This window comes from Pyrus communis, chromosome 5 (genome assembly GCF_963583255.1).
Source record: "Pyrus communis chromosome 5, drPyrComm1.1, whole genome shotgun sequence".
Classification (NCBI taxonomy): Eukaryota; Viridiplantae; Streptophyta; class Magnoliopsida; order Rosales; family Rosaceae; genus Pyrus; species Pyrus communis.
This window is the reverse complement of record NC_084807.1, coordinates 16,008,255-16,080,343: the sequence shown is the minus strand read 5'-3', so window position 1 is coordinate 16,080,343 and position 72,089 is coordinate 16,008,255. Positions and strand designations below refer to the sequence as shown.

The 72,089-nt window shown below is 38.0% G+C and overlaps 2 protein-coding genes and 1 long non-coding RNA gene across 4 annotated transcripts; all 3 read left to right on the top strand.

Moving 5' to 3' along the window:
* Positions 1-14,935: 14,935 nt before the first annotated feature.
* LOC137735721 (uncharacterized) lies at positions 14,936-17,131 on the top strand. Of its 2 annotated transcripts, XR_011068680.1 has the most exons (4): positions 14,936-15,207; positions 15,438-15,507; positions 15,654-16,756; positions 16,853-17,131. It is a non-coding gene; the product is annotated as an uncharacterized lncRNA (long non-coding RNA). The 2 variants fall into 2 exon arrangements; XR_011068679.1 differs by having other exon boundaries at positions 15,438-16,756.
* A 32,265-nt stretch (positions 17,132-49,396) lies between these two features.
* LOC137734020 (probable pectin methyltransferase QUA3) lies at positions 49,397-53,614 on the top strand. The gene is made up of 7 exons (XM_068473261.1): positions 49,397-50,060; positions 50,941-51,144; positions 51,222-51,432; positions 51,525-51,786; positions 52,053-52,427; positions 52,884-52,979; positions 53,094-53,614. The coding sequence occupies exons 1-7, from the start codon at positions 49,632-49,634 to the stop codon at positions 53,314-53,316; spliced, it is 1,800 nt and encodes a 599-aa protein (XP_068329362.1). The 5' UTR covers positions 49,397-49,631; the 3' UTR covers positions 53,317-53,614.
* Positions 53,615-71,241: 17,627 nt separating this feature from the next.
* Positions 71,242-71,735, top strand: LOC137734307 (uncharacterized). The gene is made up of 2 exons (XM_068473598.1): positions 71,242-71,265; positions 71,358-71,735. Exons 1-2 carry the CDS (start codon positions 71,242-71,244, stop codon positions 71,733-71,735), a joined length of 402 nt encoding a protein of 133 aa, XP_068329699.1.
* The last annotated feature ends 354 nt before the right edge of the window (positions 71,736-72,089 follow it).

The window sequence follows — 72,089 nt, the reverse complement described above, 5'->3', positions numbered from 1 at the left end:
GAAATTACACATGAGGTGTATGAAATTGATAACAGGTGGATTATTCTACAATAAAAACTTTGAAACCAACAGTGTTGACTAGTCACACGTACTAGTCAACTAGGTACTAGTCACACGTACTAGTCAACTAGGTACAAATTGTCAGGTGCCCACAAGCATATAAACCGAACAAACTTATGAAGCTAAAAAAATGACAGTGTGATCTTCAATTATGTTTTAGCCTTGTTCTTGAGTTATGTTTACATGGTTAACAAAGTGTCAATACTAGCAAACCCTACAAAGTTTATCTCTAGCAGTGATTATATGATCATAAACAATGCTATGTAAAGTATCGAACACAAGGAAGTTTTTTGCCGGAAAAACCCACATTTGGGTTAAACAACCGAGGACTCTCTACTGAGTCCAATCCACTAGTGTAAACAAGGTTCATACAAAGACCACACAAGCTCAATTCCTAGATCCCTATCTATGGAGTAGCTTTAACTTTGTGCAACCTTTCCCTACATGAGATGAACTTCTTCGGTCTTCACAAAGTGGCAGCTCCTCCTGAGATATTCACCTTGTGGCACTGAGATCAACACTATCAATGATATGATATTATGATATGTTTATGAACTGAGGATTCAAACAACTAGTCAGGTTCTCCAGTCAAACAGTTGAAGAAGAACCGAACATGAATCCAAAATATTGGTCTATGAAGGATATGAAACTCAAGGTTTAGACCGAGAACTTAATACAAAACCATGAATACAATGCAACCCTAACATGCAATGATTGGGTATTTGTGCATGAGATGGTTTTGTGGCTAGGGTATTTGTGAATAATCTAGCCAACAACAAATGAAACCTTGAAACCTCTTTTAATGGAAGGGCTTGATGTTTTAGACTAAAGGAACAAAGAGACACGTGTCACAAGGCAATGAGACCTTTTCAAATCAAGGGTGAGAAATCCACGCACGGAAAAAGGTGTCAGTTGGCCTATGTGGGCTGTCTTAATTTGTGTGCCTAAACAACTGAACAGCAGAAGGAATTTCTGACTAGACAACAACGCTAAACAAAAGGAATCTGGAAAAAATAAGTTTGGTATGCATATGCAAGTGTAGAATCAAACATTTTGTAGTGAAGATGACTGGTGCTTTGACAAATTCAATTCTAGCAATAATCCTAGATCAGCATTATATCGTAACTCTAAATTATGAGTAAGTGTGGTAACATTTATAATTTTTGACAAGGGAAGCCAAACAATAAACTTAATACTTAACAATCTCCCCCTTTGGATTTCCTTGACAAAATAACCCCAAACCTATAACAAAATTCACACATCACTCACACTCAAGAAACCATGCAGTGACAAGAAAAGAGCAAATAACAACTCTTGCAGCAACACACATTTCTCGGCAAAAGACAAGTGAGATTGATCATGGGTTATTACAACATAATAAGCTCATCTTATAAATGATACCAACAAGTGCATGATCTTTAAATGAATATTCTAGTAACATATTTAAAACACATTTAAAATTTCTCCCCTATTTTGTCATGGTAAGACAAAGGAAGAAGGTGATAAACAAGTAAGCACAACAAATAGAAAGGAATTAACAATGAAGCACAACAAGTATCAAAGAAGGGACAATGCATCAAGGAATACTAAAACAGCCCAAAAGGTACTACTCTTAGTACTTAAAACATCAAATACCAAACAATTTAAGATAAAACCAAGCTAAGAGTAGCAAGGTTAATTGCAATAAGAGCCAAAAAGAAATGGAGATCTAACTTGTTCAACAAAACATTGTTCAAGAATTAAAATAAGAGAACTCCCCCATAACACTTGCTCTCATAAAAACTAAAAACCCTTAAAAGAACTCCCCTATCATCCTAGAACTCATCCGAATGTGATGAGTCATCTGAGTAGTTAGGAGATCCAGCAGGAATGGTGCCTTCAACAGAGGCATCTCTAGGGAATGTAACAGAACCAAAGCCTTTTTCATTGTCATCATTGGAATAGGTAAAACTGATGTGCTTGCTCTTTGAAGTAGGAGTGTATGAAAAATGCTGATGAACATTGATGGACACACCCTTCCTTTTAGCATCATAGATTGCAGCCATCTTGGCAGCAACGGCACTCGAATACTAGACGAGGTGGCAATGTGATAAGACAAGGAAGATGGATCCAAGAGACACTGATGGACAAGTTTTGGAAGACACAGAGATGGCTTGGGGGCAAAATATGGAGGATTCATGGAGGTTTGACTCTCAGACGGTTCGGAGAAAGAGTAACTGACAAAAGGAGAAGACGCTGATTGACTGACTAGAGATTTAAAATAAAAAAATTGTTTCCTAAGAGAGTTGATCTTGAACTCAATGTGTGCTATTTTTCTTTCTTGGGAAACATTTGGTGGTGGGGCCGATCTAGGACCATTCTGAGTAACAACACTCATTACATTGCTTAAGTTCATCAGATTTTTGTCAAGATCCTTAGTGGTTCCAGGACAAGGATGGATTGTAGAGCCTCTATGGTGAGTTCCAGAACATTTCAACTTAGACAAAACAAACTTAAAATCAGGAACCTAAAAGGAACATCATAATTAGTCAACATTGCGAACAACACTTTGGCAGACTCTAGGGTAGGATTACCATTGTTTGAAGACCTTAAGACATTTCTACATAGAAAATCAAACCAACTCTTATAGAATGGTTTGAGACAAGACTTGGACACTTGACCTTTAACTAGCGGAATAGACGAATCAACTTAAGCTTCACGATGGTAGGCTTTCATGTCATACTAACAAAGGCAGATGATGGGTTAAGTTCTAGAAACGTACAAATGATAGATGGGTCAAAGGGTACCAATATACCATGAACATACATAGGCCCACCAAACTCAGAAAAATTGGACTAAATATTAGAATAAAATTCTTGAACCATAGTTAGATTGAAATTGGGATGAGGAGAGTTTACCCTATATAACTTGTACTTTTCGATGAGGTTATCAAATTGGATATCATCAATCACGGGGAGATCATCCCAAATGATTCTTCGTTCATGCACAACTTTGCCAGCAGCCACCATTGTGGAAAAATTCTTGGCTCGAGCGGTAGAAAAAGCAAGAGCTTGATCCTTATATGCAACATTAAATGAGTTCTTCATAGTCTGAGACCGAGTAAAATGACGGGAGGGTTAACCACGGAAAGAACTTAAGTTTCCAGTCATGGGTTCCATTGATATGGTTCAAGATTTTGAAATGGAAGGAATGAATTCAGCCAAGGGCAAACGACACAAAATGAGGTAAGGTAAAAACCTAGATGGGTTAGAGAATGTTAAAACCTAGGACACTGTGAAGTAGTCTACGCATGATAAAACCAATGGATGAGATGCAATAGTTAAAAACAGACGGTGTAAAGACAAGAATACCCTTAATGAACCTTACCTTTATGATGAGACCACATGACTAGTTAGAATGTTGAAATTAATTACAACAAAACTAGTTAAGTGCATCAAGATGTAACCAAGGGAGAAGAAAATACACAAACATGAGAAAACAAGCTACAATTACAAACCTAATACCATTTGAGCTACAGCTAACTGGGAATTTCACAGAGAAAATCCAAGAATAGACATATTTAATAACCAAGCTTCCAACAATTTTGATAATAAATTTTTGACAAGGCAAGTACATTTGAAAAGAAACATGCAATGCAATACTTCAGAAACACAACTTTACGAACACACACAGATAGCACAACACAGATTAACACTTGTTCATACCACAACTTTGATGTGTCCAGATAAGGGAAAAGGATTCGTGATAGCTAATGAAAACTAAGTTTCATGCAACTAAGCGAAGATTTAATTCAAAAGCTGACCAAACTTTTAATAACCCATTGAGATTAAGACACAACCCTTACAACATAAATCGAGGCAATATCTAAACACAAAACTACTCACAATGAAGTACCCAGCCTAATAGAACTTTTAAGTTGGCAAAAGTGATATGGAGCACATGACCATTGATAGGATTGGTGAGAATTACATTTTGACAATCGAAGAAACATTTTGAGTCTTTCTTGAGACATGAAGATAGGAATTGAATGATCATGACATTGCATGAGAATACTTTTGAGAATTTTGGAATTTTCCCTTCTCCCCATTTTTTGAATTTTTTGAGAACTTTGCTTATGAGTGAAGGGATTGAAGCTCAGATATATGATTTTACTTTTAAGAGGGTCTGAGCACAATGAAAGACTAACTAGGTGGTGTTTTGCACTGGAAGAGACACTTAGCCCATTTTATAGAGAAGAATTGTCACTACACCTCAATCAAGACCAAAGTAAATCTAACTCTTAAGTCAACATGTGCTTTTGTCAAATGAGACAAAGAATTTTCATAGGCCATTTGCCATAACATGGAGAACCTTTGACATCACAGAGAAAGGATTAATCAAGGTATATAGACAAAATGTTAACAAGTGAGACAGTTAAGAAATGCACTAAGTGACACACACACATTTAACTAATGAGTTTATTGACAAGACAGAAACAAGCGCAGGAAGAGAAACGTGCAAAAGAAAAAAAAAATGGAAGCAATGCTACTCATCATGTTCAGTCAAAGGCACAAAAGTCAATAGACCATCGAAGATTTTTGTGTCTTGGATTTTCCAAAAGAGTTATGAGATACACTGCCAGTTGTTCCTCACATGGCCCTAAGTTTATATCAAAAACATTTATTCGCAAGAATCTTCTAAGAGCAAGATATTTGTTCCAAAGACACTTGGAGATTAAATATTTGACAACATTCATCCAAACAACTAGTGCATAACCATGATCAGAATGCACATCAAAAACCAATTAAGATTATCAAATTGAAGAACAAACCACAACGCAAAGATTTAATCAAACAAGGCACATGGAGAATTTGCATTCATAAGTGAGAGAGAAGCATACCTTGGTGCTGTAATACATCCAGCAACCAATATGAGGGGAAGATCACCACAAATCAGCAATGGAGATTGAATGTTCAAAATTTCATTCTTTTGACAACATGCTTTCGCAAAATCAGAGCAATACCTTCTTGTGTGAGATATAACAGGATGCATTCCCAAGATGCAAGGATCACACAAGTAGCATTCAGAGACGAAGACTTGTAATGTCCAAAGTGAGGAATCATCACACCTAGAGACAACAATTGTATAGCAATTTTCCTTTGATCTTGGAACTACCAACATGTTCTTCCCATGTTTATCAACAATTCTGCAACTCATCTTGGAAAAACAAACTTCATTAGCAACTTCATCACAGAGTTGACCAATATTAAGAAGACTAGTTGACAACCCAGTCACATAGCAATCATCTTCAAGCATAAGGAGTCCATGAATTTTCACCACTCATTTTCCAACAATCTCTGCCTTGTCTCATCCACCAAACTTAATCAGACCACTTTTGGATGGTATAAGAGACAAGAAAGTATTTTTGTCACCAGTCATGTGGTGAGAGCAACCACTGTCAAGATGCTAGGTGTCTGGCTTACAAAATGATGTTGGAACTTTGAGCAATAAAGCACTTATCAAACCCATGTTGAAAACCACCTAAACTTGACTTGACATTTCTTGAGCTAGATGAATTGACAATATTGGACATTCTGTAGACCTTAATAGTTAGACGATCAACCTGTTCCTTTAGATCATTTTTCCTTTCCAAATGTAGCTTTCTTCACCTAGGTCTAATGTGGCCAAGATCACCACAATGATGACATTTGGGAACAAAACTAGTCTTTGAAGAAGAGTCAACCAAAATAGATACAAAAGGAAGTTCCTAAAAAACATGTGAGTTGACACCCATGGAACTTGAACTGCTTTCATCACAAGCAATGACATTTATACCTTCAAATTGATTTCCAATGGACAATACTCTTTTTGATGAGTTAGCACCCATAGACAGACAACTTAACTTGTACGTGGCCTCATTCAATTCAGAAAACAGCTTCAAATTAGCTTATCGATACAATTCGTTGTTTTCCCGTTGCAAATGAATTTGTTGAAGTAGACTTTCATGTGATATCATTAAACTCTGCACATGATCTTCCAGAGAGGCGCTTAAGTCATCCCTTTCATCATCATCACCATAAAAAGAGTCTCTTTCATTCAGCATGCAAAGTTCAGTGATGTAGGACGTAGCGGACAGAAATGAATTAAAATGATAGATAGAAAGGATAGGTAGCATCCACTATCTCCTAGTGTGAGGAGGCCTGAAAACCCTATTAACTTTGGTTTTAGTAGCAGCCTACAATGTAGACACTAGAAAGAATAAAGCAGCAGATTCTTACAAAGAGAAAGGCATATAAAAACGAGTTTACAACTCAAATATCAATATGAGAATTCAAACAACTTCTCCCCTTCTTCTTTACAAATACAAGTATTTATAGTCTTACAACTTAAAGTGAAAAATATGAAAAGACATAAAAAATAAAAGTTACAATATAACTCCTAAAAAACTAAATGATTTCATAAAATGTCATTAACCTAGGAATTCCATAAGCCACGAATTTAAAGTTAGATACACGCATTATAACTCTAAAAAAAGCATGTATTATATTACAAAACTTAAATCCCAGCTGCCAGTAATTTTATGTAATAACACCTTTAGTCTTTGGCTTGCATCATTCTCGTGGGGTTGGAGAGAATTCGTCCTCGAATTTGGATCATCATTTGATTTGGAGCGATAAAATTGAACTCTGCCAGTCCAAACAAATAGATATTTAGAGCATTTAATATTGACTATTGAAGTGTGAAAAGCACCATTAATAGCATACCTCGCTACCTTGACATTCTCTTTCATTTGATTTATAATGTCAACCAAAACTTTGGAAATTTTGAAGTAGAAGACATCAACCCCAATTAAATCAACATATCCAGAAGTTTCCAATGAACTCATTAAATCATGAAACTCCAACTTCAAAAATTCTTTGTAATCAGCATTTTTAATAATTAGAGAAGATTCCATATCAACATTTCATTGAACCAAACAAGAACTTTGACAACAAACGTGATAAGTACCATATGGAGAACGATCAAACTTGGGAGGAAGATCAAGATTTATGAGACAATCACCTTAATAATTTTCACAACATATTGGACATGAACTATCCAAACAACGATCAAATATTGGAAGAAGGTCCAAATTAAGACCTTCATCTAATGGCATTTGCAACATGCTGAATATAGCGTCACCCTTGGATCGAGCTAACGCTCTAAAACCAACTGATGTAGGGCACATCGGACAAAAATGAATTAAAATGATAGATAGAATGGATAGGTAGCGTCCACTATCTCCTAGTGCGAGGAGAGGCTTGAAAACCTTATAAACTTTGATTCTAGTACCAGCCTACAACGTAGACACTAGAAAGAACAAAGCAGCATACTCTTACAAAGAGAAAGGCACATAAAAACAAGTTTGCAACTCAAATATCAATATGATAATTCAAACAACTTCTCCCCTTCTTCTTTACAAATACAAGTATTTATAGGCTTACAACTTAAAGTGAAAAATTATGAAAAGACATAAAAAAAATAAAGGCTTACAATATAACTCCTAAAAAACTAAATGATTTCATAAAATGTCATTAACCTAGGAATTCTATAAGCCACAAATTTAAAGCTAGATACATGCATTATAACTCTAAAAAATGCATGTGTTATATTATAAAACTTAAATCTCAGCTGTCAGTAATTTTATGTAATAACGCCTTTAGTCCTGGGCCTGCATCATTCAGCCTCTAACCGTATGATTTTGTCACTCAATTTTGCTCGACTAGTTGAATAAACTTAACCTCTTGTTGTAACAAAGACACATTTTTGGTAAGCTTAGTATTGTCCAATGCTGTTACACATATCTCATCAAACAAAGATTCATACAAGCTTGACAACTCCTGAGATGATGACTCATTAGCATCATCTAACACTTTATCATTTCCACTGGGGGAGGCTCCATCAACAAATGCAACACACACAACAATCTCTTCATCATCATCTGATGACTTGTTTGATGACACATAATCTGATCATCATTGTCACTCCAAGTAGTCATCATAGCCTTTTCACATTTCTGACCAAGAAGTTTGGTGTTGGCACATTTAACTGCATGGTGCCCACTTCCACCATATGCAAAAAGGGACAAGAAACTTTGGATAGACTTTTGTCTTTCTTTCCTGAAGAATCATTATATTTGTCACTAAAGAATAGTTTTCCACGATTGTTTGATAACCTCTTAGACCACTTGACATCCCTTATTTTGTTTTTTAGACCTCTTCTGAATTGCTTGACAAATAAGGCAAGATCATCCTCTAAGAACTATTCACATGTGTCACTTGCAACTTTACCGTTCTCAACACTTTAAAGAGCGACTTCTTTTCCCTTTTTAATGACACCATTATCCATGTCAAGCTCCATCCCATAGGTAATGAGTTTCCCAACTAACTTTTCGAGCTTAATCTCACTTAAATCTTGAAACTCTTGGATAACAGCTTTCTTTGACTGGAATCTCTTGGGCAAAAATCTCAAAATCTTTTGAACTATCGTTATTTCACTAATAGGTTTCCCCAATCCCAAAGCTTCATTCGTCAACATTTCAACTTTCTCATAAAAGGATGAGAAGGTTTTAGAGTCAAGCATTCTTAAATCTTCAAATTTTGAGAGAGTCATTTGGAGCTTTAAATACCTCACTTGTTTGTCACCTTCATGAAAGATTCAGAGTTTATCCCAAGCTTGCTTCATAGTTGTGCAGTAACAGATATGAGCAAACTGAGTTGGTGATATGGTAGATACAATGACATTTCTTGCCTTCCTGTTAGCCCTTGCAGACGTCACTTCACTAGGAGTCCACTCATTTTTAGGCTTGATCACCGATTCCCCATCAACAACTTTAGAGGGAGCTTTCTACTCAAAGGTAAGATAATCAACTGCAATAAAGTCTTGTGCCTCTAGAAATATTTGAAACTTCTCACTCCAAGCCGCATAATTCATGCCATCAGAGAATGGAGGAGAGTTACACCATCCAGCAACACGATCACAATCCAATGAGAATTCACCCAATACCAGCAAAATCCTGGAGATTACTCTATGTACGTCTAGAGCAAGGCTATGATACCAATTAAAATTGGTACCAGATGGATTACCCTATAATAAAAACTTTAAAACCAACTGTATTGATTAGGCACACGTACTAGTCAACTAGGTACAGATTGTCAGGTCCCCACAAGCATATAAACCCAGTAAACTTATGAAGCTAAAACAAGACAATGTGATCTTCTATTATGTTTTATCCTTAGTTTTTGAGTTATTTTTACTTGGTTAACAAAGTGTCAATACTAGCAAACCCTACAAAGTTTATCTCTAACATTGATTATATGGTCATAAACAATGCTATGTAAAGTATTGAACAGAAGGAAGTTTTTGGCCAGAAAAACCCACATATGGGTTAAAAAATTGAGGACTCTCCACTGAATCCAATCTACTAGTATAAACAGGGTTCATACAAAGACCACACAAGCTCAATTCCTAGATCCCTATCTATGGAGTAGCTTTAACTTTGTGCAACCTTGCCCCACACAAGATGAACTTTTTCAGTCTTCACAAAGTGGTAGCTCTTCCTGAGCTATTCACCTTGTGGCACTGAGATCAACACGATCAAGGATATGATGTTATGATATGTTTATGAAATGAGGATTCAAACAACTAGTTAGGTTCTCCAGTCAAATAGTTGAAGAAGAACCTAACATGAATCCAAAAGATTGGTCTATGAAGGATATGAAACTCAAGGTTTAGACTGAGAACTTAATACAAAACCATGAATACAATGCAACCCTAATATGCAGTGATTGGGTATTTGTGCATGAGATAGTTTTGTGGCTAGGGTTTCGATTTTGAAGTTTAAGAGGTAGCTCTAGGCTAAATGCACTATTTTTCTTGAGATGTGAATAATCTAGCCAACAACAAATGAAACCTTGAAACCTCTTTTAATGGAAGGGCTGGATGTTTCAGACTAAAGGAACAAGGAGACACGTGTCACAAGCCAAAAAGACTTTTTTTTCTTCAGATCAAGGGTGAGAAATCCACGAATGGGAAAATGTGTCAGTTGACCCATATGGGCTGTCTATGTGCCTAGACAGCTAGACAGTAGAAGGAATTTCTGACTAGACAACTACACTAAACAAAAGGAATTTGGAAAAAATATGCTTGGTATGCATTTGCAAATTTGTGAATTAAACCTTTTGTAGTGAAGATGACTGGTGTAACAACCCGTCCCTAGTTTTACGATTTTATTTATTTTAAAGGGGAAATGTTTGAAATGTCATATGAACTTGTACCCATTTTTCAATTTGTCATATAAACTAGAATTTTAAGCAATTTGTCTGACCAACTTTTCGAAATCATTAATTTGTCATCTCTTCCTAACTCCATTAAGTTTTCCATCCATAATAAGTCATGTGCCTCTCACATGACTTGTGTTTAGAGTTATTTCGGTCATTCTAATACCTTACTTCCCTTTTATTAAATTGTATTCGACAAAAAACTTTAGGGTTTCTAAAGGAACAAGAGGGGCTAATGATATGAGTACATGTTCTTAGAGTTTTTCGTCAAAAAAGAGGAGCGACGACTATCAAGTGTTTTAAATTAAAGATGGCTCAAGAATATAGAGTTGATGGGGACCCCTTAATTTATGATAAATATAGATGAGGGTCTTTCTGTTTGGCTTTGTTTGTGACTTTAGAGATTTTGATTCTATGTTTTATGACTTTCTTATTTGATGGAATGTCTTTTACTCTGAATTCGAATGTTTATTTTATTTGGTTCTTTGTTTGATTCAAACGATTTTGAATATAATCAGGCAATGGAACAATATTTTTGATATGATAGCAATGAAATGATCATGCAATGCACTCTCTTCTGGTTGCTCAAAATATGTAATGATCCACAAGCATTTTAGCATGTCACAAAGACATAATTTCATATGGGCTCTATAAAGGAGAAACATGTTGACATTTTGTGCCATAAATGGAGTTGTAGATGCACATGTGCTAAAGAAGTAAAAAAAGTGTTTGTACTAAAGAAAAGTAAACTTGTGAGAAGATATTTAAATGACCTAAATAACCATGAACACAAGTCATGTGCGAGGCACATGACCTATATTGGATGGAAAACTTAACGAAGTTAGGGAGAGATGACAAATGAATGATTTTGAAAAGTTGGTATGACAAATTACTTAAAATTTTAGTTTATATGATTGAAAAATATGAACAAGTTCACATGGCATTTCAAATATTTTCTCAATTTTAAAAGAGTGAATTGACGAAAATACCCCTAAAGGCGAGAATGTTGACTTTCGTTGACCATTGTATAGCGAGACGTATGACCCATTCTTTTAACGTATCCTTGTAGTACTTGATGGTACGAACGCATAAACGCAAGTTGAATCGAATTCGGAGCTACAATGAGATTTTACGAAACACCGAACATTGAGGGTAATTTGGTAATTTCACATGGTGAGGAAGATATTTCTCTGTCTTTCTATGTTTGGTTTTGTTTGGTGAACCAGTGGGGCCCACACTCATTCTTCTCTCTTAACCCCGTGTCTCCCTCTCTTTTTCCCTTATTTTTTTTTAAAACCCTCTCACATCACTCTCTTGTCTCTTATATTATACTCACTCTCTCTACTTTTTAACTCTCTATTCTCTATAAACTTAGCGAACCCTTATCTCACTATCTCCCTCAACTTTGTGCACACTACACAGGAGGTGCAGTAGCGCCAGACCATCATCACCATCGCCAACTCTGGCGAAACACCATCCTTCTTTTCCTTTTGGCTTTTAGACCCCATCAATCTCACTTTCTCTCCCTTGTGTCCTCTGCACAGAAACTGAGATGGCGATCTCTAGCCAAGTCTGACACACCATCAGACCACCATCCTCTTACCCCTACAAACTAATTCAAGCCTTGGGTTACAGAGACTGTGCGCAGAAGCTCACACAGAGCTCTATTTGAACTTGATGTTTTTTCGGCGAAGTCCTTGGTGATCCCGACCAAGGTAAGCCTCAGAATTCATCAAATTCTCTTTTAGTGATGATCTGGAACTGTTTATAACCTTTGTACTTTTTTGGGGGGAAGGTTATTACAGATAGGGCGAAGGGGGAAGACTTCCCTAGATGTTTGGAGCAAGGAACCGTGATCGTTAGACCACATTCAGACCTCTTTTTCGATCATCTCCGACCTCCATTGAGCCTTTATTTTGGTATAAATTATTCCTTACACTTCTAACTACATTTTTGGTTTTTGAACCATCGGATTTGGTTGAGAAATGAGCTCAGAATGAGCTCGAGAATATGGCTCTGAAACCTGCAAAACCAGGGCCTTTGAGGGGAAGACGAGTACACTGGTACTCAGCGCGCGCGTGAGGGCATGTGTGGGCTTCCTGTCCTCGGCTTGTGTAGTGCGTGGCTACCAGTGCAGCCACCTTATGACGACGCGTGGAAGAACCCGAGGTCCTTCCTTAGGTTTCTCGATATGTCAAACCTGAATCCGCCATCCGTTTTCTGAAATTTGACTGTTTTAAAATAATTTATTTATTAGCCGTAGTTTGTACAAAAACACGATATACATTATATATTTACATAAATGATTTTGTTTCTAGGTGAAACACATCACAAGGAGCTGTAATGCCCGCGAGGCGGGTTCGACTCGACGACATGATTTATAAGTGGTCTTTGATTTTAAATATTATATATTTATTTAGTTTCCATTTATATATTTGATAAAGAATTTTCTACATTACGCCTGGATTAGATTAACGTTTATAAGAATTAGCATATTGACATAATTTATGAAATCTTCATAAATTTTACGGGATGCACGATTATGCATATTTCGACGTGATGCTGTAATAATATTTACGGTTACGGATATTATTATTTTTTTTGTTGTAAATTACGAAATTTTCTTAATATGACCATATTTATAGTACTGTTCATCATGCATGCTACACTGGTGTTTGTACTTGCCTAGGCCAGGGAAAGGCTTCATGTGTATGTTCACATCGCACCGTACGCTCTCTTTGGATCCATTGTAGGTGCCAGTCATGTCCCAGATTGCTATAAGGAATTAGGACTCATATGTGATGTGCATAGCGCTAGTCTTCACGTGATTGTAGTACTAGAGCGTAAACCATTATTACACCAGTCTTGTTCATGTCAGAATATCTTTGCATGAACTCGTGTGTTAGCATATGTCGATTAGCACCCAATATTTTATGTCCATTTATGCGAGATGTCGTGATTACTGGTTGTTACACGTTTTATAGGTGGAACATTGTGATTTACCGTATTTCTGAAACACTACTAATTATGATAATTGTTTTCATACTATATGTAGTATATATATTTGGAAACTATACTTGTTTGACGGAGAGGGGTTATACGTTTTCGAAAAGGTTTTACAAAACTTTATTTTCAGGCCTACTCACCTTTATTTTTCGCCCCTCTAGGTTTAGTAGCAGAGCTTCTGTGTTGATGAGGACTTTCTGGCAAAATGTTGTTATAGGAATACTCTCGATGGTATAATTCTCATTCTACTTTACTGTACTTTACTTATGCTTTGATATCACGTGTGAACCCCGCTCACCAGCACACTCTTACATTTAGGCACTTTTAGGTTTAAATTTACTCACATATTCCACTCCACTACACTTTTATGGTTTCGTCACCTTTCGGATGTCGGCCAGCATAGCTCGATTTAAAGTCCAGGTGGATATTTCGGGTCGGGATGTGTCAACTGGTGCTTTGACAAATTCAATTCCAGCAGTAATCTCAGATCAGCATTGTACCCTAACTCTAAATTTTTGAGCAAGTGTGGTAACATTTATAATTTTTTTTTATAAGGGAAGCCAAACAATAAACCTAATTCTTAAAAGTGTACTTTTAAGATTTAATTTTGTGTTGAGATAAGATTTTTAATTCATTTCAAGGAGAGACGAAAGTTAAACATGTAGAAGATGACATCATTGACATATTTTTTTCTCTGGAGTGTAAGTTACGAAAATATCCAATGACCAACAATTCTTTACTGACAATTAAAAGCGGAGCACGACTGAGAAATCAATGACAAAATAGAATGATCCCAACATCTTACTTGGAGAAAAAGTTCCAACAATAACAACAAGAATACATTGGTCATATCCAGTGGGAAAATCTTTGACCCAGGACAAAATGCACTCAGATTTATGATTTGTTTTCTTTTTGGGTTCGTTTTCTTCATATGTGATTTATTTTACGAAGGGTCTCCTTCATAATTTATGTTGATTCTTGTTGTAGTTTCTAACTTATTTGTTCCATGCTTAAGGAAAATTACAGGGAGTGCACTTTATTGTGGTCAATACATGTATAAAATAAAGTTGAATAATCTTATAATCTTCCATTGAATTCCGAATTAAGATGAATTTTATATCAAGAAAATTCTGAACTAGAAGACCTTCGCTTTGCTTTTCTCCCCAAAAATTCAACAATTTTATTTCAACCTCTATTAACGGAAAAAATTCATCGAAAATTTATTTAATGGGAAGACCACGATTTGAATTTGTAAATGAAAAAAATAATCCAAGATATTATATTATATATATACTAAAATCCAATTTTGGGTTACTGTTTACCTATAGTGTGCATACGGATTTGCCCTTCATTTTCTTCAATGTTTCCTGATTTTGGTGGGATTGTATAGTGGAGTGGCCATTTTACCCTTGGTCATGTGTGTTGCGCGTGCGTGGCTATCGGGTTTTCTGGGGGAGACGGTGGATTCTTTTTCTTTTCTTCCACCTCTTCCTTCGCCCAAGCAACTAAAAATCAAAAACCTACTCACGGCTTCTTCCTCCCGATTTCGGAGCTTTTCCCTCTTTCTTTCTCTCCTCCATTGAAGCACCTCCATACACAGGTATCGTTTCTCCCATAATTATATATTTAATTATTTGAAAGTTAGTTCTTCTGTGTAAAATTCTTGAGTTTTTGATTACCTGCAATTTTCAATTTTCTATGATATAGGGTTCTCTCTTTTGCTGGAGGTTGCTTTCTCTTCTACTCCCGCAGGGCCTTCAGTTCTCAACTAGATTCCAGAGTAAAAGCCCAAAAAGCTAATATGGCGAAGCTAGAGCTTTCCAGCACTCTTAGGATCTTAAAGGTAAAAGGAAACGAAGAAATTTCAAATTTTTTTATTTTATTTTATTTATTTTCAGTGTTAATTTCTGATTAAATTATTATTTTTGATAAACCCTCTTAGAATCTGATCTAGGTTTTGCTTAAATTCATCTTGGTGTTTTTTAATTTGGAGTTATATAATTTTCTGGTGGACCTGTAATTGTATTTACAGATTAATATAACGTAATTGGGTTATTTTTTTAATTATTGTAGTTTATGCAAAGAGCAACTTAGAAAGAGGTGAAGAAAGAAGAAGATGTCAAACCATACCTCATCACCTCAGGTACCTTTTAGACCTATTGCATGTCAAAATCAGCTTCAAATTTGTGATTTAATATAATTGAATTTTAGCAAATTTTTCGTGATTTTGTAGAATTTACGTTTAATAACCAAGTGAATTACTTTACTTGGTTGGATCTGTTTTTATAGCTATATTTCAACCCTTCCTCCGATGGCTTTTGACGATTGGATTTCTCGAGTCTACTTTCCATGCTTTGACCATTTCATTTGGCAGAGGGTTCTGGGTTTTGGAGAATTCTTCATTAAATTGGTGGGTTTGTAGAATTGTGCCCTTATATTTCTAGGTTTGGTTTTATGTCAGTTTAGTAATTCCATTTAGGTATTGCATAATTCTTTGTGATTATTCTGGGTTTAGTAGCGGCTTTTGAGGTTGTGGTCTCCAGTAAAAGGTAATTTTTACGAAAATTTGTACATATTGATGTATTAGAACATTTAAGGGAATTTAAAATAAAGGGTAAATCTTAGTTTACCACCTTCAAGTTTCGTGGTTTTCAACATTTAGTACATGAAGTTTTTTTCATCGTAGAGTCATACCTAAAATGTTAATTTTGGGGCAGCCTTATACATCTGTTATTTTGGTTGTTAAGTTTTCCGTTAACTAATGACATGGCGCCCACATGGACAATGACTGGGCGCCACGTGTCATTAAAAATATTAAAATATTATATTCCGATCAAGTCATCCCCAAAACCCAATCTTTCAATTCAATCCCCCATTCTCAAACCCTAAAGTTCACTTCTTTCAGATCAAAAGGAAAACCCTAATTCAATTAGTTTCAAAGTTTTAATAAAATTCAAACTGAAAGACGATGTTGAACTCAAACCACCACCAACCTTCGTCTCCCTCTGACGCATGATGTTGCGCGAGCCGTCGTTCCAGGTACAGGAGGCTACGACGGAGCAGTTGGAGGAGCGCCAGAGCGACTGGGCCTTCTCTTGGCCGATTATCGTGTTGGACCTCTTGTGGAACACCGGGCTCTTTGGGATTGTTGTCAGGGTGCTGTCAATGAGTTGGAAAGAGGCGTCTTAGGTGCCCTTGAGGACTTGGATTGGCAGGTACGTGTTTCAGTGCCTAGTCCATATGGTCTGTGTGGGGGTGGAGTGCAAGCGGTGGAGGCACGGAGGTCAAGCGGCGGCTGAAGCGAGTTCTGGGTGGGAAAATTCATCTGGGTCAGGGAGTGATGATGGTGAGGACCATGGAGTTGAGCAGAGTGCTGACTACACTGCCACCAGGTTTTTCAATTTTTTTTTTAAATGATTAACTTTTTTTGTGTGGTGTTATTGAGAATTTGAACTGGGGATTTGAGTATTAATTTTTACTATTTGTAGTATTGTAGCTGTTGCAATATCTATTTTTGGGTGAAAAATTGTTTTGTTGAGCAACAATCTCTACACCGCCCTCGTCGGTCTAGGCCTCGACAAACAAGTCGCCGTCACCACCGCTCACTCCCTCTCCATTCTCGAGACCTCGTATCCACCGTCCGCAGGTGCTTTCTGCCGAGATCTAACTGGCTGCATTACGCCGATCCTCAATTTCCACACCAAGGGTTGTTTTGTTGTTTTGATTTGCAGAAAAGAGAAGGGAGCAGGCCCGACCCAGGCCCAATGCGGGCAGGGTGACTGTCCGGGGCCCAAAAAATTGGGGGCACCAAAATTATTAGGGTGATATATTTATATATGTTTTTATAAGAGTATAAATTTATAAAATTTGGTTTAGTGACAAAGAAATTTAACTACAACTGGTGGTTTTGTTGTTTAAAATGAATGAAGAGGTCTTAGGTTCAAAACACCATGTGTGCTTATTTACATTCCAATTTTTATAAATTTCTTTTCATAACAGTATAAATTTATAAAATTTGGCTAAATGATCAAGAAGTTTAATTAGAAGCAATGATTATTGTTGTTTAAAATAACGAGAGGTCCTAAGTTTGAAACGCTATGTGCATGTTTATTTTTTTCAATTTTTACAAATTTTTGTTTGGTTGTTAATTTGTTAACTAGCTAGTAGCTATGTGAGTTGCTATTTTTAAATATCTGTTTCAATTCAAGTCTAATCTTTAGCAAAAAATAATGAGTAGACTAAATTTTTAGACCAAATTTGCAAATAATATTACGTGTCATCAAAAGGTTTAATTTAATGTTCATTCATTACTTATAATCCTTAAAGACTCAAAAACATTAATATTTTTTCAGTCTTATATTGACGAGGTTAGTAAATAAGAAAAAAACAACTCACGATTTATACAAAAACACTTTAAAAGTTCATTGGAAATCAAAACTCATATTGTGTGAGATCCCACATCGCCTAGGGGAGTGATCCTTATATGTATATTCCCATCCCTACCTAGCACGAGGCCTTTTGGGAGCTCACTGGCTTCGGGTTCCATGGGAACTCCGAAGTTAAGCGAGAAGGGGGCTAGAGCAATCCAATGATGGGTGACCCACTGGGAAGTTGCCCGTGAGTTCCCAAAAACAAAATCGTGAGGGAATGGTAAGCCCAAAGCGGACAATATCGTGCTACGGTGGTGGAGCGGGCCTGGGAAGTGATCCACCCCGGGCCGGGATGTGACATATTATATCTACTTGAAAGCCTGAAGTTGTTTAGTTTCCTTCTCTTGATACAAAATAAATTAATTATTCCGTATTTCTAAATTATTGAGTTTGAAGTGTTTTTCTAAATATAATTTTATCGATGTTTTACGTGTGAAGACAAATATATTTTTTTTTATATGAAATGAGGACACATTTTTTGACATCGCTCCGAGCCTCAAAAATCTTTGGACCGGCCTTGGAAGGGAGGGAGGGAATTTTCAGGGAAGAGGAAGGGTGTCGAGGGGTGGATGGGGTGGAGAGGGTGGAGGGGTGTCGGGTTGGGAAGATGAAGGGGGTTCTGGGTTTTTAATTTTTTTTTTAATTAATTATTTTAATATTTTTAATGACACGTGACGTCCAATCATTGTCCACATGGGCGTCACGTCATCAGTTAACGGGAGACTTAACAGCTAGACTAACGGATGTATAAGACTGTTCCAAAATTAACACTTTAGGTATGAATCTGGGATGAAAAAAACTTCATGTACTAAATGTTGAAAACCACGAAACTTGAAAGTAGTAAACTAAGATTTACCCTAAAATAAACTATGATATTGGTATCAGCGGGGACGATGTATGGGAATTTTTGAAGGATTATTGGAATCTGATGATAAGGAATGATGTAGAAACTTATAGTTGCAGCAGTTGATGCAGGTTTCCTTTCTATGAAGCCGATTTTGGATGGGGAAAGCCACTATGGGTGACTCCAGGTACGGAGTTCAAGAATCTAATTGTGTTGATGAATACACGAGACGGAGATGACATAGAATTATCCTTGAATCTCAAGGAATAAGACCTGGCCATATTTGTAAGCAATAAGGAGCTGCTCGAGTATGCATCTTTAAATCCAACTGTAATTTAGTTTAGTATTGTTAAACCTTTTATGATCTTTCATTGTTTTATTTCTTGCTTATGTTTTTCTTAGGTGTGTACTAAATTGGATGTTGGTTTGGTTATTTCCCAGCTTTCCGCATGACTTTGGATACCCAATAGAGAATATGAAAAACCCAACTTTAATTTTGTAAATTTTTTGTCCTAAATGAAGGTAACATGGGAATTTGTTCTGAATGACGTTCAAAGAACTTCAAACTCTAACTTTGTCCTGATGTTCTGTTCTCTGGATGTCTAATATCAATTTTTTATCTGCTCACAAAGTCATCTGATTTACATCTTTTGCTAGGGTGATAATGTGCCTCCACCATTCAATTCATTTGAATATACTGGCCTCCCATCTGAGATTCAGAGGTATTGAATTATTCTTCTGTTTTTGTTTCTTTTGTGTAATACTGGTAGCCTTTAGTGTTACCCGAGTGTTTTGTTCAGAGTTATGTGATTGCTAGAGGTCCAATGTTGAGTTTCATACTCATGTTAATTCTTTAGCCATCTGCATTTTTATCGCAGGTGCGACGCTGTGCTGCCTTCTTTGTGATCGTCTATTTTTCTTTTGTTACCCATTACTGTGAATTAGTGGTGTGTAAAAGCCCATCCTAGAGTAAAATGGAGAGCACATCCACCCTCAATTAGTGGCACTTTTCTATTGTTTATGTACTATTCGTCTCCTATCATAGCAATTAGGTTACGTCTGTGTATTATGTATTACATTACATGTGTTGCAACTTGCCACTATTATGCAGCTTTCATATTACCAGTAATATAATAGCAGAGGCATACCAAGATCTATTATTTGGTGTCTTTCCCATATTGTATTTACTTTACGTCCTATCAAAGCAATTAGGTCATATTCTGCTATTGTTTGCGTGTTTAATGCATACGTACATATTTCTTGAGGTTTAACATAATCTGAAAGCGTACATTTGATCTCTGTTATTTTTGGTTTTTGAGGGTGTCTCATAGTTTGAAAATCCGCAGCAGAGCGTAGGCAATTTTTCTAGTGTATTTTGTAAATGGAAATTTATTGAGCACCCATGGTTTGGTAAACCAATAGTGAAATTTTATAAACATTGTCATTCATCGGAAAGAAGAAAATGTGAGGAAGAGAGGATTTAAAATTCTACTAAAAATTCTACAAATTGATTCTACTAAAAAGTATACAAAACCGATTCTACTATATTTGAAACTAATTTTACAAAAATTGTCGAGGAGGGATTGGACTGATGGGATGTATGTAGTTTTATTGAAAGTACAAGCTGATTCTACTAAGGGCTCGTTTGGATGTGCTTTTAAAATGACTGAAAGCGCTTTTAGAAGAAATGTTTTTGGGTTCGAAAAGCACTCGAAGTGTTTTTTGTAAGAAGCACCAGTTATATGCTTTTCTAGGAAGCGCTTTAAGTGCTTTTCTAGGAAGCACTATAAGTGTTTTTCCAGGATTTACTTGCATTTTTACTAAGGATTGGTTCCAAAAACATTTTCACCAAAAGGGCTTTCAGTCATTTTAAAAGCACATCCAAACGAGCTCTAAAACTACACAAATAAATTCTACTAAAAAGTATACAAAAATGACTCTACATATATTTAAAACTGATTCTGCAAAAATTGTCGCAAAGGGGTGGAAAGAATGATGACATGTATAGTTTTGTTAAAAGTATTCGAACTAATTCTACTAAAATCATACAAACTGGTTCTACTAAAAATTATTCAAAATTGATATATTTGAAATTGATCGTGTAAAAATAGTTGAGGGAGGATGGACTGATTCTAATAGTAAAGGATACAAATTGATGCTACATGTATTTTCAAAAGTGACTATGCAAAACTGATCGAGAAGTGGTTGAGTTGATGACACACATTAATTCATTAAGTTGGGTTGGCTGGATTGTTTACAAACAAAACTGTTAGGGGTATGGCTGGTATTTAAAAATTGTTTCCATGTTTTTAGGCTAAGTATTAGTTGATTTTGTGTTTGTCTCTCCTTAAAATGTTCTAAAACTAGTGGAGTTTCTTGAATTATATTGTATGTTTTTGTCTTTATATATAAGACTCCCTTGTTATAAACTTCTAATTTAAGTGTGATTATGCAAATCCTAGATTAGATTTGACACTAGTTATTCTTCCCTATTAGGACACGTATTCCTTGGAGAAGGATTCTTCCTTCCCTTATTACTATAAATAAAGGCATTGCGTAGAGGAATAACACTGAAGGAAGATTTGTGAAAAACAAGTTCATTTGAGCAACATCAACAACATGCAATTAACAATTAAAATGCGGAATCATGTTTATATGCACTCAAAAACAAAACTTAACCCATGAACTTCAAAGCCTAGTAGATAGGTGAACCAAGACTCAACTCAAAACAAAGTGAGTTGAGAAATCAATACCTTTGTAGATTCCTCTTTGCATAAGCAAAGGCTAATCACCCAAAGAGAGGGCCTTCATTCCTTGCATCTTAGATCCATGGATTTGGATGGATGAAAAGGTTTCTCCAAGTTCCCAAAATTGAGAACCTCTAAGTCTCCACACCAAGGCATATTGTAGAAGAAATGAGTGACCTAGAGGAAGTAAGATTGCTAGATGTTTTCCTCAAGGGTGGCCGGCCATTTCTAGAGAGAAATGAGAGTTTGTGTTTCTCCAATTTCCCCAAAAACAACCCTAAATGAATTTTGGCTATAAAGTCACACTTATACCTTAATTCATTTGAGTGGCAAACTTGTAAATAAGTCCAAAACCCACTCTTTCTCTAAATGGCCGGCCTTAGGGTATTCATTGGGCTATTTGGGCCTTTGTGAATCATTATTCATTAAGTTGTCACACAACTATCCCGAGGTCTTTTAACGAACTTATTCGTTTGATTAATAATCATATTAATTAATCCTTGCCATAAATAATTAAACCATTGAATTATTCTTACTCATCTCCGTTGAATCTTCAATCTCTACCTTACACGGTGTACGATCCATTAGGTTCCTTTTAGCGAGGCAGTGGGCGATTCAAACTCTTTCAAATCGATTGTGAATTGAAACTTACTTTCAATTCTCCCGTTAGTGATAATACACTTTTAGGGCTTCCACAAACCATGGTTGACGCCTAGCAGCATGTCATGGTTACCCAAGCTAATCAGAAGAGGTGGAGAACCTATTCAGTTTTAGGATTACAAATGCAATACGGTTTTTCTCTAATACAATACTCTTGACCACATTGTTTGGTTTGATAGTTTATTCATGTCTACTATCCAATGTGAGTCTTGTGCTTATATGATTACCTTGAATGTGATTTGGAACACATTCCTAAATCTCATTCATACTTTGGCCAAAGATTCTTAATCATATCATAGAGTATTCTCCCTCAAACAGTTTGAAGGTTAGAGATCCCTTGTTGCGCATTCACTTGCCTCCATGGCTAAGTGGCTTAACCCCAACGATGCCGTGGACACCCTTCTGATGGAGTGACTTTGACATAATCAAAGATTAAGGACCTAACCACAAGACAACTGTGATGCCTCAGGTCAAAAGACTAATTTGCATTATCCCAACCATGAGTTCTCATGTGACATGAATATGAGAACTCTTCGTTGATCGTGTTCAGTGAACTCATTCTCTATTGAGCACCTACGTACTTGTCTTGATGTCACACACACCAATGACTCGAGACTAGTCACTCTCCCTGAGAGAAGACATAGCACGTACTGATCTTAACGGACTGTCAATGCCCAATTGACAATCCTATGATCAGGAACGTTTAGGATGTGTCAACGAAAGAATGGTCTCATGAATCTAACTTCTTTAGATCGCATTCTTCCAATCACATATTCCTTGGACTTATCATTTAAGCATATAACATTTATATGAGACGGCTCAAACAATAATGTTTGCCCTTAATATTAAACTAGATTAGTTTAACATGTGCAATGTCCATAAAGTATCATCATATGATTGGTTTTAGGGCACATTTCCAACAAACACATCCTCTACACAACCCTACAAACACATCTTTCTTTATTCTATCTCTGTGCCGCCAACCCCTCTCTCTCCTTGTCAAATAAAATAAGCCACAACAGGTTATTAGCACACTTCTACCCTGGAAGTATTCTGCATCAAACCAGTTCATCAACATCATCAAGCAATTAAGTTCTTTCAAAACAACGGTTTTTATCTCGATATTTTTGCAGCCCTGACAGCATGAACATTCACCATAATGCATGACCCAACTTTATGTTTTTTGAAGGGAAGTGTTATTGGCACTCCAAAAATCTCATTCTACAGTCCTCACAAGTGTATTTTTCTTTCTAAATATAGAAAGTTTGAAGTGTAGAATGAGGAATTTGGAGTGCCAATACCAATTCCCTTTTTGAATTTTAGATTCTACATAAATTGTGTATGCATTATATCCATAATTGTTGAATTATTTGAATTTGATATTGCCATGAACTGCATCAAATATATGTCCATGCGTTGAATTATTTGAATGAATATGCATGCAATTGAATTAAATTTATAATCTGGAATTAAGAAAACAATTAAAATTAGGGTTTCTCACAAAACTCATCTTGTCACATCGCGAGCTGTTGGCTTCTAAGCCGCACTGCTTTGAGCCGCCATCACCACGCCTGCAGCCTGCGCGATTGAATCGATCCGCAACCCAATTTTTTTTTTTTGGGACCTGATCAGCCCGTGCTTAACCCCAGCCCTGTTTTTGGCCCTAGACCTCACAATTTTAATTTACTCAGCCCACCCGTGGAATTTTGGCCTTTTATTTTGGGCCCCCGAGTTTAAATGCCTATTTTTTTTAGGCCTTATAGGTTTTATAATTTTCCACCCGCAATTTAATTTGGTCCGAAGTCCAAATAATTAATTCAATTATAATTCCAAACCTGAAAATCTATTTGCATATTTTCTTGTTGCATATTTCTGTATATATATTTGTGTTTGTCTGTAGAAACATATGAACATGAAGTTCATATTTCTTTCGAAACCTGAAGTTTCTAGAAACGTGTCTTGTTTGAAAACCTGAAGTTTTCCTTAAAAACATAACCCATGAAAACCCAAAGTTTTTTTCATGTAAATTTGAACCAATAAATGTCTATTAGAACCTGAATGTTCTACTCCTATGTGAATGGATTGATTTTTCTCCATTACATTAACCATATTCTTGTCTATTTTTTTGTGATAGGGACATGCCAAATTTGAACAAATTCGATCTCACCGCTTTAGAGGTCTTTGGAAGAAACTACCTTAAGTGGGTCCAAGATGTGAAGCTCTACCTCATCGCAAAGAATTTGCATCCTGCCATTGAAGATGAGACGGACAACCAGGTTGGCGAAGTTGAGAAATTCGCTGCCATGATCTTCATTCGAAGACACATTCATGATGCACTGCAAACCGAGTACCTTGTTGAGGAAGATCCACGAGCACTTTGGGTCACTCTGGCTGATCGATTTGATCACCAAAATGACATTTTCTTGCCTGAAGCATGATATGACCTGCAACATTTAGGCTTCTAAGACTTTAAGTTTGTGAATGAATATAATTCTGAAGTTTGTCGAATACGATCATTTCTCAAGTTCTATAACGAGAATTTGACCGAAGAGGATTTCCTAGAGAATACCTATTAGACCTTCTCTGTTACTAATATTGTGCTGCAGCAACAATATAGGGCTCAAAAGTTCATTAAGTTTTCCAATTTGATCTCTGTTTTACTTTTCGTTGAAAAACATAATTAGTTGTTGATGAAAAATCATCAAGCTTGACCTATTAGGGCGATTGTTGTGCCTGAAGCACATTATAACACAAACCAACGCCCAAAACGCCAACATAAGCATGGTAGGGGTGGCCTGAAGCCACCCTGTCAAGGTCAACAGAGCTAAGGCCCATCCAGGGGACGAAACCGAGCCCAGATGTGCCCTAACCTCGCTCCTAAGGCCCTAAACTTCAAGAATAAGGGCAAAGCACCTGAAACTATAGATGTGGACATGTGTTACCACTGTGGTTCCAAGGACCATTGGTTCCGTGTTTGCCGTGCTCCCCAGAAGGTTGTAGCTCAATATCATTCTCGTCGTAAGAAGTTTGAATCAAACTTTATGCAAATGGATGAACTGGAGAGTACCAAGATGGAGGTTTCTGATTTCAAGAGGCTATTACCCCTATGGAAGATTAGAATCTTAGACATAAACTATTTTTAATTAAATTTTAGGACAATGGGGCTGAATTCCACATAGTGGCCGAACCCCCCCTCTTGTTTTTGGTTTGAGTTTGAACAATTTCCCTTTATGTTTGGATAATTTGTTAGTGATTTGTTTTTGGATATTAAGTTTTTTTAATTACCATCTTTGAATACTTAAATTATTTTGAATGGATATTTGTTATTAAAACTTTTATGCATGTGACCGATTCAAAATAATTTTTATTTCTCGGTATGACTAATGGGAAAGTTAGTTGTCTGGCAGATAGTGCAACCACGCACACCATTTTGCGTGAACGCATCTCTTTCACTAACTTCATACCTAAGAATGCACATTTGACAACCCTCTCAGGCCTATCCCACCTGATCGAAGGATACGGTAAGGCACGTATAATGTTGTCCAATGGTATAATCTTGACCATTGCTGAGACACTTTATTCTCCACGTTCCGGAAGAACGTTGTTGAGTTTCAAGGACATTAGAGATAATAATTATCACACTGAAACCTATGTAGAAAATGGAGTTAAATTTATGTGCATCACTTCCTACGAATATGGCCAAAAGTGCATTCTAAAGAAGATAGAGCGTATCCTGAGTTGTCTATATACTATGACCATACGCCCTATAGAAAACCACTATATGGCCGACCCTACCTCTGGGACCGCGCACGAAATTACACTTTGGCATGATCGTTTGGGACACCTTGGATGAATGGCGATGCACTGTATCCTCAAATCATCCCACGAGTATCCACTAACCCGAAGTTTAGGTTTGATTCAAGGAATCATAAGTCAAACATGCTCCATGGGAAAGCTTATTATTAAGCCTTCTTATGACAAGATTCATTCGAATCATCCTACTTTTCTACAATGGATTCAGGGGACATTTGTGGATAAATTCACCCTCCATGTGGACCATTTAGATATGTTATGGTTTTGGTTAACGCTTCCACACTTTGGTTACACGTGTGCTCGTTGTCCATAAGGAACGCTGCATTCTCCAAACTATTGTCTCAAGTTATCATGCTCAGGGCTCACTACCCTGATTATCCAATCAAATCTATTTGATTAGATACTGCTAGAAAATTCACATCTAAATTTTTTTATGACTATTGCATGCTAGTTGGGGTTGAAGTTGAACATCTAGTACCTCATGTTCACACCTAAAACGGTCTGGCAGAGGCATTCATGAAGCACTTACAAATGATTGCTCGATCGTTAGTCATACGTACCAAGCTTTCGATCGCTGCTTAGGGCCATGCAATATTGCACGCAACCATGTTAGTCCGCCTAAAGCCTGTTGCGACCTAACCAAATAACATCTTTCAGTTGGTTATCGATACAAACCCGACATATTGCATCTGCACATTTTTGGTTGTGCGATCTATGTGCCAATTTCGCCGCCCTTAGATAAAAAAATTGGGCCTCAGCAAAGGATATGAATCTATGTTGGATATGATTCTCCTTCCATCATTCATTACTTAGAACCTTTGACAGGTGATTTGTTTACCTCTTGTTTCGCGGATTGTCACTTCTATGAGATAGTTTTCCCGTCGTTAAGAGGAGATAAGAACTTCAACGTTCCTGGAGAACATCACGAATTATCGTGGATGACTCCCACTTTGTCTCATTTAGATCCCCTCACCGTTCAGTCTGACACTGAAGTGCAGTGTATATTAGATCTTCAAAGTGTAGCTTAGAGCATGTCAGATGCTTTCACCAATCTAGCATGAGTAACCATATCACATATTCCAGCTGCGAATGTGCCTGCAAAGATGGATGTACCAAATGTACAACGGACTTTCCCTTTGGAGGCCAGGGACACCACTTTGGCTGATCCACGTATACTAGTGGTTAACCAATCCTCTGCCCCTACACAAAAGCACAGCAGACCACTTGGTTCAAAGGATTCACACCCTCGGAAGAAGAGACCCACGGCACAGGCTCCTCCTGAGCTTACTGTGAATCCGACTGTCGCTTACTCATTTTATCCAACTTATGAGGAAATTCTAAATCATGGAAGCGTCATTGAAGAGACAAATCCACCTCCTGATAATCATGAGATTTCGGTCCACTATTCTAGGTTGGATGATGTTTGGTGTAGAAATGAGATAATCATCGACGATGCATTATCATATGTAGTAGCTACTGAGATAATGTTGAGCGATGACATTAAACCTCGTTCCATTGACGAATGTCGATGTAGAACTAATTGGTCAAACTGGAAACAAGCAATCCAAGTCGAACTTAATTCGCTTGCAAAACGTAAGGTGTTTGGACCTATAGGTCCTACTTCTCCACATGTGAAGCCCGTTAGCTACAAGTGGGTTTTGGTTTGGAAGTGTAATGAGAAGAATGACATTGTGTGTTATAAAGCTCGTCTTGTTGCGCAAGGCTTCTCACAATGGTCCGAGATTGAGTACGATGAAACTTATTCACCCGATATAGATGTGATTACTTTTTGCTCCCTTATTAGTTTGGTACTTTCCGAAAAACTGAGTATGCAGCTGATGGATGTAGTAACTACGTATCTTTATGGGGATCTTGATGCGAAAATTTATATGAAAGTTCCTGAAGGACTTACATTGACTAGATCAACAGAACACGCTCTCAATTCGGCTTAGGTTTTCACTCTACGGTTTGAAGTAATTCAGAAGAATGTGGTATAACCGTTTAAGTAAGTATTTGACTAGTCAAGGATATGTGAACAACGAACTATGCCTTTGCATGTTCATTAAGAAGTCACATTCCGATTTTGTGATTGTTGAAGTTTATTCAATGACATAAACCTCACTGGAACTCTTGAAGAACTCGAGAGAATTGCCGTGCACCTTAAGTCGGAAAAGATCTAGGAAAGACTCGATATTGTCTCAGTCTCGAGATAGAGCATCGTTCGGATGGAATCTTAGTACATCAATCAAACTACACCCAGAAAATGTTACGCCGCTTTAACGAGGATAAAGCGAAGCCTTCGAGTACTCATATGGTCATTTGATCGCTAAATGCAAAACAAGATCCTTTCTGTCCGAATAAGGATAATGAATAGATTTTGGAGCCTGAAGTTCTTTATCTAAGTGCAATAGACGCTTTATTGTACTTAGCTCAATGCATTAGACCCCACATCTCATTCGATGTTAACCTTTTAGCAAAACACAGTAATACACCAACACGCAGACACTGGATTGGTGTTAAAGACATATTCTGTTCCCTCAAAGGTACTACGGATCCTCGCATGATGCCGCACCCCCTTATCTTGAGTTGATTCTCAACTTGTTGGTTATGCTGACACAGGATACTCATCTGATCTGCACAAGGCGCATTCTCAAACAGGTTATGTCTTTATCGTTGAAGGCACTGCAATCTCTTGGAGGTCAACTAAACAGACTTTAGTTGCGACTTCATCCATGCTGAAATTCTCACCTTACATGAAGCAACTTGGGAATGTTTCTGGTTGAGAGCAATTGTAGGCCATATTTGAAGCTCCTGCAATCTTTATCCTGTCGTTGACGTCTTGACGATGATCTATAAAGACAAGGCAACATGCATCGAACAACTCAAGAAGGGTTACATCGAATGAGACAACATGAAGCACATTGCGTCGAAGTTCTTCTTCTCACATCAACAGCAAGAGCATCAGAAGATTGAAGTCACGCAAATCCGTTCACAAGATAATCTGGCCGACCTATTCACCAAATCATTACCAAAGGCGACGTTTCATAAGGAATTGGCATGCGTGAACTTTCTGAGTTGTAACATTGTTAGTTCTATTTGGAATTTTGTCAAATTCAGGGGGAATATCCTGAAGTATACTTACTTGATCTTAATGTACTCTTTTCCCCTACGATCAGGGGCATTTTTCTCTTTCGGTTTTTGCTACCTAACGAGGTTTTGACGAGACACCCACCTTATGTTGATCATATCCCTGATGACGTCCCATAGACGTTTCATTTGACTTTGCATTCCTCACGCATTTTTCCTTAGACTAAGGGTTTTTGTCCCTACTTGGGTTTTACCATAGCCGTTGGGTTTTTTATGAGACTTAGTTGCTTATGCAAGTTCCTATTTTACTTTGAGACTAATGTGTTTCCATAATCAATGTCGACAAGTTGACTTCCTCAACTCTACATGATGTCGAATCTACTTGAGTATTTACACACTTAAGTAGTGTATAAACTTCTTGTTTATGTGATTGTGTAAATCCTAGATTAGAGTTGATACTAGTTATTCTTCCCTATTAGGACTTGTATTCCTTGGAGGAGAATGATTATTCTCTCTCTTATTACTATAAATAAAGGCACTGCGTAAGGAAAATAACACATCCTTTACACAACCCTATAAACATATCTCTATCTATTCTCTCTCTGTGCCGCCGGCCCCTCTCTCTCCCTGTTAGATAAAATAAGCCATAACATGTAACATCATTTTAATTGAGTTTTAAAAAGACGAAACATGTAACATTTTTTAATTGAGCCAAATAAAAAAGTATTACTAGTGAATACCTAAATATTAGTTCAAAAATAAATTCTGCTTCTTAGTTTAGATGTCAATAATAATAAATTATTCTCTTGTAATTCAATATTATATTGTTCAACGTAGACTGATTGCTACTCGACTACTAGTCTACTGTCAAATAATCGAATTCCACCTCCATTAAAAGCATGTTGGTAAAATTAATATTTGTCCTTTTCTTTCTTTTAGGGGCCTGAAATTATATTAAATTATACACACTAGTTAATTATTAATTATTAATATTCCATATGGGAAACAGACAACTCCAATATTATTAATAATATTTTTCGCGAGTTTCTCCACACAGCTGTCCATCACAGACAAGGATTATCTGTCCTCCCACTTCCGGTGCCCTCATGTGCCCTCCTATTTTGTGTGGTCACAGTTAAGCCAGGTCAACATTTTATATTACAATTCATTTTTGTCTTATTATATCTATAAAAAAAACAATATAAAATGTTGACGTGGCTTAACTGTGACCACACAAAACAGGAGGGCATGAGAGGGCACCAGAAGTGGGAGGGCAGACAATCCTTGTCTGTCCATCACATGCCTGCTTGCTTCAAGTTCAAGTTCAAGGCCGTCAATAGGAGAAATTTTTTATTATGACCGGAATAAAAGGGTACATAATGTGTTTTTAGTGTTGAGAAATTTTATCTTTTAAGTTATTAACTTTTTATTACATATATTCCACAATTTGTATAGTGATACGTGATGTACCACCCCATTTATCGGTCACACTGAAAAATCTCTTATTCAGCAGAAAATCCATACCCCGTAACCAAGAGACCAACCTAAATGGTAATTAGCACACCCTTATTATATTTCATATTGTGCAAAACAAAAACTTAATCATTTTTTTATTATAAAGAAACGATAAATACACAAAACAACTCTTTTACTTAGAAATAAAATGTTCATATAAATCCTTGCTCCCATCATCGTAGTTGTAATTCAAGAATGCTTATAAATTTCTTCATCTTGAATTGGATTAAAAGCACGGATTGTATTTGCACCATCATTATTCAAATAAAGAATTTTCTATGCTAACAACATGAATAGCACATAACAGAGCAGTGCCCCACGCCCCAACAACTCTCATCATATGAAAGGGTTCATTGTCCAATTATGAAAAAAAAAAAAAAAAAAAAAGATAAATCGAAACATAGCTGCTACACCAAAACTAGCGCAAAAGTTTAATTATGACCGTTATTTTTGTTGTACTTATTCAATTCGATGGTTAAAAATAGAAAATTGTTGTTTGAAAAGATAAAAATGTTGTAGGCATAATTTACTAAACAATTATGGAGGCCATAGAGAGAGAGAAATGTGCGGCAATAGTAGAGAGAAGAAAAAGATGTGTAATTGTGAGGTGTGTGTTATTCCACTCTACTGTGCCTTTATTTATAATAGTAGGTAAGGTTAATTCCTTACCTTTTAGGATTACAACATTTAATAGGTAATCAACTCCTAATAGGAATATAAGAGATATTCCCATATCTACTAGGATTTACATAATCACATTCCTAATCTAATAGGACTGCAACACTCCCCCTTGAGTGTGTAAATACTCAAGTAAATGGCGGATCGGGTCTTTAGCGATGAACTAAGTAAAGTTGATGAAGTCGTCAGCACAATGAGCGAATGTGAGTCTCAGATCAACGGAAGAATGCATAAAAAGGTAATACTCACAAAACCTTTGCTATGGTAAAACCCAAGGTGGGAGAAAAACCCATAGACTAAGGAGAAAATTGAGAAGTTGCATTAAGTCAAACCTATACGTCTTTTGGACGTAAGTAAAAGAGCTCTCAAGGCTATGATCAGCCCAGGATGGGTGCCTCGTTAAAACCTAGTTAGGTAGCAAAAACCCAATGGGAAAAATGCTCCTAATCGTAGGGAAACAGAGTACATTAAGATCAAGTGAGTATACTTCTGGATACTCTCCTGAGTTTGACATAACTTCCAAATGAGAACTACAAGCATTGCATATGAATAGTTAGGCATACCAATTCCTCGGACAAGCTTCTGGAAGTTTGACTTCGGCAGTGACGTCGTGTAGAGGTCGACAAGGTTGTCTGGGACTAGTTTACATGACTTCAATCTCTTGATGTTTTTTTGATGTAGATGTGGACGCAATATGTCTTGGTGTTGACTTCGTTGATGTATCATGGCTTGGTTGGGTTGATACATGTGGCATAATCTTCATGGATCGTCGTCGGAACTCAATGATGGATGAAAATACAGCAAGTATTTCGAATATGCTCAACAAGAACTCCTAACCATGTCTCACTTGTGGCGTAGTAAAGTGAGGTGAGTCTTGGAATGATTCGAAGATTTTGTAACTAAGGTTATATCGTGGACCTCCAAGATACTGCGATATCCCTAATGGTAAAGACATAACCATTTGGGGATTTTACCTTGTGCAGGTTTGATAAGTAACCAGCGTCAACATAACAAACAAGGCAAACATCATTTTGAGGATCAGGGGGTTAGATCCGCTCGAGATGCGTTGGAATTTGCCCTCGCATTACCTTCAGGGTATGTCTTTAATACCAATTCAGTGGTTGCGTGTAGGCGCAGTGCTGCATCTTTACCAAGATCAACAACGAATGAGATGTCCTATCTAAATACAACAAGCTAAGCACAACGAAGTGCAAAATTGAACTTTAGATATGGAATTTCGGATTCCATAACTTCTTCAAGGATCTCATTTGCATGTAACTTATGGACGATCAAAGGTATACTCAAAGGTGACACATTCAGGGTATAGTTCGACTAGTAGACCAAAATACCGTCAGAACAATGCTTTAACTTAAGGTCAAGGCATAAACGAGTTTTCCCAAGATCCTTCATCTCAAATGCCATCTTCAAGTGCGAGGCAGTTTTCTCAAGCTATTCCGGAGTCTTAGTGAGATTCGTGTTAACGACATAAATTGTAACTCTAGCTATTCGGAATAAGACTTCATAGTTTAAAACGCAAGGGCATAATTCATATCCCTGATTGATCAAATAATCACTTAGACGGGTATACCACATACATCAGATTGTAAGTGAACACCACAAAACGAGTTAAGAGGATATTCCGTGGTTTTGGAACTATTTGAACTAGTCCATGTAATTCTTCGGGAACTTACATGTCACTCTCCATATCTATATCCACATGGAGAAAACACTAACCACATTTCATAATGCTGCTATCAATCACAAGACGTTTTGAGAGAAACCTTGCACCGTAAGGCGTGCATCATATCGCACTATTTCATTTATCTCATAACGCTTCCTTTCCCACTTGTAACATAACAGAGTTACCTTGGGCAGTGTATGAACGATTGGTCCAATACACACTTTCGTAAGAAATTTGATCTGGATTGTAATTTCAGTTGTCCAATCAGTTCTACGTTGTCACTTAATCAACGGAACACAGTTCAATATCATCGTTTTTCATTTATGTCGGTAGCTACCATATAAGTGAAAGCATCATCGATGATAATCTTATTTCAATTCCATTTAGCTCATTTAAACTAGTATACTGGACCAAGAACTTTAAGTCTCGGGAGAAATCCGGATTAATCTCATGGGATGGAAATGATTTGAGACAGTGATCGAGTTTAGATTCATTATTGTGCCGTGTCTTCCTCTTCTAGGGAAGTGAATCCTATGAACCGAGTGATCTGTCGTGCTCTAGGCCAAGACAGATTGACTGGCTATTCGCCGCTGTACCAGACTGTCGAACAGGGGCGTCCAAACCATCCAACAGGGGAGGCACACCCTCCAGGGATGTTGACTAGACGTTCGTTAAGTACATCCATCCTTGCAGGCATGTTTGCAGCTGGTATATAATCTCGTCACTTTAGCTAGATCAAAGGAATATGTCTGGAGTAACATTCTGAAAGCTAGAATTCATCGCACTTACTTATAGTACATGTGCGATTATGGGGATCGAGATGAGACATAGTGGGTAACGTCCACGCAAATTCGCCCCGTTTTCTAGGAACGTTGACATTCTTATCTCCCCCTAACGGCGGGAAGATAATAGGAGCATATTTATGCGACTTAGTTAGCTTGTTTTCTTGCATTTACATAGCTAATTTCTACTTGTTAGAGTGTTTTAAGCTATTTTCGTGTGTTTTTAGGTTCAAGTGACAAAGTTGGCAAGAAAGTGCAATTTGGAGCATTTTAGAGCAGTTTTGGGCTTGGAATAGATTGCACATGCATAGAGCAAGGTGGATGGACGAATTTGGAGATCAAGAGAGGTTAGGAATATGATTAACATCTGGAAGAATTAAATTGAAGACTTGGAAGATAAGGAATCAGCTACAAAGAAGGAATATTATCCAAATTTCCTTATCTTATCCAAACCTTATCCAACCTTATCTTATCTTATCATATCCTAATCTTTTCCTACCTTAATTCCAGCTTCAAAGAGGACTCATTTTCACATTAAATCACCTAAATATCATGTTCTAGAAGCCCTATTTTCATGCCCTAAGTTTATGCTACATGTAACCCTTCTAGAAGTTCTAGAATCTACCACAAAGACCATTCCTTGTCCTCCTTGGAATCTGATTGAAAGTGTCCTTGTTCTTTGGTGATTTGGAGTCCTAATTCCTCTCATTTTCAGCCCAATTTCGTGCCTTCCCTTCACCCTATAAATACATGATGCCGCAACACTCAAAAACCACCACCCTCTACTACAATTTCACACCACACCATCCACCACACCTCAAGAGCCTAAATTCACACAAATCCCCATTGTGCACAGCAAGGAAGGAAGGAGGAGCCACCTGGAGTGTTTCTAGGTGTATTCTATTTTTGTTTTTAATGTTTAAGTTTAATTATCTTTGTTTTGCGAACATGAGGAGCTAAACTTCTTTTAGCTAGAGGAGACTTTGAAACCATGATTATATTTGCAATATGAATTGATTACTTTCAGTTGTGATTTCATAAATTGTGAATACAATTTACTTAACTGTTTGATTAAGAACTTATTCTTGTGTGTTGATTAAGAAGGCCCGTTTAGTTTGCATGCATGAATTTGATGCTAAAATATATGGGAGTTTCACCTAATCGTTATGAACTTATATTTATAAGTAGTGGAGGTTGCTAGTCACGATCGTGTTAAGTAAATTCCTGGCAAGAGTATCATGCTTTTCATAGTTACGAATGCCTTGTCAATGCTTATGATTTTCACAAAACTTAATGATCTTTGATTGTATCTCTATTATGTTGTTCATGTAGGGAACTATTGAAGAATAATTTGGTTGCCGATGCATATTCTATCCAATTCAATGACTTAAGGAAAATCTGAGGGTTAATTAGTGCTGTTCACGATTAATCTGGGGTGTTGAGGTTCATGGTTTATTGGAAAAGCAACTGGAAATCAATTTGTATTCAAGTGTGTCATGTGTGGAGAATGACCCTCTAGCTAGCTTATCACCCATAGTTTTCCCTAATTTCATCCAAAGTTGTTTTAGTCTTTAAATCTATTTGTTTTTACTTTAATTTCGTCCAAATCAATCTCCCCTATAATTAAGTGTGTTAGATTAGTTAGAAACGTGTTCAAATCTGTCCAATTTAGTGTTTTTGGTTTTAATAGTCTAAAATTTGTCCAAATAACTTCTTAGAGTCTGTTTCGAGTCTATTTAACTTGTTTTGAGTCTTTTTAGTTTGTTTTGAGTCATATAAGTCTAGTTAAGTGTTTTTAAGTTTTGTTTTGTGTTTTTAAGTCAGTTTAGAGTAGATTAGCATCCCTTCTAATCCCCGGCCTAAAACGATCCATACTTTCATATACTACAATCATAGGGTTTTAATTTGAGTATTAGAATATTTCACATCAGAAGATTGTCTTATTAAAGTGACAACCCGCAAATGAGCGGTAAAGAGATCGCGTGCAAGGGCTCGAAGAGAGCTAATGTGAAAGAGAATCATGATCGAAAAAAGATATGCATCCTTATTTAAGGGCCTATGGTGGTACGTTGCAGCAATGCAACTTGGCACATGGAATGCTCACCCAAATGATTAAATACAAAAATCGTCAGGTTTGTACCCAGTAACCAACTGTAACGTCATATAGTTTAGGTGGCAATGGGCCTCAAGGCTAACCAACATAACTGCGTATAAGGATCGCATAGCCCTAGGCAAAAACTGAAAACTTGGTACATTTACCAAAATTTGGGCAATCATTTAAATTGCGCTTTATGATCACTAGGCGAGGCTATTTGGCGTGAACATGGGAATTCGATGTTCAATTATAAACCCAAAACATTATGCAATACTTTATCGAAAAACCGTTGATATAAACTCTCCGGCATTATCCAGTCTCCCGAACCTTAAAGGATAAGTAGGGTGGTGAGCCCTTAATCGGCCATGAGGTTTAGCAGTAATATTTATGGACAAACATGTGACCAGTTTGTCGATTCATCAACCAAAACCATAAGTATTTATATGGTCTGCATTTTGGTTGGATTAGTCCATATATATTCCCTTGAATCCACTGTGAAAAGATGGTCGTTTCGTATCTTTGCGAGGGATAATATAAAAATCAATTTCCCTAATGAGCATGCTTGGCAAAGTGTGCTTGTAGGCACAATATCCTTACTTCAGATAAAGAGATGCATTGTAGCATCATTGTTCGACCTAAGTGTCCCAAAAGGTCGTGCCAAAGCAAGTAAACTGCTCAATCACCAGGCTCCAGGCCGGCCACATGTTATGTATTCCCAGTGGGGAGACAATCCATTAGCCCCAAATCAAAGCTTCAGGCTCATTTTTGGAGGTGGTGCAAAGATATTTCACTCTATTTTCTTCAGTGGTTTCATTTATGATCATTGTCATCTCAAATATCCTTAAAAACTCAACATTAAGGAGAATTTAAGGTCCCTTAAATGGTGATTCAATACCATTCATACAACGAGGAGCGTGCTAATGCTCTTAATCAGGTTGGATAGACCTAAAGTCGTTGTTAGAGATGTGATTTAGGTGTAAGGTTAATGTGCGTAGTACGCATTCATCCAGACAACTAACTTCCCCACATTCCTACCTAATCACGTGTTTAATTGGATCAGTCACATGTATTAAGAAACATGATTCAATAAACTCATATTCGAGGACAATATCAATAAGATTATCCACAAGTAAAACATACACCAAACTTGAATCCAAGAACATGGAAAAATGTTCACAGAGTAAACCAAAGTTACTGGGGTGGATTTGGCCAACAAGGCCATTCATGTCAAAATTCTGCTCTCTCAACGGTGTTCGGTGAAGCAAAATTAATCTCACATATAGGCTACCAGAATGGTACTCCTCAACAAAATTGGTAGGGGCACAAACATGTGCATAACTAATGATCTATTCCATCAAGACGGAAGTAGATTCTGCAGGGTTGAGGTTTGGGAATACTATCCCTTATTCTTGAAGTTTTAGGTCTTAGGTACCAAGGATCATGCTTTGGGCATAATGCCACACCTTGGCAGGCCCTGATTTGACCATATGTTTGTGGTAGTAATCAGATCCGAGAATTTGGTAAACTTCCGCTTTCTACACTACTGCTTCAGAAGTGAGTTAGAAACATGGAAGGACGAGAAAAATATTCTCCAATCAAAATTCGATCAAATTTATAAACTTTAGAATTGTACTCATTCATGGACGTAATCATGGTGTGCTTCAGGCAATGTCTTTCATGATTAGACAGTCCGTAGGAGCGAGCCAAAGAGCTATGGAATCCTCAATCAGGAGCTATTTCCATTTGTAATGCTTCGAGCACAAGTCTTCGAATGAAGATCATGGCGGAGGCTTATTCAGCTCTTCCTTGCCATTGTTGGTGCTAATGGTTTCTCAGCTTCTTGATAGTCAAGTGGAGATTCACGTCTTGTAACCCACATAAAGTGGTTTCTATTAGAAACGTCCAAATCAGGAAAATCGAACTTGTTACGGCATGACAATCCATTGAATGGAGGAAATAAGATTGTGATTGGTGCTCTGGGAAGGAATCATTCACAAGCATTAAAGTTAGAACATTTGAGTTCTAAGACATGGTTTTCATGAAAAACGTCGGGTTTTCATGGGTGTATTGTTTTATGAAAACTTCGGGTTTCAAAGGCACTAAATTTGAAACTACTAATAGGATTAAAAGCACACCACAAAGTAGCACACAAATGTCCTATTAATTTTCCTTATTAACAATAAGATTTGTCAATTGTAGTATATGAAAATAAGGGTCTTTCCCGCAGAAGATTGTTTTATCTAACTACTTAAAATGTCACAAAAACTAGGCTGTTGTCCCTACTGACCAGCCACCGAAAAATAATTATTAGACCAACTTACACTTATCTAAAGTCTACGAAATTTTATATGCAGATACTAGACACAGAGCTACACTCATACAAATTTTTGGGATTTTTGGAGTTGATTTGCTATTTAAATTAAATCGAACAAAAACAGGACAAAAACAGATTTTAAGTAGTTCGCAAATTAAGAAAAACGAGTTAGGGGAATTGCTATCCACCACCAAATAATCATGCAAACATGTTATGTTTCATTTGAATTCCTTCTATTTCCGGATGAAGATGCTCAAGTTGGCTTAATGTTAGAACTCAACCTATTACTCTTTCTTATGTAGTATGTTAAGAGAATGACGTTTTCACTTAACTTAGTCCCTAACATGCAATCTAGAATGGTGTGTTCATAGATTTAACAAGTAGAAATCATTAAGAACGAAATGAGTTTGAGTCATCACAAGGCATCGTAAGTACTAGCGTTGTCTTACTAATCCTAGAAATTGGTTCACATGTTAATCGCAATTAACAAGTACTACTCTAGAACATATGTAGGTCCTCATTCGACAAGGGCAGGCACACACATATTCATAGCATTAGAATCCTAGATATGCTTACTACGTATGCATCCGTAGAAAACACATAAAGAATTCATCAATGAGACAAGTAATGAACCAATTTTCATCCATTCATAAAAGTAATTTAAACGAAATGTCATAACAAACTTGCAATCATATTCGGGGCGTCAAAACAGCCCCTAACTACTAAAAATTAGTTACACATAATTCTCAAATTAAACCAAAAGAAAGACATGAGTTTGAGAAGATAAAACCAAGAGAAGAGAATGCCAAGATTTCCTCCTTCCTTTCCTTCCTTTCCTTCCTTCCCCAACGCAGCAGCCTTGCCTTTTTTCCTTGCTTTCCTTCCTTTTTTTCTATCTTTTTTTCACACTTTCTTTCCACCCTTTGCCGCTGCAACCTGCAGGTCTTTTCTTCTTTTCGCTGCCACAGTTTTTTCTCCATAACTCACCCCACTAACAGCCATTTAGTGATGACAATAAGTGAGAGGAAATGCTAAAACAATTGTAACTCTTTGGGCAGCCTTTATGCCTAGTACTCTCACTTAATTTTCCATTTCCTCTGATATTTGAATAGATGTTAGCTGGCTTGTTCTTGGCTGCATCAGTTTTGGCTGTTAGTTTTATTGGATTTATTGCTTTCAATGCTTTCTTGTCAGTTACAAACTGCTCAGCCTCTTGGGAACCTTTCAGTGTTAAAATGGCCATAACTTCTTCTAGAAAAATGATATTAACAATCCGCAAAATGCTCCAGAAAATAGACATCCGTAGCTTTCCAAGCATATAAGGTTCATTCTCTAACTCATTCTGAGCTGTCCGCAATTTGCTTCCAAAGTCAGCTGACCTGCACAGGCAGTTTTGACGAATTTGTTACTTAAAATTCCACTTGTGCTATTTTTCTTTTCTTTGCTTGACAAATCCTACAAAACACAAAAACAAAGTAAATATCTCAAAAATATAAGGAACTAACTAAGAAAAGACAAGTGAATTTGATGTAAAATTTATATAAATATGAGCTTATCAACTACAAGTTCAATTTAGTTTATGAACGTTTAGTTCATAAAATAAAGGTTCTTGCAAGAAACACAAAATGTAATATACAACTAAGTGTAGTGGATTTGAGGTTTTTCGGGAACTCAAGTGTGAGAGATTCATTACTACGAAAGTATATGAAGATTCAAAGTATAAAAATAAATTATTGAATCGTTAATGTCCAAAAGTGATCTTCAGGTCAATAATTTTGGATTCATTATTAGATTAATGGACTGTATGTCACTTTTAATTAATTCAATAAATTGGACCATACGGGGTCGATTGTAGAAGCTAAATAATATTAAAATAATATTATTGGATTGAAAATATAGCCCTAAAAATAATATGGGCTAGGGTTGGGTGCCTTGAGTGAAAGGGAGGGCCTAAAAGGGCTTCGAGGGTGGTCTGCAGGCCACGGGGTGTAGGAGAAACCCTAGCCGCAACTGGGTTTCAATGTGGGTTGAAGGGGGCACGAGCAGGTCTAGCGTATTGCTGGCCTGTGGGTTTTGGGCACAGGAATGCTAAGCCCAGCCACAAAGAAAGGGCTAGCTATATGTGTGTGGGCCTCAGGGACCAAGCCCAGCCTTGTGGGCTGGCGTGGAGGACACGGGTCGTTGCAGAAAACCCAGCCAACTGGGCTAGATTAGATGAACGCTGCAGGCCTGGGCTGCATGGAACCCAAGCCGAGGCTTAGTTTGGTCAAGAGGGAGCAGCGGGCCACGGGACAAGGTGCAAACAGGCTTAGGGCTTTAAGCCTAACCAATTAACCCCAGGTCAAGGCCTGGTGGTGGCGTGCGCAGTGGTGTGTTGCACCATGTCCAATTCTTTTTTTTTTTTTTTTTTTTTTTTTTTTTTTTTTTTTTGTTTTCAAAATCCCATAGGATTTAGGAAACCCTAAATATGCTTCTAATTTAATTTGATATTTTGACTCACAAATTCCACATAACAATTTAATTTGTGTGATGCATGAAACAAATATATATATATATATATATATATATTGACATTGACAAATATATGAACATATACGATATATATATCGGAAGGGAAATATAAACATAGGGGGTTCATGCATCATGGGGAATGTTTTCATGCTTCAAGGTTGTTTCAAATATCTTACTTTATTTTAAGCGTACCTGATTGGCAGGAAACAACAAAAGCCTTTGAATTTGTAGAAGATCATTCTCGAAAAGCCAGAATTGCATCTCCAATGCGTTGTATCACATTCAACACAGAAAAATTAAATTGAATCAATAACATGTATATCAATTCAATAAAATTATAAATTAATCATAAAAGGAATGATTAAAACGTAATACTCCCTTGATTGAAGATCAAACTCTCTTTAGCGCAACGTCAAGAGCGTACTGATAACGTGTTGTAGGCATAATTTACTAAACAATTATGGAGGTCATAGAGAGAGAAAGGTGTGGCAATAGTAGAGAGAAGAGAGAGATGTGTAATTGTGAGGTGTGTGTTATTTCACCCCATTGTGCCTTTATTTATAGTAGTAGGGAAGGTTAATTCCTTACCCTTTAGGATTACAACATTTAAGAGGTAATCAACTCCTAATAGGAATATAAGAGATATTCCCATAACTACTAAGATTTACACAATCAATTCCTAATCTAATAGGACTGCAACAAAAAAGAATTTCTTCTCAAAAAAGCTAAAAAGAGTCACTTTCTTATATTAACCGCGCCATATAAAACCTCAAGTAATTGTTGCCTTCCACCCCCATTTTTATCAAATATTAATAAAAGGGAAGAGAAAATCTCTGACCAAGGAATAATTTCCCATTTTTATTAATTTATTAGTACTACTAGATTTAATTGGTTTAATAATATGTAAAATTAAAATTAGAATGGAGAGGATCGGTATCCTCTGCATGATTTTCTTTTTCGGTAACACCTCCGCATAATTTTTAGGAAAACTAATGAAAATGATTTGAAAACTTTGAGTTTTAACGAAAATAACAAAATAAAGGATAAAGTGAATAGTACCATGATTAACTTTTTAGTGTAAGAATGTGGTTTTTCGTTAAAGTGAACAATACCAGGAGTTTTTTGTTAAAGTTCCCATAATTTTTTGGGTGCAAGACTGTACATAACTTTTAATATAATCCAAGGGTTATTGCAAGATCGCGTATTTAATGAATCAATTTTATATTTTTTTTATTCAAAAATACTATTCTTACTATCTAGTTATACTATCATTTATACTATTTTTTATAATAAAGATATGATCCGCATGTGTTTGCGTGTCCTTAAGTATAACATTACTCTTTTTTATTTTGGCAATTCCCCACTCTGTCCTTTGTTTTTTCCAGTGCCATGGCTGACCCCATTGTCAATACCAGAAGGGCATAAGCCACCCCAGCTGATCTTCCTTCGCTCCTCCCTCACCCTCCATCAACTTTTCAGTCATCCCCAAACTCTTATTCAGCATTCGAAGAAACTAAAATGAAATATATCTTATTCAATACTTGTATGCTTGTCATCTATTGTAATATTCATACTTAATTGTAATATATCTTATTCAATCTACATATATAGCCTTGTACTACAAGATCATTAATCAATCAAATGTATTGGATTCTAGAATTCATATGGTATTCACATCTTGTTTGGACTCGATTTTACATGCACTCAAACCCTACACTTAGGGACGAAGCCAGAGATTTGTGTGAATGGGGGCATCCTCAAATAACAAAGTCATAATTAAAAAGCTCAAGAATTTACTAAACACAATACTTATATATTAATCCAGAAAGTTTTTCATACAACAGTCCCTTACAATATCCCTTGATGCGTTTTCATGTTCTAAAAGTGTTGCATGACAACATCATTACCAATACCATCAAATATCTCTCTTTCTATAAAAATAACCATGTTTTCATTCATCCATTGATCTCCCATCCAATTTCTCAATCGATTCTTCAGAATTTTCATGGCCGAAAATGCTTTTTCAACGATTGCAGTAGCAACTAGAAGAGTTAATGTTAATGTCACAAGCAAGTAAACCAGCGAATACACCTTGTGTTTTTTGCATTGAACCTTTTTGTTTTGCAAGATCTCCAATCTCTTTTAAACCTGAAAACTCAATGCTAGACCGCATATCCACATTGTAAGTCTCAAGTTGAATCTTAAGGACCAGCTCATTCATAGAGAAGTCTTTACGATAAAACTAGGCAAGATGCAATAGCTTTGGGCTATCAAAAGCAGAGAAGGAGTCAACTGGACATAAACATGCCAAACAAAGAAGTAACTCAGTGTTGGTCTCATTGAAACGATTATTTAGTTCTTGAAGTTGCCAATCCAGAACAACATAAAATATCCCAACATAATAATGATACATATTTGTGACTGATGTGCTTTTCGTTTCCCTCACCTTCGAGAAAGAAACATATCATTCATATTAGGCACATCAATATTATGTTTAAGACAAAATTCTGAGACTTCACTAAGTAAAGAATCCCAACCACTTTTCCTCATTATTTCCAACCTTTGCTTACCAATTGCAACCAACTTCATGGCATTTACAATATCATGATCCTTCCTTTGCAATGCTTATGACAATTCATTGGTTATTCCTAGTATATCTTTCATCAAGTGTAGATCAAACATAAAATCAAATGATTGCATGGAATCCAATAAATTATTCACTTCACATCTTTGTTGAGAGCTTACTTCATCATCTGCTATTACTTCAAGTAAATCAAGTATGGATGAAATCATAGTCATTATTCTTACTAAAGTACCAAAGTGTGAACCCCAACGTGTTTCTCCAGCAATAACTGCAATAGATTGCTTCTCTAAAAGAAGATCATAATGCTTCGATGAAGCTCCAACAACATTTACCAAAATAGTAACTATACTAAAAAGAGACTCAATTTGGATGTTCTTCTTTGCCATAGCTACAAGAGCTAATTGAAGTTGATGTGCAAAGCAATGAATATAATATGCACAACCATTTTCTTTCATAATAAGAGCTTTAAGACCATTGAACTCACCTTGCATATTGCTAGCCCCATCTTAACCTTGCCCACACAACCTAGACATGCTCAATTTATGCTTAGAAAATACCTCATCAATGGTTTCCATGAGTGAGAGAGCAATGGTACTAGTAACATGCTCAATGCCAATAAAATGCTCAATGACATGCCCATTCTTGTCCACGTAATGCAATACAATAGCCATTTGTTCCCTTGTTGATACATCGCGAGATTCATCAATCAAAATAGAGAACAACGAAGTGCTAATGTCTTTAATTAATAGCCTTGATGGTCTCAGTTGCACAAGCATTTACAATGTCATTTTGAATATCTGGTGATGTCAATTTGTGATTCTCTGTAGCATTTTTCAAAGTAACGGCTTTCACATCCTCATTGTGGTAAGCAAGAAACTGTAGAAGCTCAAGAAAGTTTCCATGGTTGCTTGAATGTTCAGATTCATCATTACCACAAAATGCAAGCCTTTGTCTCAAAAGAAATCAACAACAATCGATTGATGCATTCAACCGAGCTCTATATTGAATTCAAGCTTCATCATATGAGTTTTAGAGAAAAAAGATTGGATATGTTGCTTTTTACTCCATGTTTGATTGTGTGCTCTATTGACGCCTCCAATATGAGTTAGAAGTCTTTCTTTCTTCTTCCAGTTAGAAAATCCTTAGCCAACAAAGAAATCATTGCCTACTTGTTCTCCAATATTTGGTTTAAAAAGGTAGCAACACAGACAAAAGGCAACATCTTTTTCTACACTATATTCCAACCAAGTAGGAAAATCATCAAACCAAGCAAGGTTGAATCGTCTTTGCGTGTCTCCATATTTCTTGTAAGGAAAATTATGGGTTTTAGGTTGTTGAGGACCAGCTAGCACATACGTTCTTCGTACTTGATCTCGAATATTAGGATTGTAATCCAAAATTCGAATTCGCTTACCAGGATCTGATGGAAGATTTGATAAAATAAATTTTGTACTATCTTGTCCCCGAGTATCATTATTTTTCTCAATAACTGGGGATGGGGGCACTGATATTTTTTTTGAAAAACCTCTCTATGATGTTTCAGTCTGCAAAGTCAATCATATTGATACCAATAACATATAAGGTTCATACGTAATCTGTAGAATTTATAGAATAAAAATCTCAATAAAATTATTAGACTCTTAATCCTAGAGTATACTATACTAATATGCCTAATAACTAATCCATATCCAACCAAGACAACAATTCAATTAACCAATATGGCAATACCAATAAGCATACAAATTATTCAACAAATAAACATTTAATTCAACTAATCATATGAATAAATGTATACCCATATTCATAGAATTCGTAATTTCATAATTTCATTCATCAATAATCATAGAATTCATATCAATAATCAATAACCAATAACCATATTAGTGCATTACCATATGATTCTATATTTCTATACCAATTAAACAAAAATTCGTCTTAAATAATTAATTAGGGTTAGGGATTATAGATTTAGGAATTAAAAAATTTACCTAAATATATATATGTCGGCTAGAGAGTGGCTGGGAACAACACCTTTGCTCCTGTTCCGTTTCATTTCAAGCTGTTGGGAATTTGGGGGAAGAGCAACGCCACGTTGCTCTCTGATTGGCAAAGGGAAATAAAAAGGAAACGGAGAGATGGAATGGGGGTGGACCGTGGGGACAAGCAATCCCCCACTATAACACATTTTTTTTTCAAACATATATGAAACGACGTCGTTTCGTTTACTGTTTTTTTTTTTTTACCAAGACCAAAACAATGTCGTTTTGGCCTGGATTAAAAAAAAAAAAAAAAAAAAAACCTAGCTCTGTTTCTGCAGAACAAGATCGGAGTAGAACCAGAAAAATCTCAGTGGGGGCTCTGCTGCTGCAAAACCAGATCAATTTAAGCAGCATGCCAGCATCAGAAAAAATCTCAGTGGGGGCATCCGCCCTCTAGGCCCACGGTAGCTCCGTCTTTGCCTACACTCTAAGTTGTTGCCTGTTGGATTAGAAAATTATTTGAGGATCAACATTGGTCTTCGAATAAAGGATGAATCAATCTAGGTTCAGAGTCCTAATCGAAGATGACGAGACTTGGTGGCGATAGAGTTTCGGCCAAGAACATTTTCGCTTATATTCAAAGAAGATGCCAAAGAATCAGAATATTATTATAATTATGTCATTCAGTAGACTTGACCTTCACGGAATTCATTCCTATAAATACAAGAGGGTTTTGCAATGTAGATAGCGCCTTCAACTCAACAGATAACTTAAACGCTCTTCCTGAAACCCCTCTCTCTACGCTATACCATTCTTACACCTTTTGAGAAAAACACTAACTATCATAACCCTCCTGTTAACACATATTCAATTCGGATAAGTGAACAACACTGTGTTGACAACCAGTGACATCTTTAGCTTGGATTAATGACACAGAAGCTGTGAAATCCCATACCTGGATTTCACTATTTAAAATTACGTATTTCGTAGTCATAGTTTCGACGCTTTTATATTTACAGTCTAGTTTTTTTTATAAGTAAAAAGACGAAATTGCTTCTATTGTTTTAAACAGGATTCTTCGCAGACGTATTTGATCCCTACATATTTTTCCACTTATCTTTACATATTTGGATAGTACTCATTGATATGAACGCGTGAGTGCAAACAAAATGTAATTTGAGGTTATAAGGAAGAAGTTATAGACGAGTAAAGACATGGGCGAAATGGTCATTTAACCATTAATCTAGAAGGCTTCACCAAATCTAATGTGCCACTTGTGTGGTTGTGATTGGAGAAGGAAGAGGGAAATGAGAGAAATAAGTGGGTGTTGCCTAATCAGAAAATGGGGAAAGGAGGGAAAGGAGGGAAGGAGAAAATGAGAGGAACCGAATCTCAAAACCCTTAACTCGATGACCGGTTCCCCAACTCGGTTCCTCCACACTCCCCTACGTCGATTTCGGCATTTTCCTACGATCCAAGGCTTGCCACCACCTAGAATACATTCCCCAATGTTTTTCTTCCATTTACACCCAAAAACCAAAGGGAACTGAACTCGATTTCGTGAGATTGCACCGACGGGTTTTGCAGGTGCACAATGGCAGAATCCGCCATTTTTGAAATATTTTCCATCTATCACCACCACCAAAATAGTCCTCTCGAGCCCAGGAACAAACCCCAAACAATTTTGGGGGTGGCGGCGCAATAGGGAATTTGAATCGAAGAACACCCATTTTTAGGTTGTTGGTAGATCGATGGTGATTTCAAGTGTTTTCTAGCCGAATTGGACTTCAGCCTAGGTATGAAAGTTCTTCCCCTTGTTGTGTTCTACAATTATGTAAAATTTGGTAATTTTTGGAGTTAGGTGAATTTTTCGGCAAATTGGTGCGGCCAATCGCCACATGCGGCAGCGCGTGGCTAATGGACCAACTTTGTCTTTCTAGGTTAATTACGATATCCTAATTTTATATTTGACATCTAATTGACGAAATTTCACCATTTGAACATATTTTCATTAAGGTCCGCCACTTGACCACTATAACAATCGACGATCCGACTGTTAGATCGTTACCAAACTTTAATATGTTATTATACATAGTATTTGAGGGCCTTAGGAACTTATGGATCGAGAATCCGATTTACGAATCTTTCTAAATTGAATTTCTAAGTTTGTAAAACCAAACATTGACAGCCACTTAATTTTAGTGATTGGCGGAGATCCGACCGTTGGATCGTTCTAAATCGAATTATGTAGGGTTGTGGAACCCACCACTGATAGAGAGTTGACTTTTGGTCAACATGTTTCAAATCGTTCTTAAATATTGAAATTAGTACTACTAGACACTAAGTGAAGTCTAGTGGGCCTACATTGGTTAGTGAGTGACTTTAAAATATGTGATATGGTTATTACCCTGATTTCATATTTGGTACCTTTTGTGGATATCACTTGATTTTATAAATGTGATTTCTATTGAAATGTGATTTTTTTTTTTTTTTTATATATTTAGCCATTGATCTTTGTTTATTAAATGTGATTTGACTTGTGTATTGATGATATTTGTGAAATGTGATTTGAAGTGCTTGATGAATTGTTTGATGAAATGTGAGGGCTAGTAGTGGATCGTTAACCCATTGTCATCGGGTTCTTTGCTTCGATATCGTTTCATTTCTTGCTTTGTTGACCCGTTCCAAATTTAGTACTTGTGCTTTGTTTCATTTCGTTAAGCCTTAGTGAATTGAATAACTTGATTCATGTCTTGTTTCTTCGAGCTGTTGAGATGTTTCTTGGACTTCCGCACGGTTCCGTTGAATGGTCTGGAACTAGGTTCCGCTAGGGTTCCGTTGCGTGGTCTAGTTCCCTGCTCCATCTGGATTCCGTTAAGTGGTCTGGAATCCCTCATACTCTTTGATTCCGTTGAGTGGTCCAGAATCGTATCATGCCTTAGATTTCATTGAATGGTCCAATATCCATTGTACTCCGTGATTCCGTTAAGTTGTCCAGAGTCGTATCCTGGTTTAGATTCTGTTGAGTGGTTCAGAATCACGCTTGGTATTTTGGTTCCGTTGAGTGGTTTGGAACCCGATGTTGTTGGATTTCGTTGAGTGGTCCAAAATCACATTCTTCAGAGATGTAGGCTTCGGCCAAACTATGTTGCTCTAACCCTGCATTTTGGTGTATTGTATGTGTTATTGATTGATGTGATTGTGGAATGGTGTTGGAAAGCACATGCGTGTGTGAATGGCATGATGACAACTCTTGTTTGGTTTATGGTTGATGTGTAGTGTGGTACTCTATGTTTTCTGCTAGTAAGTGTTTTACTAAAAGTTCAGAGTTTAACAAATGGTGAACTCTTAATGGCTTGATCTCTATTTAGGGTACGTAGGCAGTATAACGAGGAGGTTAGATGTAGCCATAAAGAATACGAAAAATGACTGCATAATTCGAATCTTGAGTTATGCTTTGTCCATATCCCAGAAGCGGGGTATGTTAGATATACGGGTACTTGGTGACGTCACGTTCGATTCTGGACGTATGTCGGGATCGAGGCGTGACAGGAGGTGTAGAACCAGGCAATTTGGGAGCCCTTTCTGTCCAGATAAGTGAACAACAGTGCTAAGGGTTAATTACTTATTCAAGACTCGGCGGACAAAGAGTTTCCAATTCTTTCACCTAAAGAGGTCCTGTCATTATCCTCTTAACAAAGTGAGGTGTTACCAAGTTACCCCTTGTTGTTCGACACAATGAAAGTTGGACAAGTTTATTGAACTTCACAATGATCTAGTAACTTTGTCTTTAGGTTTTAGAACCCAAGGCTGAGACGTGTTCTTCCTCGACCGTAATCATTCAAGTACAAAGGTAAGCAACGCATTTGACACCACCGCCACATTTATTCTATTCAATTGACGGAGCTCAGTTATGTGTTGGCACGCTTGCTTTCACAAAAATGACGAAAGGAATGGTTTGTGGGCATGTCATGTTCAAGTTTGGTGAATTAAAAGAAAATTATAACTGGTTTATTAAATATATGGCGTTACAACAGTTGGTTTCTTTTGGAGAGTCCATATTAAAAAAAAGAAAACTAATGAAAATGGCTTGAAAACTTTGAGTTTTAATGATAAAGACAAAATAAAGGGTAAAATGAATAGTACCAGGATTAACTTTTTAGTGTAAAAATATGATTTTTCATTAAAATAAACACTACCATGATTTTTTTTTCCCTTAAAACTCCTTATTAAAAATCTTGTATAGTATTGAACCCAAAAAATACATGTAGAGGATCCTCATCCAAAATGGAGAGCCACCATTACGCAACACAGCAAAGGTTGTCACACTCAATCTTCATCATCTTGTCTCGCACTCCTCCACCTCCCTCTCTCTCTCTCTCTCTCTCTCTCACCTCCAACACATAAACCCTAGCAATCTACCGACCTAATTTCTCCCCATCCCAACTCAAAATCCCCTCTTTTTCAAAACCCAGAAGCCAATTCGTCCATTTTGCGACCCGGATGCCAATTTAATCGGATCCGGACCCCCTTGATCCGAACCCCAAATGGGTCACCTGAACCTGCCCGCCTCGAAGCGGAGCTCGAGGCAATGTCGCCTCCTCGACCTTATCTCGGCGGTCTTCTTCGGCATAGTGATTTTCTTCTTCCTCTTAGTCTTCACTCCGTTGGGCGACTCGCTCGCCGCCTCAGGTCGCCAGGCTCTTCTCTTATCGACCAACGCCGATCCGAAGCAACGGCACCGTTTAGTGACGTTGGTGGAGCTCGGGCAGCACCACCAGCCTATAGAAGCCTGCCCGGCCGATGCCGTCGACCACATGCCCTGTGAGGACCCCCGGCGCAACAGCCAGTTAAGTCGGGAAATGAACTTTTACAGAGAGAGGCATTGCCCTCTGCCCGAGGAGACCCCTCTCTGCTTGATCCCACCTCCCAATGGCTACAAGATTCCGGTCCCGTGGCCCGACAGCTTGACCAAGGTTGTGTGATTTTGGGTTCGTTCAATTCATCAATTTGGTTGTTGGGTTAATCCCCGGTTTCGTTTTCGGAAGTTAAACTTGTGTCTGAGTGATAGAAAGTTTGGAACTTTGAATTAAGATTTGCAGCTGTTATATGATTTTGAATTTTTCAATGGACGGTGCCTTTGAGGATCTATTGATGAGAGGTGGTGCAGCAAGTTTGAGCTGTTGAATGTCTCCAACCGAGCTTGTGGATAAGCTTGGTCTGAGAAATTTGTTAATTGTTTCAATGCATGCTCTTGAGCTAGGAATAGGAATGCAAACCACTAAAGTTACAGTTGTGTTACTTGTGTAATACATAGATTCTTAAATAGGATATGTGCATTGTAGCTAACGAACTTTGTAATATGCTAGAAGTATTCAAATCTTGACTTGCTCATTGCTGATGAATTTTAGCAATGCCCTTTCCTCCCAGCATACAAACTCTTCATTCTCTCCCTGGCTACTAAAGCTTTTCAAAAACCCTGTGATGTTTAGAGTTTAAGTGCTGTGTTGTACATTTTTGGTTTGATGTTCTTGAATTTTGGTTTAAGATCCATCTAGCTCGTAGATAACTGGAAATAGCTACTAAATAAGTGAAACACAGACTGCTTACGTGAGGCTTTTCTTGTCTTTTGGAGTTTTAATTGCCGATGACTTTCAAATGCGATTGTCTTTTTAGTCCTCTTCTTAATTGACAATAAAGAGAAACCCTTTGTGATGTTGGGAATCTTCTTTCAGAAGATTTGTCCAGTATCGACTTCAGGAGATAAATTGACTTTCATTTGATGATATATCAAAGCCTGAAGCATCACCATTAGTTTTGTGTGGACATATCTTAAAATACTGTAGTTGTGTACAGATATGGCATGACAACATGCCACACAACAAAATTGCAGACAGGAAAGGTCATCAGGGATGGATGAAACTGGAAGGCCCACATTTCATTTTCCCTGGCGGTGGCACCATGTTTCCTGATGGAGCTATACAATATATTGAAAAACTTGGACAGTACATCCCCATCAGTGATGGCGTTCTGCGAACTGCTCTTGACATGGGTTGTGGGGTAAGAACAGTGCTCCTCTTTTCATGGAGACCACACTAGTTTCCCTCTCAAATCTCACAAATTTTGATTCTTTACAGGTTGCCAGTTTTGGGGGTTATCTTCTATCCAAAGACATTTTGGCAATGTCTTTTGCCCCAAGAGATTCACACAAGTCACAGATACAATTTGCACTTGAAAGAGGAATTCCAGCATTTGTTGCCATGCTTGGCACTCGCAGACTTCCATTTCCTGCTTTCTCATTTGATTTGATTCATTGCTCTCGATGTTTGATACCTTTTACTGCCTATAGTGAGTTTTTGTCATTGTAGCCTCTGATACTGCTATATTTTTTTCCACCCCCAATACTTGCTCTTATCATAAAGGATCCTGAATTTTCGCAGATGCCACATATTTCCTTGAAGTGGATCGTTTACTTCGCCCAGGAGGATACCTAGTAATCTCTGGTCCTCCCGTGCAATGGGCTAATCAAGACAAGGAATGGGCAGATCTCCAAGCTGTCACAAGAGCATTGTGTTATGAGCTGATTGCTGTGGATGGAAACACGGCTGTCTGGAAAAAGCCTGCTGGTGATTCATGTCTTCCTAACCAAAACGAATTTGGTCTTGAATTGTGTGATGAATCAGACGACGCAAGTGATGCATGGTAATAATCTGTTCTTGGTTTCTTAGTGTTTCTTAACCCCTTCTCCAAAATGGAACCTTAGTATGAAGTGATTGTTTTCCAAATCTTTTTATTTTCACAAATCTTATATTGTGTCATCATATTTCAAACTCTTGTATGTATCAGGCCAAAAATTAGCTCTTGTAGTGTAACCACTTCAGCACCCTGTATAAACAATCATAGTATCAGCAAACCTCGAATTCAAAGAAGTTCTGAGATCAGTACCAATAAACTCAATTGTTATGCAGGTACTACAAGTTAAAGAAATGTGTGAGTAGAACGTCTTCTGTCAAGGGAGAATTTTCTGTTGGGATGATTCCAAAGTGGCCGGACAGGCTGACAAAAGCTCCTGCAAGGGCCACAGTCATGAGAAATGGGATCGACGTGTTTGAGGCGGACACACGACGTTGGGCAAGAAGAGTTGCTTACTATAAGAACACCCTAAACCTGAAGCTTGGAACTCCAGCTGTACGCAATGTCATGGACATGAATGCCTTTTTTGGAGGTTTTGCTGCTGCACTGAAGTCTGATCCTGTGTGGGTGATGAATGTTGTTCCTGCCCGCAAGTCCTCAACTCTTTCTGTAATATTTGATCGAGGTCTTATTGGAGTCTACCATGACTGGTGAGTGTTGTATTTTTACCCCAAGTGCTTCACACGTAAGTCCTGTGGTGGAGCTTATCAATTGTTCTCTTCCCAATTCACTCCTGTGAAGAGTGCACCTTTTTTGTCATCCTGCTCTAATGCCTGATTTAGTATCATACTATCACATCAACAAGTCTTTCTTATATCTCTTCTCTCAGCTGCTTTACTTTCTAGAAAACATTAAACCTGCCCTATCATACCGTTTATTTGTAAATTGTTGATGGAGCAGTGATAATTTTCAGCACAAAATAGATAGCAAAAACTATTTTTAACCGTTACCGTTACTATTGTCGATTTTAGTGCCAGTCTGTATGCATTCTATTTCTAGGTTAGAGTCCTCTTTTGATCATGATATGCTTTCGCTAATTTTTATCGACTTATTAGTGTTTTGGAAACCTCAACTGGTGAGCTAACGTTTCTGCTTGATCATCCTAGGTGCGAGCCTTTCTCAACATACCCTCGTTCTTATGACTTCATCCATGTAACTGGCATCGAATCACTCATAAAACATCAAGGTTCAACCAAGAACAGGTACTTCTACTTGAAAAGGCATCCCTGAGTTCTAGTTTCTCAGCTGTTTCCTGAATCTACAGGTTCCTACATTCTTATAGAAGTATTAAACCATTAGGCATTGATTTTGTGCAGATGTAACATGGTGGATTTGATGGTGGAGATGGATCGAATGTTGCGTCCTGAAGGAATCGTTGTGGTTAGAGACTCCCCTGAAGTTATTGAAAAAATAGCTCGGATAGCTCACGCCGTAAGGTGGACTGCTACCATACATGAAAAAGAAGCAGAATCGCACGGGAGAGAAAAAGTCCTTGTTGCAACGAAAAACTTTTGGCAGTTGCCATCGGCGTCCAACTGACAGCCCTTTTCCTTTAAAATGTAGGTATAAATCTCTATTGTCCATCTAATCTTTATTCGATGTGAAAATTGGTCTCCATGCATCAAAAGGATGCAGTTTCTTTCTTGTCCACCGTTCCCTATTGTGTAAGGAGTTGATAGGTTTAGAACAGGGAGGGCTTGAAAGATGGGAAGACGTGCATTTCTTTTTTGTTACATTACACGAAAAAAGAAAGACAAGTGGCAACCTATATGTTTAGTTTCCAAGAACAATGTAATTTGATTTTGTTTACTACTAGTGAATTTTTTTTTTTTGTTTGTAACTGAAATTGTTTTGATTTTTGTTGCATTTGTCTTCAAATATTTTAGTCCTCCCAAAAGTGCTTCTATCAGGCTCTAGATTTTTATTTTTATTTTTTTTTATGCAAAGAAATTCATTAAAGCACGGAACTTCTAGTATAACCGTTTTCAATACAATCAAAATTAAAGGCAGGAAAATCAACATCAGGTAAACAGAAATCCCAAAAATGAGGATTCGAGAGGGAGAAACCAAGGTGAGCTAAAACATCTGCTACAAAGTTAGCCTCTTTGAAAATGTGCTTCCAACTAATATGACAAAGGACACGAATATCGTTGATGATAGAGCTAACTCTTTGAGGAACTCCCCAATGACCTTGCATAGCTTCCATGATGAGCTTCAAATCCCTCTCCACCATTATTTTAGTGAAACCCTTGCCCCTAGCACATTGCAGACGGCCTTGCAAACCCATCAGTTCAGCTACCAAAATATCACCTGTAATCACATCGTGCCAAGGAAGCAGCTACCAAAATATCACCTGCAAACCCATCACTTCAGCTACCAAGGAAGCAGCTGCATGGTTGTTCGAAATGGAACCATCAAAATTAAGCTTAATCACATCGTGCTGGTCAGGAGGATGCCATTTAATAGAGGAAGAGATAGGTAAAGCCTCCTTGGGGCGACACATGCATTAGCCTTGAGAAAAGTCGAACCAACACTACCGATGATAGAAACACAACACGTCGCAACCAAGGGCACACTTTTGAACGCCAAGTTATTTCTTTCCGTCCAAATTTGCCAACAATTCAGAATTACTACACTAAGATCGAGACGCCGTCTGTCATTAAACTTAAGGATTCCAGCCAATCAAAAAAGTTATCATTACCCTTAGTAGTAATAGGGTGAAGTACCAATTTAGACTATAAACTATCACCTTAGTGAAAATTAGGTCTATGAATTATTTTTCGATAAAATAAGTTCCTAAGTTCATTAAAAATTGCTAATTTCATCCCTACTACTATATTCAAAGCTATTTTATCCAATTTTTCGTCAACTTAATTCACTTGCCACACTTTAGAGTGTAATATCGTCATTTTCTTACCTATAAGCCCTTAACATTTCATATAGGTTGTGAATCTAACGTCTAATTTACCCTCCAAAGTTAACTCCATACACTATTTTATTATGAAAAATTACCAATCTACCTTCCATTGTATATCACATGAAAGTAAGGTAACTTAAATTGATGGAAAATTGAATCTAGTAGCTTCAAATATAATATTAGGGATGTAATTGGCATATTTTTATAATTCAATGACTGATGAAAAAATAGTGTATGTACCTAATTTTGATTCAGGTGATAATTTAGGGACTAAATTGGTAATTCACCCATAATAATAATGTTATTACAAATACCAAAAGTTAAGCTCCAAACTTTAATAGTGAAATCACAATTACAAAAGAGATGACATTGGTCTTCTTCGGCTATATTACATAACAGACATAACTTATCAATATTTTTAACAAAATGACTTAAGCGTTTTCTGGTTTGCAATCTTTCCTGAATCATAAGCAAGCAAACATTTTAACCTTAGAAGGAAGAGTTAGCTTCCACATTTTCTTTAACAAAGTATGGCAATGCTACAATTACAAAACTTGAGGTTTTTATTTTCTTCTTTAAAAAGGGGACCAGTTGGTGGCTTTGACACGGCAGTCCACCTTTTCGGGGGTTCGGAAAACTCATAGAGGCATTCCAGCCTCTTTTGGCCACCATCATAAGATTCACCAGCGGTAAAAATCGAACCGAGAGCATGTCGTGTGGAATACGGGCCTAGAGTTCGTCCTCAATCATGGTGCCATCCCGTGGTGGTTTACAAAAATTGAGTTGGCTATTCACAAGAAAAACATATGTTAGGTTACGATCGCAAAGAATTTTAAATTTCAATTTTCAAAATGTGGAGTCATTAATAATTCAATTTTCTTCATCCCATTTGCATACCTTCCCTCAAAAATAGCACAATTCTACAATCCGTTCAAAAAAGGCTCCTCCCTAGAAACCCTAGGAAAGCACTGAGCGACTTCAACGGAATTCATGTGATTTCCAATCCAAGGCTGTGCTAGTCATTTAGTGGCGACGACAGTTGAATCCCAGGGGAGTTCTGTTCTTCTTTTATGGTGTGGGAGAGAGCGCTCTAATTATCAACTCGGTGTGTGCAGGTCTAGGTGTGGGGCAGGACGTGGATAAGGAAGGGCTTTTCAACGATGGAGGATATAGTATCAAAGTTCTCCAGGAAGTTTGCAATAACGGAAGATGAACAAAAGATTACTGTGGTTGATAAAGCGGAGGTGTTGTCCCTAAAATCATCGAAAGTTTTCTTAGTGAGGGAGTTATTGATGAGAAAACCCGGTGCTGACGAGAAAACCCTTAAATAAAGAAAATTTCAAGCGGCAGATGAGGAGTTTGTGGAGGCCTAGGGCAAACGTCCTAATACTTGAATTGGAGGATGATAGATTCGCCTTTAGCTTTAACACACAACAGGAAAGGACCATGATTCAAAAGGGTGGCCCGTGGTTATACAATAAGCAGTCATTGTTGGTCCTGGAAGAGGCGGACGATATCACTCATCCTGCAAGGGTAAATCTTTCATCACAAGAGTTCTGGGTTCAAATTAAAGGGCTCCCAATTTACCATATGATGAGGTAGATGGGCAAACTTATTGGAAATATCTTGGGGGAGTATGTATTAACAGATCAAAGCAGGAAAGAGTTCCAATTCGGAAGCATTCTTCGGATTAGAGTTCGGATTGATGTGCAGAAGCTGCTACGTTGTTGGGTGTCAGTTTAATTGGATGGGAAGGTGGTTCAAGTAGATGTTCGGTATGAGAAGCTTCCTCTCACATGTTTTCTCTATGGTATGAGGATCACGTAGAAGAACAATGTGGAAAATTTAAGGGAGGAATGACGACGATCGAGCAAAACTGTATGGAAGGTGGTTTCATGACGATGTGTTAGGCAAAGATTATAGGAAGTCAAAAGGAAAAAGGTTTGGCCTGGACCCGGAAGGTGGGTGGTTTATGAAAGCTCCAGCTTTAGAGGAAGGTGATGAATGCATGGGAGAGGCGGAAGAAAGGTCGGAGATTGGAAAAACAGGTCGGCGCGTGACGGAGATGGGCACCCGATCATTGGGGATACAATGGCTACCTTTGGAAAACTGAGGCATAATCAGGGGGTGCATGATGAACATATGTCAAGGCGTAACATCCCGGACCTAAATGAGATTGCACAAGAGGAAGATATGATTGATACGTCTTTGGCGATTATGCCTTTTGTGGATTCAAATGTCGTTATCACAGGTCAATGGGAATTAGTGAATGATTTGGTGGATAAGTAGGTCCATCAATCTCTAATTTGTAATCAGGAAGTTTTGGATGGAGGATAGCCCAACCCACATGTGCAACGGAGATCACGTGGGGTGATAGGTGAGGGATCCGGGCTTAGATCATTATCGTTATTGGTCGAGCCTACATATATGGTATCAGGGCTGGGCACGGGTCGGGCCGGGCCCAATTTTGAAGGGACCGGACCGGACCTAGGTTCAAAGGGAACGGGCCGGGCCAGGCTGGGGATTACATTTTCTAATATGAGAACCGGACATTACCCGGCTCGGTTTGGGCCGGGTCCACGGGTCCCTTTTTTTTTTTTTTTTTGGTTGTTTGAAAAAAAAAAAAAATTGTACAGATTGCAATCTGTGCAAAATGCACAGATTGCAATCTGCACAAAACTGCACAGATTGCAAACTGTGCAGATTTGAACAGATTGCAAACTGCGCAGATTTGCACAGATTGCAACTGCAAAAAGTCACATACTGCATTTATGCAGATTTTGCAAAAATTCACCATTATTCACATCCAATCTAAATACAAAGTCCAACATCCAAGTTCATAGATTAACAATACATCCAAAATAATAATATTACATCTTCCAACATCTAAAAATCAAATCAACATACAAAATATTCGAAAATCCAAGTTCCAACGCCCAAGTTCCAACAACAATCTTCATTGAATCTGTAAGCAAAAATAGAATATAAACATGACATTTTTAACGTCCAACATCATATTATCTATCCTCATTCAAATTGAATTATTGAAATTTAAAGTTTATTCATTTGAGTTTAAAATGTTACCGCAATTCCTTTTCCTTTATTCGTTCGAGTTGTTTCAATTTCAAAGTAAATAATTACTCTCTGGGATGGGAAACATAAGCAGGCAGCACAATTAAACAGATTGTTGACCAACAAAAGACCAAAAAGGCTGAGAAGTATCATCATGTTATTATACTAATCAGTTTGGACATAGAATAGAAGAACATTTGCATGAAGAATAGGTTAATAAGTTCTAGGGTAAAGTACAAAAAACTACCTCAATTATGGGTAGAACGACACTTTCATAACTCATCTTTTAAAATTGATAATGTCATACCTCATCTTACGAATTTATGACAATGTCATACCTTCCGTTAGTTTGTCTGTCATCTGTTCCGTTAAGTAGTGACGTGGCTTAAAAAAAAATATATTAAAAACTAGAGTAAAGTACAAAAAACTACCTCAACTATGGGTCGAACGACACTTTCATACCTTATCTTTTAAAATTGACAATGTCATACCTCATCTTACGAATTTGTGACAATGTCATACCTTCCGTTAGTTTGTTTGTCATCTATTCCGTTAAGTAGTGACGTGGCTTAAAAAAATTAATAAAATATTAAAAAAGTAATTAAATATTAAAAACTAAAATTATAAAATCATTTAACAATTTTTTTTACATGACGACCCACCCATTATCCCCCTCACCTTTCTTCCCTTCTCCCGTTTTCCCCCACCCCAAACCGAGATCCCATCCCCACTAGCTCTCGTCTTCCCCTAACCCACCCCCCAAACTCATCACCCTCACCCTTCTTCCCCATTTCAGTCCCCAATTTTTAATTCACTCAAACAAATCAAATCCCAATTCGAATTTCGCAAATTGGGTGTGCTCTGTTGCTACCCCTTTGACACCTCTGCCTTGTGCATCCATCCTTTTCTTTCTCCCCTGTTCAAATCCCAATTGGAATTTTATAAACTGGGTGTGCACCGTGACGATGTGCTCATGCGTCCATGGATTGCTGCATCGCAATAGAGGAATTAAAGCAGGAAAGGCGCCAGACTCGCAGATCAAGGCGTGATTATCAACCCGATTCTTCGCTAAAAGCCTGAGCTTGGCCACTGCAGATTGTTTCACGACAAGTGACGGCGATTGGAGGCTGTCGACGCAGATCTTGATCGTCAGTTGAAGATCCTCCGACGAAATGCTCTCGATGATCTCGGTTGAGAAGTTCTCCCTCTGCAAAAACCTCTGGCATGGTTCCAATTCTGGCGCAGCCTTAGATAATTTAGAGGTTAACGCGTTTTCCGGCGACGACAAGTTTGCAAGCCGTTTTAATTCTCCCGATATGTCGTTGCTGCAGGCGGAGAAATCACTGAAGGCTTGGGATAGCTAGAGGTACTCCTCCTCGGAAGATGCAGACTTACTGGCGGACCTGTGGGTGCAGAGGGCGAGTTTGCCGAGGCGCATGTCGACTACCGAATCGGTCAGGTTCTCGGAGACGAAAAGCTCTCGGCGTGGGTGCAGAGGACTAGGTTTGTGAAGTTTAGGGCTTGGAGCTTACAGACAATGGCAGAGCCAACGAGGCTATTGTTGCAACGTGAAAGGGAGAAAGGGGAGAGAGAGGGGAGGGATGGTGGTTCTAGGCACGTTGAGGGTGAGCGAAGTGGGGATGGGATCTGGGTTTGGGGTAGGGGAAAACGGGAGGAGGGAAGAAAGGTGAGGGGGATAAGGGGTGGGTTTCCATGTAAAAAAAATTGTTAAATGATTTTATAATTTTAGTTTTTAATATTTAATTAATTTTTTACTATTTTATTAGTTTTTTTAGGCCACGTCACTACTTAACGGAATAGATGACAGACAAACTGACGGAAGGTATGACATTGTCACAAATTTGTAAGATGAGGTATGACATTGTCAATTTCAAAAGATGAGGTATGAAAACGTCGTTCGACCCATAGTTTAGGTAGTTTTTTGTACTTTACCCAAAAAAATTGTTAAATGATTTTATAATTTTAGTTTTTAATATTTAATTAATTTTATAATTTTTTATTAATTTTTTTAAGCCACGTCACTACTTAACGGAATAGATGACAGACAAACTGACGGAAGGTATGACATTGTCACAAAGTCGTAAGATGAGGTATGACATTGTCAATATTAAAAGATGAGGTATGAAAGTGTCATTCGACCCATAGTTGAGGTAGTTTTTTGTACTTTACCCTAAGTTCTATAAACAAACAAACATTTGTTAAGCCTGTAATAGGTTAATAACTAATAACTATAAACAAAAAAACATTTTCAAATTTCAACACTACCTCATATATTTATGGGAGTACGTCAACTCATTCGAAACATAATAAAAAAGATCTAAAACAAATAAGCTTTAGAGCTTACCAAAACCGATGAGGTATGCTCAGGTATTTGGAGAAATACGTATTTGGATTAGGCTCTGCTCAACCAAAGGCGATTGGATGCTAGGCTACCTCAAAGCTTGAACACAAACCAAGACATAAGATACTCACCAAACTTTTTAAATGGCTCAATTGTTTGCTTAACTTGACAACTTTTTCCTACAATTCATAAATAAGATCATTAGATGTAGTAAAGGGAAAATTAATTCATCTTAAGATTCAAGTGCTTGCATTGCTGATGGCTAAAGGGAAAATTAATAATTGTAATCAGATTCAAAGAAGGCCCCATAAAGATTTGGTAGAAATTGTTTAAGGAGGCTCATTCAAGTTAGGCGGTCCAAAACAAATGTTACGAGGGTCTTATGCAGCTTAAAATCTTGACAAAGACAATGTTGTAAAAAGAGTCAGATCTGTGCATTCAAACTTGATGGGATCAGTCCCTTTGCTGCAAAAAACCCATCCAATCAGAACAAAATCTCTAAACTTTATCCTTCCCAATTTCTCCTCCACCTCCAAACTCAAAACCTCATATTAATGACAACCTAATTAACAATAATTAAAATTAAAGATGCTAAATTTAAGCTAAATCAAGATTAGACTGATGAGATGACCTAAAAACCTCCCAAGATGCAAGAGTTACACTTCACACACAAATCTGTTACGTGTAGAAAGGCATGACATTTTTTTAGATCATATGGATGGAGTTAAACAGAATGAGTTTTTAGGATTATTCAGGGTAGATGAAGTTTTGGAACGATTTAGCTTTTGGTCCCCACCCCCACCCCTGGCGGATTCCTTTCTTGGTTATGCACAGAGTAATTGATTATGATATCCATTGTCACATTACACCTTCAACTTTTAAAACCTAGATATAAATTTGATTGGATAAGATTACCTTTGTTGTCTTTAGCAGAGATGGTCCTTCAATCCCAGAAGTCACCCTCAGTGCACCAGATTTCTTTGCAATTTACCTCTGTTGTATGCTTCTCATATCCTAATTTGAAACCTTTAACAAATATGGCAATGAAAATAAATTAAAAATTGAAAAAATGAACAGAAATAGAATGGATGTCTCCGGATTGCAAATCAATATGCTTGGAAATACTTCAGAATATATGTGAAATACAAGGACTTCTACTCAACATTTGGATGCAAAAACAAGCTAAAAAAAATCAAAAAATCCACCAAATCAGCAAGAACAAACATGAACATCCCAATATATTGAGCACAGATTACATACATCAGAGGTTAAAGAACCTATATAAAAATAAATAAATAAATAAAAATAATAGAGGTTAAAGAATTCACCTGAACTGGCAACGGCGATGGAATGTTGGTGATCGAGACGACGGTGATATCGTCGGGAAAAAGAGAACAAGAATCGGGAAGATGGGTGGTGCGGGTGCCTGGGTCTAGGATGAGATGTCGAGGAGAACAATCAAGAAGAAGAACAGCTGTGGTGGACCTGGTGGTCGTCACTCGTCAGGGCGAGGTCAGTCGGAAGGGGTAGTCGTCAGGGCGAGATCAGCCGTGGAAGGGAGGGGCTCAAGCGAGGTCAGTCGGACTTCAGAGACAGAGAGGTCGAGGTCGAGGTCGAGAGAGAGTAAAGACTCTCACTGAATCATATTCAATTAGGGTAAAAACCAACGGTCATGATTGGAAGGTATGTTTATTTTCAATCTGGGCCGTCCATTTCAATTAAAAATGGACCGGTCCGGGGCCCCCTTTTTCTATAAATCTGGAACCGGCCCGACCCTAGAATGCCATTACCTAGGCTCGCCCCGCCCCGTTTCCCCTATTTAAAAACAGGACCCGTCCCGTACCCACCCCGAACCGCCTATACCAGGCCCTACCCGCGGGCCCAGGACCCGTTTGCCCAGCCCTATATGGTATATCCTACAGGTACAAGACAACTAAATGCACCACGCTCAGTGCAGGACAGGTGGAATGCTCAACAAAACTCAAGGGCAGAGACTGAGTGGTCTTTGGGCTCGGACCATTTTAATTTGGATCCCTTTATCTTTGAGCATGAGGGCACTATGCAAGGACAGACACAAAGGGACGAATGATGCAGAGAAAGGGGGAGAAAGAAGACAAAATGGGCGTTTAGAAAGGGACCTAAACTTGGAAAGAGAACTACCCGTGAGAAAAGAGGTAGAAAAGATTGAACCTGCAGGGAAGAAAGTGTCGGTTGTGATGGATTCTATGAGTTGTTCAACGACGGAGGTTAACTGAGTATCAGCCCCACCAAGAGCAATGAGTTACGTTAGCTGGAATTGCCAGGGGCTTAGGAACCTCCGCGCAATTCGTGCACTCAAGAGACTTGTTCTCTTCAAAGCTCCCATTGTGATTTTCTTGTGTGAAACGAAAAGCTCGATGGAGCATATGGAGAAACTGAAATCACAATTACAGTTTGACTTTATATTTACTGTACCAAGTAGAGGAAGATCAGGTGGCCTATGTGCAATGTGGAAAGAAGAGGCCAACCGTTCGCTTGGAATCCACTCTAACAATCACTTGGATTTTAAGGTGGGTGGCTTGGGTGACCCACGACATTGGCGAGTTACCTTCTTTTATGGTTACCCAGCGGAGACAGACCGTCATAAATCTTGGAGTTTACTAGAACGTTTACTTGCCTACTCATCCTTACTGTGGTGTTGTGTAGGTGATTTTAATGAAGTCCTAAGAACAGATGAATGGGAAGGGGGTGATATTAGGAATGAGAAATAAATATACTTAGGAAACTACACGTAGAGGGGGAATTAGAGTACGCTTGGACCCAGCTGTAGCTAATCAAGGATGGTTGGATTTGTTTCTGCAATTCCGGGTGAGTCATTTGAAACCTACGTCATCCGATCCTATTCCGATTTTACTGGAATGAAAGATAAAGAGAAGAACGAGAGCTAAGAAGGGGTTTAGATATGAAGAAGGGTGGACGATGTAGGAGGGTTGTACCGAAGCAGTAAGGGTAGGTTGGGAGTCGACGTTCTCAGGTTCCCCTATGTTTCAGGTGACAAAAATAAAATAAAATAAAAGCCACGAGATGTCAGTTGCTCAGATGGGTGAAACGTACGGCAAGATCCATTCCGGGGGAAATTGCAGAAACAGAGGATAAGTTAAACTCTTTATTTGGGCAACCTTTCACAGAGACTGCCATTGCCCAAAACAAGATCTCTATAATCCTGTCCACTCGCTACTTTCTTAGGAGGAAGCATATTGGCGTCAAAGGTCGAGGGAGAATTGGATGCAACTAGGGGATCAAAATACTAGATTTTTTCACTAGAAAGCTAACAGAAGATAACGAAAGAATGCATTATGTGGGCTGTTTGATGAAAATGGAGTATGGCATGAGGATAAAAAAAAAGGTATGGAGAATATTATTGTGAAGCATTTCCAGAAGTTGTTTGACTCGCAGGGGCAAAATGACGCGTCGTTGATCCTTGATCATGTAGTACCCAAAGTGACGGAAGCAATGAATTGTGAACTGTTATTACCGTTTATGAATGAGGAGATAAAGTTTGCGTTCTCTCAAATGCACCCTACAAAGACCCCGAGGCCGGATGGCATGTCGGCTGGATTTTATCAGAAACATTGGGAAATTGTGGGTCAGGATGTCTGTAATGGAGTTCGGTCTCTCCTATCTTCGGGTGGTATGTTACGGAAAATTAATTTCACTCATTTGACCCTTATGCCGAAGAACAAGGACCCCACGTTGATGACCTAACTTCGGCCCAGCAGTCTCTGTAATGTCATATACAAAATCTGCTCCAAAGTCTGTTCCAAAGTCCTAACTAATAGGTCGAAGAGCATTTTACCGAATATTGTTTCACCTACTCAAGGTGCATTTGTACACGGACGATTAATATCGGATAATTGTCTAGTGGCATCATAAATTGCTCACCATATGCATACGAAAAAAGTGGTTGGAATGGTGTGATGGCATTGAAGTTAGATATTAGTAAAGCTTACGATCGTATTGAATGGAGTTTCTTGGAACAAATGATGAGGAAGCTAGGTTTTGCTGAGGGTTGGATTTCTCTGGTTATGATGTGTGTCACCACTGTCACATAATCGTTTAAGCTTAATGGTGAGCCTGTGGGATATGTACATCCAAAGAGAGGTATACGACAAGGGGACCCATTATCACCCTTCTTATTTGTGCTATGTGCTGAAGGTTTGTCAACGTTGTTTGAGGCTTGGGAGAGACAAGGACAATTAAAAGGGGTTTGTGTAAGCAAGGAGGTGCCTAGTGTCTACCATTTATTATTTGCAGATGATAGCTTCATCTTTGTGAGAAGCTCTTTACAAGAATGTCTAGAGGTTAAACACCTATTAAAGGTATATGAGAATGCATCTGGGCAAGTGGTTAGTTATCAGAAAAGCTGTATGGCGTTTAGTGAAAATCTCAATGAGTACGACGGCCAATTGCTTGCGGATTGCTTAGGGATGGCAAGGGTGGAGTACCATGACCGCTATCTCAGACTACCAGTCTATGTGGGTAAGGCTAAGAAAGCAACCTTTGCTTGCTTGAAAGATCAATTGTGGGAAAAGCTTAATAGGTGGAGAGGAAGCTTATTGAGTAGTGCGGGGAAGGAAATTTAAAAATTGTGGCGCAAGCAGTGTCGTTGTACACTATGCAAACATTCTTACTCCCAAGACGCTATGTAAGGAGTTGAGTCAAATGGTTGCTCAATTTTGGTGGAGTCGTGAGTTGGGAAAACGTCGAATCCATTGGATGAAGTGGAGTAAAATGTGTAAGCCTAAAAGTGAAGGGGGTTTAGGGTTTAAAGATCTCTACACTTTTAACCTTGCAGTACTTGCCAAGCAAGGATGGCCTTCAAGCCAACAACCGGATTCTCTTGCTGCATGGGTATTAAAAGCTCAATACTTTCCGAAGACAAATTTTTGGTGAAGACAAATGCGTCGTATGGCTGGAGTGTTGGTATTGAAAAGTTTACTAACTCAATACCAAAATATGTGGGTGATAAGTTTACAAACTCTATCACACCTCTCACTTTCACTCTCAATAAAATTGGACAAAGAAATAGAGAAAGGAGGGAAGCAACAAGCTTTGAAAAAAAAAACACTTGGACTTTGATATATGAAAAGAGAGTTTACAAACTCAATAGCTTACAAGCTGAAAATGAGAATGGGAAATGGGATTTGGATGATATGCTCTAAAGCTTAGCAAGATGGCCTATTTATACAAAAACTGAAAAAATAAACAATCCAACAATACATATAATGAATGATGGTGTTCCACATCTTTACACCCTTTCAAACACATGCAGCAACTTTGATAGTTGGCATACACATGCATTGCATCATGGCAGGTTGTAATACCTTCCTTTCGGCTAACACAGAGAGGCACATTGCTGTCTTCCTGCTAGCACATCACATGGCAGCACACTTGCTGTCTTTCATCACCATTTGGCTGAATAATGAAGGAGCAATAATGATTATATTTTGCTGGAAACAATCTGTAAAGGAAGGTTAGCATCACATGGACAGATCACATGACTTTTAATTTGAATTTCCAACATGCCCCCTCAAATTAAAACGCCTTCATGCCTAGCATTTCACGTAACAGCCGGAATGATTCAACTGGTAATGGCTTAGTGAAGATGTCTGCCACTTGTTCCTTCGTGTGACAATAGACAAGCTCAATTGTCTTTTGCTTCACATGGTCCCTTAGAAAATGGAACCTGGTATCAATGTGCTTGCTCCTTCCATGTTGAACAGGATTCTTTGCAAGCTTGATTGCAGACATGTTATCCACATGAATCACAGTCGATTCCACTTGTGGATGACACACTGACTTCAACAGATTTCTTAACCAAATTGCCTCACACACGGTTGAGGCTACAGCAACGTACTCGGCTTCACACGATGACAAAGCAACAATTGATTGCTTCTTTGAAGTCCATGAGAAAGCTGTTGATCCTAGAAAAAACACATAGCCAGTTGTGTTTTTCCTTTCATCTTGGTCACCTCCCTAATCACTATCTGAATAACCAAATAATTTTGCATCTTCACCAAAATTATAAAATAGACCATAGTTTAGAGTACCTCTTATGTACCTCAAAATTCTCTTGGCGGCCAGCCAATGAGACTCCCTTGGTGTTTCCATGTATCGACTCACGAGTCCAACACCATAAACTATATCAGGTCTTGTGATTGTAAGGTACCTTAGGCTTCCAACCAAGCTTTTGTACACGGTTGAGTTTACAAACTCACCTTCTCTTTCCTTGGACAGCTTCAATCCAGTTGCAACTAGAGTGTTGACAATATTGCACTTGTCCATATTGAATTTCTCCAATATATCTCTCATGTACTTTTGTTGAGAGATGTAGATACCGTCACTTTCTTGCTTCACCTCTATGCCAAGAAAGTATGACATTAATCCATTGTCAGTCATCTCGAAATCACTGAACATGGATTGCTTGAACTCATAGAACATTGCTTCATTGTTTCCTGTAAATAACAAGTCATCTACATAGAGACAAATAATTAAGAACTCCCATTTTTCACCGTTCTTCATGTAAACTGAATGCTCGTATGGACATTTCTGAAATCCATTTTGGTGAAGGTAGTTGTCAATCCTTGAGTTCCAAGCTCGTGGTGCTTGCTTGAGGCCATACAAAGCTTTCTTCAAACGATACACCTTTTCTTCTTCTCCTTGTACTTGGAAGCCTTCCGGTTGTTCCACGTACACTTCTTCCTCAAGAACTCCATTAAGGAAGGCTGACTTGACATCTAGTTGATAAATTTTCCATTTATGATGAGCGGCAAGAGAGATTAGCAATCTTACCGTGTCAAGTCTTGCAACTGGAGCATAGACTTCATCATAGTCCACTCCATACATCTGTTTGTAGCCCTTTGCTACAAGCCTTGATTTGTACCAATCTACACTCCCATCTGCAGTGCGTTTGATCTTGTACACCCACTTAACACCAATAGCCTTCTGATTTGGTGGAAGCTTTGTCAACTTCCAAGTGTCATTTTTCTCGATAGCATGGATTTCTTCCTCCATGGCTATTCTCCAACAATCTTCTTCCACAGCTTCATTGAATGAGAGAGGTTCGTGGTCTGCATACAAGCAGAAAAGGTTGGTTTCTTCTTCTTCTTCTTGTCCATATATCTCAGTGAGACTTCTTAGCCTTACTGGAGTTAATGAGCTGCTTTCTTCACTAGATGTCGGACCACTCCTTGCAGTTCTGTGCAATGGAGTTGTTGTGGTTATTTGAGTAGGTTGTTGCTCAACAGGTGGTACAACTTCTGGTTCTTCAAAATCAGTGGAAACGATCTTCTCTTTACTGACTTCTTTGTTGTTCCACTTCCATGCCTCTTCCTCACTGAAGATGACATCTCTACTAACCACTAATTTGCCAGTTTGTGGGTTGTAGAGCTTGTATACCTTGGACTCTTCACTATATCCCACAAACACACACTTTTCACCTCGATCATCGAGCTTTCTCCTCTTGGCTTCTGGAACCTGAGCATATGCAACACACCCAAAAACTCTTAGGTGTGCAACATTCGGCTTGTACCCACTCCAAGCCTCTTGTGGTGTCATCCTCTTGACACTCTTTGTTGGACATCGATTCAACAAATAAATCGAACAAGCTACAGCTTCTGCCCATAACTCTTTTGGCAAATTCTTCTCCTTAAGCATGGACCTTGTCATGTCAAGGATGGTTCGATTCTTTCTTTCGGCTATCCCATTTTGCTGTGGGGTATAGGCAGCAGTAAGTTGATGCCTAATTCCTTGCTCCTTGCAGTATGCTTGGAAAGCATTGGAGGTGTACTCTCCACCTCTATCTGATCTCACAGCCACAAGCTTGTGGTTACTTTTAGCCTCTGTGAGTGCCTTGAACTCCTTGAAAATTTTTAGGGCAGCTGACTTCTCCTTGAGAAAATAGACCCAAGTCTTTCTACTGAAATCATCAATGAAGGTAATAAAATACCTATTACCTCCATAAGACATGGGATCCAATGGACCACATATATCTGTGTGCACCAACTGCAGTGGTGCCTTTGCTCTCCATGTATCACCAACAGGGAACGATAGTCGTGCTTGCTTGCCAAGCACACAACCTTCACATACTTGGCGTGTGGCTTCAATTTGGGGTAGACCACGAACCATTCCTCCACTTGACAGCAACTTTAGGCCATTGAAATGAAGATGGCCAAATCGAAGATGCCATTTTCATGACTCATCTTCCATTACACCGATGTTGCAGCTTTCAATCTTTGTGTTCAAATTCAACGAAAACATCCGGTTCTTTGACATTTGAACACGTGCAATAAGCTTTCTCCTTGCATTCCTGAGAGTGAGAAGCATGTTCTCCATATGTATAATGTACCCTTTCTGGAGCAGTTGACCGATGCTCAGAATGTTGCTCTTCATACCTGGTATGTAGTAGGTATCGGAGATGTATTCTTCTCTACCATCCTTCTGGATGATCTTGATCTTCCCTTTGCCTTCAACTGTCAACTTTGAGGAGTCACCAAGACTTACAGATCCATAGGCCCCATCTTTGAGTTCGGCAAAAAACTCCTTCTTTCCACATATGTGATTGCTTGCACCAGAGTCCAAATACCAAACATCTTGTTGGCTACTGGAATCATGGTGTGCTAGCAAGACTGTAAGTTCTTCATCAGTATTTCCACTTGATTCTGCCATGTTGACATGCTCACCATTTTTATGTGAACATTCATTGGCATAATGTCCATATTGCTTACAGTTGTGACACTGGATATGCGCCTTTCCTCGAGTAGATCTCCACTCCTGAGACTGACCTTGATTTTGTGCATGGCCTCAACCTCTTCCTCGGGCTTGTCCTCGGCTACGGTTGGATGAACTCCCACGACGTGAGTTCCATTGCCCACGACCTCCATTTGGTTTGTCAATATTCAACTTTGACTCCAAAGCTTGCTCTAGCGTTGTGGGGCTTGCATTCTTCTGAATGCGTTGCTCGTGAACTAGGAGGGATCCTAGCAATTCCTCTGTGCTCATTGTCTCTAAATCCTTCGATTCCTCAATGGCAGTCACCACATGCTCAAACTTAGATGTGAGTGACCGAAGTATCTTCTCCACAACTCGTACTTCATCGAGTCTCTCGCCATTTCTCTTCATCTGATTTACTATCGCAATGAGCCTTGTGTGATAGTCGGAGATGTTCTCTCTTTCATTCATGTGAGCAGTTTCAAAATCTGCTCGAAGTGACTGTAATCTCACTTTCTTGACCCGATCTACTCTTTTGTAGATTGTACTGAGTGTATCCCATACTTGCTTGCTCGTTGTTGCTTCTGCAACCTTCTCGAACGTTGAATCTTCCACAGCGCCTTTTGGTCCTTCTTTCGTAAGTCTTTGAGAGTGTTCCTTTGATCCGCAGTATATACGGCTTCTTGCTCGGCAGTGGGTACAACATACCCACTACTGACAACTTCCCATAGCTCATGTGATCCAAACAATGCTTTGAATTGGATGCACCATCTTTCATAATTTTCTTTCTTCAATGTGGGAACTTGGAGTTGCACTAAGTTGGACGCCATAACTGCTGCACCTGCCAGAATGGTATTCTGGCTCTGATACCAATTGTTGGTATTGAAAAGTTTACTAACTCAATACCAAAATATGTGGGTGATAAGTTTACAAACTCTATCACACCTCTCACTTTCACTCTCAATAAAATTGGACAAAGAAATAGAGAAAGGAGGGAAGCAACAAGCTTTGAAAAAAAAACACTTGGACTTTGATATATGAAAAGAGAGTTTACAAACTCAATAGCTTACAAGCTGAAAATGAGAATGGGAAATGGGATTTGGATGATATGCTCTAAAGCTTAGCAAGATGGCCTATTTATACAAAAACTGAAAAAATAAACAATCCAACAATACATATAATGAATGATGGTGTTCCACATCTTTACACCCTTTCAAACACATGCAGCAACTTTAATAGTTGGCATACACATGCATTGCATCATGGCAGGTTGTAATACCTTCATTTCGGCTAACACAGAGAGGCACACTGCTGTCTTCCTGCTAGCACATCACATGGCAGCACACTTGCTGTCTTTCATCACCATTTGGCTGAATAATGAAGGAGCAATAATGATTATATTTTGCTGGAAACAATCTGTAAAGGAAGGTTAGCATCACATGGACAGATCACATGACTTTTATTTGAATTTCCAACATGGAGAAGTTTGGCGGAGGCTCAAGTGGTAATTCGGAGGGGTGCTAGATGAAGGGTAGGAGATGGAACGAAGATTAAAATCTTGGGGGGATAGTTGGTTGCCTTGACCGAATTTCTTTAAGGTTTCGAGTCCTATTCCTATTGAAGTGGAACACGATACTACAGTGGATAGTTTGTTGGTGGATGAGGGGTGTATCCAATGGAATAGAGACTTAATTAATTGTCTATTCTGTGAGGAAAAGGCAAAGTTGATTCTCAGCATTCCTCTAAGTTATTTCAAGCCTCTATATCGGTTGGTTTGGGTTGCGGAGAAGGATGGTTTGTTTTCGACAAAAAGTGCTTATTTGGCAGCTAGGTCGGGTGGAAATATAGGTGGGGATGAAACTGCTAGTTCTGAAATGCATGGGGAGCTGAAACATATGTGAAAGGCTTTGTGGAGAGCTTGTGTACCAGAGAAGGTGAAGATATGCGTATGGCGGTGCTGCTTGAATGCCTTACCAACTAGAGAAAACTTGATGAGAAGAAAGGTGATTACAAATGCTACCTATCCTTTATGTGATGGAGAAACGGAAAGTGTTGAACATGCGTTCTTGGAATGCCCTAGATTAGTGTCTATTTTGTTCTCTAGTCCATTATGTTTGAGGACGAACAGATGATGCCATGATGGGTATCGTATGTGGCTAGTAGAGGTGGCGGGATTACTTGCCCGTCAAAGTTTTGAATTAGTTTTGGTATTGATCTGGAGTATTTGGAAGGAACGTAACTCTTTTTTATGGAATGGGAAGGCTTTAAATCAGGTGGATATTATTTGTAAATCCCAAGCGTAGCTGCAGGAATTTAGGAAATGACATGCTCCTAAAAAGGGCAGCAGACAAGTCACCACGCAAAAATGGGGGAAACCTGGGGTAGGCTGGTTTAAATGTAACTTCGATGGCGTGTGGGACGAGCTAGGTGAGCTAGGGGGTGTTGGTGTGGTAATCCGAGATGACAATGGGGCTTTTGTAGCAGCTACCTATGCATTTCAGAGGGGTCAGCTCGGCGGTTCCGGTGGAGACTATGGCTGCTCGGGCAGCAGTTCTTTTTGCTTGTAATCTGGGAGTCATGCAGGTGGAAATGCAGGGGGATGCACTGGTGGTCATCAATGCTTTGCAAGGGGACACGGCAGTTCTAGGCAATGGTCAGTTTGGGAATAATTTGCAGGATGCCAGTCAAATGTTAAAGTCTTTTCTGAATTGGAAGGTCACGTTTGGTCGACGTGAAACGAACAAGGTTGCATATCGGCTCGCGAGATTGGGCTTAACGCTGGATGCTCAAGTTTTATGGTTTGAAGAACCTTCAGATATAATCTCTGATTTGCTTTTAGAGGATAGTATTACTACTTAATTTAGAGGTGCAAGACGCTCTTGTTCCCTTGAATCAGGTTGAAAGCTCTGGCAAGATTTTTATCGAGACCCATTGTAAGCACTCTATCATCGTTGCTTGTAAGGTTCCTTTCTCATATATGGAATATCGTACTTCTTCTTCACAAAAAAAAAAAATAAAATAAAATAAAATAAAAATAAATAAATAAAAATTTCAAAATGTGGAATCATTAATAATTCAATTTTCATCATCCCATTCGCATACCTTCCCTCAAAATAATAATAATAATCTTAAGTGTACTCAGTTTTATACATTGGTTTGACAGATGGATTGATTGAAGGTATTTAATACAGCATATATTTATAATGAAGAAGA

Bases quoted from the DNA above. Each gene is read 5' to 3' on its own strand.
- LOC137734307 (XM_068473598.1), top strand. From the start codon at position 71,242: ATGGGGGAAACCTGGGGTAGGCTG. The intron at 71,266-71,357 runs GTTTAAATGTAA...GGGCTTTTGTAG, and splicing joins GGGAAACCTGGGGTAGGCTG to CAGCTACCTATGCATTTCAG.
- LOC137734020 (XM_068473261.1), top strand. From the start codon at position 49,632: ATGGGTCACCTGAACCTGCCCGCCTCGAAGCGGAGCTCGAGGCAATGT. The intron at 51,787-52,052 runs GTAATAATCTGT...ATTGTTATGCAG, and splicing joins GACGACGCAAGTGATGCATG to GTACTACAAGTTAAAGAAAT. The intron at 52,980-53,093 runs GTACTTCTACTT...GATTTTGTGCAG, and splicing joins CAAGGTTCAACCAAGAACAG to ATGTAACATGGTGGATTTGA.